Source organism: Aegilops tauschii, chromosome 5, assembly GCF_002575655.3.
Source record: "Aegilops tauschii subsp. strangulata cultivar AL8/78 chromosome 5, Aet v6.0, whole genome shotgun sequence".
Lineage (NCBI taxonomy): Eukaryota > Viridiplantae > Streptophyta > Magnoliopsida > Poales > Poaceae > Aegilops > Aegilops tauschii.
This window is the reverse complement of record NC_053039.3, coordinates 567,368,072-567,438,439: the sequence shown is the minus strand read 5'-3', so window position 1 is coordinate 567,438,439 and position 70,368 is coordinate 567,368,072. Positions and strand designations below refer to the sequence as shown.

The following is a 70,368-nucleotide window of genomic DNA, read 5'->3' as shown; positions in this document are numbered from 1 at the left end:
ACCACACCTTAGATGCTTTGGTGATGCAAGCTCTTCGGAGCCGTTGGATTTGTGACCCAACAACTCCTCGGTGGTTCGAATGGTTTTTTGCAGAAAAGCCCCCAAAGAGTCCGGCCACTGCTTACAAGCACAAAGACTGCTCAGATGCCATTGGATCTCAGATCAAACAACCTCGAAGCTCGTATCACCGTAGCATCCAAGCTGCGAGAGCACCTGATGTTTTCTCGCACGGGTGAATATGAGGTGCTCCCGCACCGTAGATTCTATGGTGATACGAGTTCACGGAGATCTAACGGCCCACAGTAGGAGGTTTGAATGTTTTTGCAATATACGATTGAGAGAGTTTGGGAATTGCGCAGAAAGTACAAGTACTATGCATGTGCCATCTGATCACAGATCATATGACCTAGATGCTCGTATCACCGTAGCGGCTAATTAAGCTACGGGGAGCACCTAATATGAGCAATGGGGAGCCGTTGGATCCAAGATGTAGCGGCACACACGAGGCCTGAATGTTTTATTTGCAACAAAACCTTTGGAGAGTTTGAAATTGCGCATAATTACAAAGACTACTCCCAAGCCATTGGATCTCACTTCCAACGATGTAAAAACTCGTATGAGTCGTATCACCATAGCATCTAAGCTGCGGGGTGGATGTGATATCCTATGCTGTTGTCTAAGCTGCGGGGTGGATGTGATATTCTAACCGCACAAAGTGTTTGTTCAAAAAAGCCATCCTACACTGAAATATCGGAACAACACACGGGGGTCCCACTTGTCATTGTTCAAATTTGGACCTAAAACTAACAAATCTGAAAGACGACATTCGAACTGGCAACCTGGACTACAAAGCATAAGTCAATAGCCTGAAACAACAACGGTTGTTGGATTTGTCCCATAACTTTATTTTATACAGTATTACGTTGAGTAGAGTAGAGGGAGTGCCTCGTCAACACATGCATGACCGTTGACTCACTTACTGGTGGGCCCCAGGTCTGCGATCTCTCTCTCCTCTCCATCGTCTAACCTTTAGACACACAGGCACACACGAAGAGCGGCGCTAGCTTGCCGTGGTGTTATTATAACTAAAAAAGCTTGGAAAATAGAAGAATCGCCTAGAACAAGAGACGTTGTGGCTGGTCGAGACGGAGCTAACCACACCTATCCTCAGTGCCACGTTAGCATGATGAAGCTATGTGGCTAGTGGGGTGTTTTCGACCAACTGGCTGGGTCCCGAGGTCGAACCATAGGTACTACTGCGTCTGGTATATTTTTACACGCACATTTTTCCTCCGTGCCGAGACGCGACACACCCTACCGCGCGGTTTCGGGGTCCTCCCGGGTGGTGCACGCATATATTCTTCCTTGCCGAGACATGGGACGCCCTACCGCGCGTTTTCTAGGTCCTCCTTGGTCGTAGCACCGAAGCAAGTAAATGAGTTGTCAAATCACGAAAGACCACCTTTCCCGCCGAGTACATCAGTGAAGCACGGTGGCTAGCTAGTTGGGCTAGTGCGACAAATTAGCTAGGCCGCTGCCACATTTGTTTTTTCACCCTTTTTTATCTCCTTGCCGGCAGGTAAATTTAAATATCCACCGCGGCGTTGCTCTATTCTTTGGGTGCGGCAGGCGCGGCAGGATTTTTAATTTTTTGATTGACGGGAGCAGGCGCGGCAGGATTTTTAATTTTTTGATTGACGGGAGCAGGCGCGGCAATAATTAGTCACGATGACTCTGCCTGTAAAACCCACTGCTCCCTGATGTCGGAATTCGTCGACTGATGTTTTCCCATGGTGAAAACCTAAAGATTCCCCGCTCCTCGGCTGGCTCCCTCCGCCTTCCCGTAGATTGCATTGCCTTTCAGCCGTTTCGCCCCTTTGCTTCCTCTCCCCATTACTTCTACCTGGTGCCATGGCGGCGCAGCAGATCACGGAGTCTGAGGTGAGGTGCCTGACACAGGAGCTCAAGGCCAAGGATGCGGAGCTCAGGGCCAAGGACGTGGAGCTCCGTGAGCTCAAGGAGGAGAGGAGTGCCATGCTCCTCCGTTATGTGCGGGAGTTCACGGAGCTTCAAAAGCGGCAGGCGTCCACCACAAAGATGCTCGAGGCGTCGGCGGTGTTGCTGCAGAAAGCGGGAGATACGATAGGCCATCAGGGGAGGCGGCTGGAGCGCCAGCGGGCCGATCGTGACGAGGTCCAGGATCACCTCAGCCACTTGGTGGACCAAGTTGCCATGCACGTGTTGCGGCTACGCGATGCCTACCGTCGTGCCAGCGCGACCATGCCGGCCGTCGGGCTAAACCCGTTCGACCACCCCGTCGACTTCAACGAGCTGCGGCTTCCTGACCTGGTCTCCTTCTTCACCTATATCTCCGAGGAGCTGATCCGTCTCCGCGCGATGGTGGGGGCGGAGCTGGACAAGGAGGGGTTGCGGGCTGCCGTCGCTGTTGCCGGGCAAATCCTCTCAGGGCTCCGTCACCGGAATCCATTTGTGCCATTGGACGCCATCTTCGACGAGCTGGCTCCCGTCGACCGGGAGCGGGCTCTGCGGGTCGTTGCACCCTGCATCACCAACGTCGTGTGCCTCGAGAAGCAGAGGGACTTCGGTGGTGTTTAGGCGTCCTCTGCATGGGCATGTCCATGTCTCGGTGCAACATGACCGTTGGATCAAAATCAGACGGTGCAGATCAGTCACTGTAGCACAAAGCGTGTGGGTGTGTTTGGTTGCATTCTCATCTCAATATAGTTACATTACTGTTCATACTTGACATGCGCACAACATCATTTGTTATCGTCATATCTTACTCCTACACTAGCAACAAGATTATGTAGTACTGACGTATGAACCACTGCACATGCCTAGTAGTAGGAGCACTGTGTATGTTCAAGTGGCTACCGTGTTTCGCACTCCTCCATCGTAAGAGTGGAAACGCTTGATGTAATCATTTTTTCTTCAGAAAAAATAGTGGACTCGCTCTACCATGCGCATCCTCCTCGACGGTCGTCGGGAACTTTGCTACTCACTTTTGCCGACGTGTGGGACAGCCATCATCAGGGTCCACTAGCCATGCACTAAATTACTCCATAGTAGAGTGCCCAACTACACGGTAGACTTCCCCGATCGAAGCATCGCAGTAATGCCCAATGAGCTGTCAAATCACAAAAACCCCGCCTTTCCAGCAGTAAGTTGGACGGACGAAGCAACCATCATTTCACCCTTCTCCCTCAGCTTCCTCTCTATCCAACCCTCGCTTCTCCCTCATCTTGTTCCTCATTTCTTCAAGAAAACCCCGACCTGCTTCTGCCATTGTTCTTCTCTCCCAAAGAAGGAAAGGTGAGCGCATCAATGGTGTTGATTCTGGCCAAGGCCCGGTCTTGCAACCCCGAGACTGATCCTATAACTCCCTCTCTGTTCTTCTTTTGGGTTTGTGATTATGGTTTCTTTTCTTTTATTTCTATTTGACAGTTTCTTGATGGACGCTGGAGCACCGGCCGAAGTGATGTCTATGGCTCTGGCAAAAACCGTCGAGGCTCATGGTACGAAGAAGCGCAAGCACCCCGCCGAGACTACCGCAGACACGCTCAAAGCCATCGCCCTATCCAAGCCCCCCTCTCCGGGATCCCTCATTAAGCAAGTCCATGTAATATCTCTTCTTGACGATCTTTTTCTCGATCTTGATCGTGTTTTTTCATCTAACACGCAGTACTAGTACTAGTAGTACCACTTTCTGGGTGATTTTGCATGTGATTTTTGTGTGCCAAATGGCGGTTCTAAATTCCTCTTTTGACCAAAACATGCGAGAGGTTGACACTGATTTCTTATAGACTACTTTCAACTACTTTAGACTAGCCACAATGGGTAGTAACATAGAGTAGTAACATGCCCATGTTACTACTCTATGTTACTACCTCTATAGTGGGGAGTAACATATGTGTGGTAACATGCAACACTTCATTTATTAGGCTATAGACTCATCTTGCCTTGATATGTGTGATGTTACTCATACTAGTAGTAACTAGCTATGTTACCACATGCCTCTCTTTCTTCATTTATTGCTTGCCACATCATCTATTCTATCTAGATATGTGTGATGTTACTATCTATGTTACTTCCATTATGGGTAGTCTTATGAACATCAATGCTACCTTTGAACAGGGTATATTTGCATCAGTCACTTGTGTTATGGATATTGCAAGTAATCCCTCTGCTCTCATGCCTTTGAAGACATGTTCTAGTGTCTTTGTTCACTCATTTCTGTGCGTATATGTAGTCATATATGGAGTAAAATATTGAGAATCATCTTATATTTCTGAATGGAGGTAGTAATAAAATATTTGGTTTCTGTTTGAATTAGAACCAGGTCCGCGGTGGAGATGAAGTTCTCAAAGTCATGTCGTGTGAACTGGAAGACCTGAGGATGAGTTCTACTGCTAAACTATCAAGCTGCTGTGTCCTTGTTGCCATGTGTCCTGAACTAGTGTTTTCCTGTAGCATTGTTGCCAGGCGTGTTCTCGAGGCTGTACTTGACCACAACAATTTCCTGGTTGTGCCTTCGATTACGAAGGGTGTGGTTCTTGTAAAGCTTCCCGACAAATCTGATGCGGCATGTCTTCATCGTCATGTTTATGAGTGGAAAGACCACTCTGTTAGGTTCTCCAAGGTTGAGGAGATGGTGATGGTGCCGGTAGACATCTCTCACGAAGTCCATGGCCTAGTCAGTTATGCAGGGTTCATCCCGTAGGTCGGTGGCAAGAAATAGTCTGCAGAGTTTAATTAGTGCAACTTTGCTTGTCTGTAGTAAGTACTATTGTTCAGTACTTGATTTGTGTTTGTGAACCCTGTATTGTTTAGTACTGCCGCTTTTGGTGTGTGGTGAGTCCTGAGAACAGTCTATGTTAATGTCTGTCCACTCAATTTAGTCTGTATATTTTGAAGTATCCAGATCATCTTTTTTGTGAGGACGGTTTATCAATTATGGTTACACTCCAATATCTGTATGCATTGCTGGGTTTATCGCACCCACCAGGATTTCCAGTCCCATGGATGTTCAGTCCATACGATTTGCCATGACCTTTGGACTGTCCTGCTTGTGGGAGTAGGCGGGGGCCATGCATGCCACGCATAGTTGGACGACCAATCTTCTGTTTAGTACTTCAACATAGTGATTTCCTAGTAAGGATTCACTCGTGTCACATCAAGTAAATCTTATTGATTTATTGTCTAGATGTTATTGATTTAATGTCATGTTTTCTTTCTTTTGCTGCAATTTTACGATGCAGGTTTTGCCATGTGACATTCATCACAGAATAAACTGTTTGGTTTGCTCTACGATGGATATTTTTGCAGGTTTCACTTATTATGTCGTGTCAGTAACGAAGGCACTATCCATCACTTATATTACTGGAAAAATTTGGATCCGTCTGTTGTCTGAGTACAAGCTGAATCCCTATGATGAACTACAGTTTGGTTTAACAAACACGCCACAATTAGTCCTTCTCGCGTTTAAAAGAAATGAAGAAAAAGACTAGATCACGGTCACGGAGCCTAGTCAAGTTAGAAAGCTGATCATAGCAGATCAGACACGATCGCCGCTGTCTCGCACATCGGTACCACCTTCAGCAATGGATCGAGCACCGGCAGTTGCTCTTGCACTGACAGCGGTAACAGCTCAGTCTGATCTAGCTGAGGATTGGGCACCGACCGCGTCAGCAGATCAGGCTGATCTACCGGAGGATCGGGCATCGACACCGGCACCTGCTCCGACACCGGCACCAGATCTACAAGGAGCACCATCTCCGGTAGCAGCAGCGGCACTACCAGTCGCACCAGCACGGGCACCAGCAATGGCTTAGGCACCTGCACCAACACTTGCACTTGCATCTGCTCTGGCCCGTGCAGCGGCAACGGAACCAGCAGTTGCACCGGCAACAGACTGGGCTGCAGTTCGCACTTCATATACCGAAGTCCTTACAAAAACCGACATGTGCACCTTCTTGGTAAGCATTGGCCGCCCAAGTGCTTTGTTCTTTTTTCTTTCCATGTTGTTTCACATGATTCACTATGTTGATCTAACTGTTTGTGTATGTCTTCTTGTTTGCAAACAGAGAATTTCTAGAGCAACGAGGGAGTCGTTCAACAATCCGGGTAACCGTGGCCAAGTTTCTCTTACCATGCGCAGCCTTGGTGTGAATGAACCTGCTCAATATACCGTAAGTACAAAGGATGGTCACATGATGATTGATGCTAAAGGATGGTCAAGGTTCAAATCTAAATCATATCTTGCGGTAGGGGATGATGTCAAAATCGAACTTTCTCGACAAGGAGAGCTGGTCCAAATCAACTTTGAAATTCTTCAGTAGCAGCACGCAACTGCCGAACTGATCTATCCTCCAAGAGATTTTGATGTAATACTCTGGCATGGTGAAACAAGTGTCCTGTGTGTATAAGTAGTACGACAGTATCGTTGATAGAATTGCAACTCTGATTGCTTGTTAGGAACTGTCATTTGATTTCATTCCAACAGCTGCCGTGCGTTATTCAATTTTGTGTATTCGCCTTGCGACAGCATCTAAAACCAGCGCCGTACCGACCGCTTGCAATATGAAAAGCGCTGAGGTAGAACACATGGGCCCCCAAACATGCAGGCCCACTGGCCTGTGGCCCAAAGTCCAAAACCGTGAGCATGTCTGAGTATTTCTCAGCTGAACCCCCATAATGCCCATGCGTTGCACGTAACATCAAGATGCATTTGTATGAGTATTTTATCTTGTGAGAGAAAAGGATGAACGAGGGAAGGCCTTATTTGCAAATGTGGAGAGGTGTATGGGTACCTTTTTGCAAAATTCCATAGTTTCCTTCCTATCCGCCAGATATAAATTGGACGGCCTATATTGCAGGATGGTAGGCACACCATCATCACCAACTCGTCTATACCGTGTTAAAAAAAACTCTGTTTTTTATAAATATATATGTTATATATATTCCCCTTGATTTTTCTTATGTATAAAGTTGTGATATAAAAGATCTTTGTATTTCTTTACAGAGGGAGTATCTCTCTGTCAAAAATATATTTATGTGTAACTAGTTACTCTTGTCTTTCTACTTCCTTTCGCTAATATGTGGGGCATCCGGCAATGGGGTCCACGTGCCATATGCACCAAATTAGAGTGCACAACTGCACGGTAGACACACCCCGGTCGTAGCGCCGCAGTAATGCCCAATGAGCCGTCAAATCCCAAAAAACCCCACCTTTCCAGCTTTAGCAGTAAGCTGGACGGACAAAGCGGCAATATTTCACTGGGCCTAAATCCCCTTCTCCCTCGTCTGCTTGTTCGGAGAAAACCCCCGCTCGGCGATTGCATAGGGTTTTCTCATGGAGAACCTGGTACGAATTCTTCATCCATCCCCGATAAATCCAAGTCCCTTGCTCGCGGGTACTCCTAGGATGGCAGTCGCCGCCGTTGATGCATTTTTCTTCCTACTGAATCTAGTGTGTTTCATTTGCAGTGCCCAAAGTGCGAGGACCCTACAGGTTTCTGCGCCCTCGGCGAGACGCCACACTTGTTCCTTCTCATCCTAACATGGGATTTTAAAATGCGCACGGTATGTTCCTAGAATCCTCTTTTCTATCCTGGAGGGTGGGGATTTTTGAACATGTTGTCGACTAATTTGGAAATTTGGATTGCTATATTTGGATAAAAGGTACCATGGTCAACACTGACGTGAAGGAGGAAATTATTTCTAGATTTGGATATAGGGAATACATTGTGTTCTCATATTATTTTCCTGCAGTGCATTCCTTGCTCTGCCATAACACATGTACTCAAGATGCTCGGCCTTGCCATAACTGAATACACCAGTTTAATGGTCACAGTGAAGACAAGCCATGGATATAAGTTTCGAGTTGGGTTCATGTACCAAGAAGATCGCTGCTTTTTTATGGCCAAACTTGGATAAACTTTCGCAAGTGTTACGGACTGAAAGTTGGCGCACGAATGTTGATGGAAATAGCAGAACCTGGTCTCATCTTCACTGCGATCTTCCACCCCGACGTTGTTCCAATTGTTCATCCATGTTAGTTTTGTATCTGGTTCTTGCTTCTTGCCTCGATTACTTCTTAATCCACCTATTATGTCTAACTAATCACAATTTAACTTTAGAAGTAGCAACGAATCTCTCACGAAGATGTTACTTCTAACTAATATTTTCTTATAATTGGTAGCACGCGTAGGTTTTTTCAGAGTTAAGCAGGCTACTCGTTTGTTATTCTATAAGAACTCGGCTGTTACTCATGGCACTGAAGTTGACTTGGACGACATCCACAAGTTCCTACACTTAATTGATCGTCTTGAGGTCCTTGTGGGGTGTTTCAATGGTGGAAGGCCATGTGGGATATGTGTGCCACTGCTGCACTCATTGAACAGGTCCAACTGTGTTGAGAAACTTATGGTACGAGCTGTTTTCTGTTATATATATGTTGTTCATAAACTCTTGCTTATGCATAGTTTTACAGCTGTGATCTTCTTGAAACAGGAACTGCCCGGGTCTATTGTTCCTATACAGATGCCTGACCATGGTCGGGTCAGACTTGCGCTTGGTCACAATATGATGTTTATGTCGACCTACTCCATTCCCCTTGGAGGTGAAAAGATACTTATTCATGGGTGGTCTCAAATAATGAAGGCCCGTCCATCTTGGAGAATAGGACAGAAGATTATGTTCCTACTTTTCCATGGCTCTAAATCGAATATCCTGTTTATTGACCACATTGCGAGATGAAGCCGCTTTCAGAAGGTTGTGATGCGCGGGGTGGCGCCTAGGGCATGGCGGCCTCACCCTTTGGTTAACTGTAGGCAAAGTAGCACTGTTCGAGGCGTGCTTTGTACGGTTGAACCTGTATAAGTACTCATACTGCTTTCAGCTATGGTTGTTAAGTGCCCCTGCTGGTTTCAGTTAAGGTTGTTAAGTACTCCTGCTGCTTTTATAGTCTATCATGTTTCTTCAGTCCTGTCTTCCTCCAGCCGCCAAAACCAAACCAGCGCCGGCGGGGCCGCCTGCTTCCGCCTCCCACGGCTGGCTGCGCCTCAGCGCACGCATCGCCGCCCCACCGTCTCCTAAATCATTAACGCCGACCTCCGAGGCCTCGCCGTCGTCCTCCGTGCGCTTTGCTGCGCTTGCCGCGGCGCCGCCCTCTCGCGTTGTCAACATGGTCAACAAACAAGAGGAATCGGCAGAGGACTGTACGTGGAGAGGATGACAGTAGGGGCCCACCATGTCCATGGCCGGACGCAAGGAAGTTCCTCATTTATATATATATACTCCATTGTTGGCGTATGGAAAAAAGAAAATGCTTCCTGCTAGTGGTTTCCTGACATCTGGGACCCACGACATTGTCAGCGTATATAGTCAATAGACAAGAGAACATCACAAGATCGGCTGACACCTGGGCCGTAGCTACTCGAGCAGTATTTTTTTTTATTGTTGAGACGGAGCAGGGTTTCAACTGGGCTATGGCCCGTCTAGCCCAGACTTATATTTAATGTTCACCACATGACCAGCCCAGCTATTTTTTGTTTGTGAAAATGAGCCCAGTTTATTTTTTCTGAAGAATACCCAATGCAGGCCTACTTATTTTTCTACGCCCTGATGGGCTGCAACTCTTGCAAGACGCCTGCAAATCTTGAAAGTAATATGAAATGGGCTGTAAATATAAAAAACAGATGACAAATTGGCAATTACTTTATAATTTCTGAATTTTTTCACATTTTCAGATTCCAATTTCACTGGGCTTTAACCAAATTCAAATATTATGGAAATGAACTTGCTATAGTTCCTTATGTTAAGAATGAAATTGTTGCTATTGCACCCACGCATTATAGTCCTATTATCTTTTTGAATTCTCCCAACTACACTATACCGGAGAAGTTTGTGCTCATTAAGGATTATATTGATGGGTTGCGTTTTGCCACTACACATGATGATTTTGATGAATATAATATGCATGTGCTTTCTGCTCCTACTTGCAATTATTATGAGAGAGGAACTACATCTCCTCCTCTCCATGTTTTCAATACGATAATATTGCAAGAAACTGTTTATGCTATGTATTGGCATTTACTTGATGTGCATGAATTGTTCTTTTATGACATGCCGATGCATAGGAAGAGAGTTAGACTTTGTTGTTGCATGATATATATTACTTTGTGCTCACTACTAAATTACAAATCATTGTTAATTAAAATTGGCTTTGATACACCTTGGGATCCGGGTGGATCAATTACCCGAGCACTTTATGCCTAGCTTAATGGCTTTAAAGAAAGCACTGCTATGGAGACAACCCAGAAATTAGAGAGTCGTTTTATTCCATTGTGTGCTTTTAAATAGTTTAAAAACAAACAAAATATAGAGGAGGGCCTAAAACTTTCAAAAAGAAAAGCGAAAGTGAGAAAGACGAGCATTGTTAAAGTGGGAGCTAGCCTTGAACTTTGTTCATGCCCATGAAAACTTTGTGAACCTGGATTACAGAAACTTTTAAACAAAAATAATTAACCCCTTTTACAAATCCATTGTATTATAAAAATAATGTGCCAAGATTTGCCTTTAGGATGATTAGATTGATTGTTTGGTTTGTGCAGTGTAAAAACAGAAACTTTAGCTGTAGGGCGTGAATTTTCAATTTTTTTACTGGAACGTCGAATGTTTCTGAAATTTTTACACAATACTGCTATGCAAATTTTTTATTTTTTCATAAGTTTTCAGAATTTTTGGAGTTACATAAGTACGGTAGATGTTCATATTGCTACAGACTGCCCTGTTTAAGACATATTCTGTTTTTGATGCATTGTTTTGCTTGTTTTGATGAAATTACCGATTGTATTGGTGGTATAAGCCATAGAGAAGTTATAACAGTAGCTACAATGCAAAAATAAAATATGAGTGGGTTTGCAACAGTACTTGAAGTGGTGATTTGCTTTATTATACTAACGGATCTCACGAGTGTTTTGTTAAGTTTTGTGTGATTGAAGTTTTCAAGATTTGGGTGAGATCACGATGGATGAAGGAATAAGGAGTGGCAAGAGCCTAAGCTTGGGGATGCCCGAGGCACCCCAAGATAATATTCAAGGACTCCCAAGAAACTAACCTTGGGGATGCCCCGGAAGGCATCCCCTCTTTCTTCTAACGATCATCGGTAATTTTACTTGGAGCTATATGTTTATTCGTCACATGATATGCGTAAATCTTGGAGCGTCGTGTGCTTTTTATTTTTCTTTTAATAATGCACCATGCTGGTATGAGATAGTCCTTGATTGATTTATGGAATGCTCCTTTCACTTCACTTATATCTTTTGAGTATGGCTTTATAGAATGCTTCGTGTGCTTCACTTATATCATTTGAAGTTTGGATTGCCTGTTTCTCTACACACAGAAAACTGCCATTTGTAGAATGCTCTTTTGCTTCACTTATATTTGTTAGAGCATGGGCATATCTTTTTTAGAAAGAATTAAACTCTCTTGCTTCACTTATATATATTTAGAGAGTTAACAGGAATTGGTCATTCACATGGTTAGTCATAAAATCCTACATAAAAACTTGTAGATCACTGAATATGATATGTTTGATTCCTTGCAATAGTTTTGCAATATAAAGATGGTGATATTAGAGTCATGCTAGTGAGTAATTGTGGATTGGTAGAAATACTTGTGTTAAGGTTTGTGATTCCCGAAGCAAGCACGTATGGTGAACCATTATGTGATGAAATCGGAGCATGATTTATTTTTTGATTGTCTTCCTTATGAGTGGTGGTCGGGGATGAGCGATGGTCTTTTCCTACCAATCTATCACCCTAGGAGCATGTGTATTAGTACTTTGTTCCGATGGCTAATAAACTTTTGCAATAAGTATGTGAGTTCTTTATGACTAATGTTGAGTCCATGGATTATACGCACTCTCACCCTTCCATCATTGCTAGCCTCTTCGGTATCGTGCATTTCCCTTTCTCACCTCGAGAGTCGGTGCAAACTTCGCCGGTGCATCCAAACCCCGTGATGTGATACACTCTATCACACATAAGCCTACTTATATCTTCCTCAAAACAGCCACCATACCTACCTATCATGGCATTTCCATAGCCATTCCGAGATATATTGCCATGCAACTTCCATCATCATCATATACATGACTTGAGCATTCATTGTCATATTGCTTTGCATGATCGTAAGATAGCTAGCATGATATTTTCATGGCTTGTCCGTTTTTTGATATCTTTTCTATGCTAGATCATTGCACATCCTGGTACACTGCCAGAGGCATTCATATAGAGTCATACTTTGTTCTAAATATCGAGTTGTAATATTGAGTTGTAAGTAAATAAAAGTGTGATGATCATCATTATTAGAGCATTGTCCCATTGAGGAAAGGATGATGGAGACTATGATTCCCCCACCAGTTGGGATGAGACTCCGGACAAAAAATAAAAATAAAAAAGGCCAAAAAAAGAGAGAGCCCAAAAAAGAAAATAAAAAAATGAGAGAAAATGAGAGAAGGGGCAATGCTACTATCCTTTTACCACACTTGTGCTTCAGAGTATCACCATGTTCTTCATATAGAGATTCCCTTGAGTTATCACTTTCATATACTAGTGGGAATTTTCATTATAGAACTTGGCTTGTATATTCCGATGATGGGCTTCCTCAAATGCCCGAGGTCTTCAAGAGCAAGCAAGTTGGATGCACACCCACTTAGTTTTCAGTTTGAGCTTTCATACACTTATAGCTCTTAGTGCATCCGTTGCATGGGAATCCCTACTCCTCGCATTGACATCAATTGATGGGCATCTCCATAACCCATTGATTAGCCGCATCGATGTGAGAATTTCTCCTTTTTTTCTCCACACAACCTCCACCATCATATTCTATTCCACCTATAGTGCTATATCCATGGCTCGCGCTCCTGCATTGTGTGAAAGTTGAAAGGGCTTGAGACCATTAAAAGTATGAAACAATTGCTTGGCTTGTCATTGGGGTTGTGCATGATGAAATACTTTGTATGATGAAGATGGGGCACAGCTAGAATATATGATTTTGTAGGGATAACTTTCTTTGGCCATGTTATTTTGAGAAGACATGATTGCTTTATTAGAATGCTTGAAGTATAATTGTCTTAATGTCAAATGATAGACTATTGCTTTGAATCACTCATGTCTCAATATTCATGCCATGATTAGATTATATGATCAAGATTATGCTGGGTGGCATTCCACATCAAAAATTATCTTTTTTATCATTTACCTACTCGAGGACGAGCAGGAATTAAGCTTGGGGATGCTGATACATCTCCGCATATCTATAATTATTGATTGTTTCATGCCAATATTCTACAACTTTCATATGCTTTTGGCAACTTTTTATATTATTTTTGGGACTAACATATTGATCCAGTGCCAGTTCAAGTTTGTTGCATGTTTTTTGTTTCGCAGAATACCCATATCAAACGGAGTCCAAACGCGATAAAACCTTACGAAGATTTTGTTTTGGAATATATGTGATTTTTGGGAAAAAAGAATCAAAGCGAGGCGATGCCCGAGGGGCCCACAAGCCCTAGGGGTGCGCCCCCTACCCTGGGCGCGCCTGGGAGGCTTGTGGGGGCCCTATAAGGCAGTTAGTGCCCTTCTTTCGCTGCAAGAAAGATAATATCCAGATAAAAATCGTGTTAAAATTTCAGCCCAATCGGAGTTACGAATCTCCGAGAATTTAAGAAACGGTGAAAGGCCAGAATCTGGAAACGCAGAAACGGAAGGAAACAGAGAGAGAGAGAGAGAGAGAGAGAGAGAGAGAGAGAGAGAGAGAGAGAGAGAGAGAGAGATCCAATCTCGGAGGGGCTCCCGCCCCTCCGCCGCCATGGAGGCCAAGGGACAGAGAGGAAACCGTCCTCCCATATAGGGGGTAGGTCAAGGAAGAAGAAGGAGGGGGCTCTCTCCCCCTCTCTCGGTGGCACCGGAACGCCGCGGGGGCAATCATCGTGTGACGGCGATCTACACAAACACCTCCGTCATCTTCCCCAGCATCTTCATTACCTTCCCCCATCTATATTCAGCGGTCCACTCTCCTGCAACCCGTTGTACCCTCTACTTGAACATGGTGCTTTATGCTTCATATTATTATCCAATGATGTGTTGCCATCCTATGATGCTTGAGTAGATTTTTGTTGTCCTATCGGTGATTGGTGAATTGCTATGATTGGTTTAATTTGCTTGTGGTTATGTTGTTGTCCTATGGTGCCCATCATATGAGCGCGCGTGTGGATCACACCATAGGGTTAGTTGTATGTTGATAGGACTATGTATTGGAGGGCAAGGGTGATAGCAGCTTCAGCCTAGCATAGAAATTGATGCATACGGGATTGAAGGGGGACCAATACATCTTAATGCTATGGTCAGGTTTTACCTTAATGAATGTTAGTAGTTGCGGATGCTTGCTAACAGTTCCAATCATAAGTGCATAGAATTCCAAGTAAGGGATGACATGCTAGCAGTGGCCTCTCCCACATAAAACTTGCTATCGGTCTAGTTACGCAGTCAATTACTTAGGAACAATTGCGCAACTCCTACCATCACTTTTCCACACTCTCTATACTAACTTAATTGTTTATTTATCGAAACAGCCCCTAGTTTTTATTCACGTGTTCTTTATTATCTTGCAAACTTATCGTACAACACCTACAAAGCACTTCTAGTTTCATACTTGTTCTAGGTAAAGCGAATGCTAAGCATCCGTAGAGTTGTATCGGTGGTCGATAGAACTCGAGGGAATATTTGTTCTACCTTTAGCTCCTCGTTGGGTTCGACACTCTTACTTATCAAAAGAGGCTACAACTGATCCCCTATACTTGTGCGTTATCGCCTGCATCTACTACTATTACTCCACACATCGACCGCTATCCAGCATGCATCTAGAGTATTAAGTTCATAAGAATGGAGTAACGCCTTAAGTAAGATGACATGATGTAGAGGGATAAACTCAAGGAATATGATGAAAACCCCATATTTTTACCCTTGATGGCAACAATACAAATGCATGCCTCGCTACCCCTACTTTGTCACTGGGTGAGGACACCGCAAGATTGAACCCAAAACTAAGCACCTCTCCCATTGCAAGAAAAACCAATCTAGCTGGCCAAACCAAACAAATAATTCGAAGAAATACAAAGATATCAAATCATGCATATAAGAATTCAAAGAAGATTCAAATAATATTCATAGATAAACTGGTCATAAATCCACAATTCATCGGATCTCGACAAACACACCGCAAAAGAAGATTACATCGGATAGATCTCCAATAACATCGAGGAGAACATGGTATTGAGGATCAACGAGACAGAAGAAGCCATCTAGCTACTAGCTATGGACTCGTAAGTCTTTGGTAAACTACTCACGCTTCATCAGAAGGGCAATAGAGTTGATGTAGAAGCCCTCCATGATAGAATCCCCCTCCAACAGGGTGCCGGAAAAGGCCCCAAGATGGGATCTCACGGGTACATAAGGTTACGGCAGCGGAAAAGTATTTTGGTTGACGCTTCTGGTCGTTTGGGAATATTTGAGAATTTATAGGCCAAAGATTAGGGCTAGAGGAGTCCCGTGGGGCCCACAAGCCAGGGCGCCCCCCCTAGGGCGCATCCTAAGGGCTTGTGGAGCCCTCGGGACTCTTCTGCCTTCGTCTCCAAGTCCTACGTGTGTCTTCTGGTCCAAGAAAAATTATCGTAAAGTTTTATTCCATTTGATATTCCTTTTCTGTAAAACTCAAAAACGAGGAAAAAACAGAAACCGGCACTAGGCTCTGGGTTAATAAGTTAGTCCCAAAAATAATATAAAATAGCATAAAATGCATATAAAACATCCAAAGTAGATAATATAATAGCATGGAACAATCAAAAATTATAGATACGTTGGAGAGTATCATACAACTAGTAGTGTAGAAGTAGCGCGGGACAACCAGGCAGCGCTACTGCTAAGTGGTCCCAACGCCACCCTACCGGGGCTACCCGTAGTACACCGCGGCGTGCAAATCCCATACTAATGCTAAAATTATAGTAGTAGTGCGTGCCTACGACCCACTACTACTGCTATGTGTGTGCACTGTGCCAGAAGGTAGACCCCACTTAGCAGCAGCGCTGGCAGCTGACCCGCGCGACTACTATTGGGCTTAGCAGTAGCGCGCTCCCTGGACCAGCGCTACTGCTAATGCCACCTTATCCAACTCCCCGTGCCCGACCTTCTCCGTCCCCTCACTCCTCATTGCCTCACTCTGCCTCCCTCCCACCGTAGCCACCGCATTGCCATCGTCATCCCTCCTCCTTCCTCGGTATATATGCGGCGACCCTACTCCCTCCTCCTCCCACCGCCCTCCTCCCTCCTCCTCCGGTCGTGCCCTCCTCCCTCTCCTCCAGCCTCCCTCCTCCTTCCTCCTCCTCTCTCTCCTCCCTCCTCCTCCTCACTCCTCCCTCCTTCCACCTCTCCTCTATGCTATAGAAATGTTAGACAATGTTTTAGGTATTATGTTGTTATAGGAAATTTAAGTAGTTTCGTTATAGAAAGTACTATGAATGTTGAGGCATAGTGTTGTTATAGAAAATGTTAGTAGTTTCGTCATAAAAACATTTAGTACTAATTTAGGTATAGAAATTTCAAAAGTTTACTAATTTTGTTCATAGGTTTGGATGTAGTTGATGCCTAGTGAATTTTGAGAGAGAGGGAGAGAGAGAGAGAGAAAGAGAGACCTAATGAAATGAAATGGTTTCGCAAAAAATGAAATGTTATGCTTGTTGTCAAAACTAAACCACTGAAATGCAATGAGCATACCAAGTTTGAATTTTTCTATATAAATGCTCGTGTGTGGCGCAGGGTATATCACCGACGAGCCGGTCGATGACGCCCAGAAGATCACCGACGACACCCGCATCCTCGACACCCATCGTCTATAGTGAGTAAACATGTATATCTAGTGTTGTGTACTAGTGTTTCTCAAATATGATGGAGATATAGACATGTGATATGTTGTGGTGTGTACTAGTAGTGTTGTCACACAAGAATATTTGGAAAATAAAGTATATGTGCTTGCCCAAGTGGCCTATGTTTGGAGGGAACACCTCCGAGTGGCCTATGTTTTGCGGAGTGTTGATTAATTTTTGGTCCGGCAAATTTCGGGCACTCGATATATCCTTTTTAGCAAAGGTCGTGCTGGATTTTTCCGTGAATATTAGCATGGCTTGTGCTAGAATGTAGGAAATATCGAGTGCCTTGGATTTGCCGGAAAGAGAATTAAACGACATTTTGGGTTGACTTTAAGTCCGTCGGGGTTCCATGCATGACAGTAAAAAAACAGTGAGGGAGAGTGTCCACCATATATGAAGAGATGAGGAATGCCGACTGTTGTCATGGGGGTCACTCTTCCTCTTCTTTCTCGTGATAGACCTTTTGGTAATGCACGGGAAGGAAGAGAAGAGCGACCATCACCGACAGTCAAAAATCAATGACGGAGAGTGTCCACCATATATGAGAGAAGAAGAATCCGACTGTTGTCGTGAGGGGAGCTTCTTCTTCATTTGAAGGTGCTAGAAATTTTGGTGTAATGCACTTTCAAATGAAAGTAGGAACTTCCATCACCGACGGTCGCAATGTAAGAGAGGAAGAATTCCGACTGTTATTGTGGGGGTCGCTTCTCCTTCGTTCTCGTGTGCTAGACAATTTGGTGTAATGCACTCGGGGACGAAGGGAGGAGCGACCATCACCGACGGTCGAATATATCAGAGAGGGAGTGCCTACCATATACACCACGTGAGATGAGTGCTTTCAAGGAAGACTCGATAGACCGAAAGTCAACCCTTGATGAATAATAATGATCTAATTTAGTTTTTGTAGTACATATATTGAATTTCAGAAGTTTAATCTTTGAATTATGAACATAAGAAATGTTTGAGGACGATAGGATCCCTGAGTGTGACTACTGCGGCGACGACTGGAGTCTGTGCGACAGGCCTCACCTGGAAGACGGTCGGCGCTTCACTATTAAGCTCGACGAGACCTTTGATGTTTGTACGGTACGCAATGACAACGGGTCTTTTTTCGTAATTAAGCATGCCTTCTGCTTCTTCAATTTGTAATTCCTCTTTTTACAATTCGACTAGTGCATCCCCTGCCATGCAAGATGTTATGTCTTGGAGAAGCTGGATTTCGAAGATCATGAGAATATAGAGACAAAGAGGGTTCACCTCAGGACCCATCATGGTTATGCTTTTGCCATAAAGCTATACATTGCGGAGACCTACTCCCATTTTGGTTACTCGAATTGGGAAGCACTATGCAAGGCGCATGGTTTTCAGGAGGGTATGCATGTCACCTTCGATCTTGGTGATCTTGAAGATGACATCGACGAAGATAATATCGATAATTGGGTCGATGTTGATACGCTTCCACTTCTACCTCTTTGTGAGTTTCTCAAACATATTTATTAAGTAATTTATATTGTTTATTTAAAAATAGTTGACAACTTATTTTCATTGACAGCTTATTTCCAACATTCAAGAAATGCACGAAAACTGATAGACAAAACCTACTACACTTATGGGTCTAAGCTAACTTGCGAGGAGATAAATCATTTTGTTTCATGGATTAAAGATGTTGAGTATTTTAAGACAAGTCGTAATATTTCTCCAAGTTATGATCAATACATGCCACTAGTGCACGTGTTGAACTACGGTAACATCCATCGAGATATCATGGTAAGATTTTTCCTACTATATCACCAGTGCATCTTTAGCATACGTTCTTCTGAAGCTAAACTACATTTTTTTAAGTATGTTATTATGATGTTCTTCAACAGAACCTCCCGGCGGATTGTGTGCCTCATCTTATGGAAATGAAAGGTCAAATGAACATTATTAGCTTACGTCCAAGGTGGCCTACGTGTCACTTTAGTTCATACACAATTCGTAACAGAGATGACATCCTCATGATCAAAGACTGGAGAAAAGTTCTGAATGATCGTAGGGAACTACTTGGGGGTAACATCAAGCGCAACCCACAAATAGTAGACAGTTTCATCTGTATTCTCCATAATGGAGATTCAGGTGTTTACTTGTTTTATGCTATTTTACCTTCGAGAGAGTAGCAGGCTTTAGGTAGTTATGTGCTACATTGTGCTAGAATGATGAGCTAGTTCTTATATGACTATGATTATGAGTTGTTATCATCATGATGGTGATGAGCTAATTCTTATATGACTATGATGATGAGTTGTTATCATGATGATGATGAGTTATGTGCTACCTTGTGCTAAAACGATGAGCTAGTTCCTATATCACTATGATGATGAGTTGTTATTATAATGATGATGATGTATGACTTCTTATATGAATATAATGATGAGTTATTATGATCATGTTGAGTTATTATATCATTGGGTGAAAGAAACATGGATTAGATCCATGTGACCCATAGTTGGATTAGTCGATCTAATCCGTGTTTCTTCCAACTAATGATATAATAACTCAACATGATCATGATGATGTAACAATCCCTTAATTGCTACTATATCAAAATTTGTATAACTATGTATAAATACAGTATAAAATAAAAGAAATAAAATACATATGAATAGTAGTGGCCCAGGTCAAAGCCAACACCGCTACTACTTAGCAGTACCACTAGTAGTAGCGCGGGTAGACCAGCGCTGCTGCTAAAGTTTAGTTGTAGCGCCATAGCAATAGCGCTGGTACCCGCGCTACTACTAGGCAAAAAACCAGCGCTATTACTAGGATTTTCTCTAGTAGTGTTCTCCCTGCGAGCAACTAACGAAGTACTCCTTTGGGAGCCCCACAAGGGTCACCTGGGTGGGCTTTGGCGTGCTCTCAGCCGCCGTCATGTGTCGCTCTCTCGGTGCTACCTTTGATATTTTTTCGCATGTGTTTTGGCTTTTTAGATGATTTTTTGTTCTTTCGGCTTTTCGGTTTCCCCCCAGTTTTTCTTAGTTTTGGACCAAAAAATTGATGAATAAACATGTTTTCTTTTTTTTCTTCCATGAGAGGCACAATGGTGCCTCTTGAAAACGGAAAAATATATTTGTTTTCTTCCTTGCATGAAAGACACGAATTTGCTTTCATGAAAGGCACCATCGTGCCTCTTGGAAACTGGGGAAAACGACCGTGAGAGACACAGTCATGCCTCTTGAAAACGGAATGATATCTCTTTTTTTCTTACGCGAGAGGTATAGATTTGCTTCTGCGAGAGACATAGTCGTGCCTCTCGGAACGAAAAGTTATGTTTTCTTTTTTTTTTTCCTTCTATAAGAGGCACAAATTTAGTTCTCGTGGGAGCACGGATTTACTTCCACGGGAGGCACAGTCGTGCCTCTTTCAAAAAGGAAAAAAAACATGCTTCTGGTCTGGTTTTTTCGTTATTTTTTTCTAAAAAATTCGTCAAAACCTATCAACATGAAATCTAGTTTAAATATCTCGACGCGAGGAATTCAACAATAAAAATAGTTCGAGATTTGGACACAAGCCACTTGTTACAACATGAGAAGGTGGGAGTGACCTATATATTTATTTAATCCGAGTGACCTTCTACAAAGAGCATGCCTACATGCTACACCAGCCTGTACAGTTATACCTGGCTAAACCTCGGGCCGGGTCGGGCTTCAGGCCGGGCCCGACCAAGCCCGAGGCAAAAAACCTAGGCCCGAGCCCGGCCTAGCCCAGCCCGAACGCGTAAAAGCCCACCGAGCCTTGGGCCGGGCCCCTTCAGAAAAGCTCAAAACGATGGGCCTGGGCCCAGCCCGGCCAGGCCATCGGGCTCAAAATCTAGGCCTGAGCCCGGCCCGGGAGCAGCATCGGGCCAGGCTGGGTTGGGCTTTTTCGGGCCGGGCTTCCCATGGCCAGGACTAGTATAGTGGACACGGCCCAGCCCCACGAACAGTACCGAAGCAGACCTCCACCAGCCAGTCGCCTCCGACGCCGGCGCCTTCCCCTCTCTCTCCCCCACGAACTCCGGCAACCGGCGGCCACCCCGCGCTCCCGATCCACCAGATCCCTTCTCTCCCCCTCGGCCGATCCACGCGTGCGGCGACCCTCCGTAGCCATGGTGAGTCCGTTCCCCTCCCCTCCTCTCTAGATCCTCCCATTCCCTGCGCGCCGCCGCCGCTGCCGGATCCTCCCCTTCCCGCGACTCCGTTCAAATGGGTTCTTGTGTCTCCGCAGGCCAACACGCTGCGGCTGTACCTCACCTGCATCCGCAACACTCTGGAGGCGGCCATGTGCCTGCAGGTACGCACCAGCTCCAGGATCGCCGTTCCGCTCGGCAATTTCTTGATTTGCTCAGAGAGAAAATTAATGTCGCGCGTGCTTGTTCCTTGTGCCTCTAGAATTTCCCTTGCCAAGAGGTCGAGAGGCACAACAAGCCGGAGGTGGAGCTCAAGTAAGCCAATTCTTTCACCTGGACACCGTTTATTCAGAGCTTGTGTTGCTTCTTTCTGTAAGTGATTCGGTTCAGACCAGTAGAAGATTCTGCGTATTTTAGATGAAAATCGACGCAACCTTTTTCTCCTGCAAAGATAACGGCCTTCCGCTTCTATTTTTCGTATGTGCATTTGTGTGTGAAAACCTAGTGCTAGAAACAAACTGGAGATGTCTCCAGTTTATTCATAGGATCTAAATTTCAAAGACAACAATCTAGATTGCACCGATACGGTTACGCGTACCAGTATGAGCGCGATACAGATACAGGATAGTGGGGAAAGGGGAGCGGGAGCACCGGGAAAGGAGCCCCCCACCGGCACTACTAGAGCCTGAGAGGTATTGGGGACGTATGGTCAAAGAATCAGTATCGGATATGGTATCCGATACAGATACGTTGGTTGCTTGAAGTATCTGCGTTTTCTTGACAACAATAGTGGCACTATCTCTGGCTTCCTTTGATAGTTTATATGCCATTGTATCCCTGCAATCGCATTCACATGTGCCCGTGTTCCCTTTTTGTTTACACCTCCCCTCCCTGAAGTTCATGGATGCGAGTAAATCATGTTTTGCTGACATCATCTTTTTTAATTCCTTTTACAGGACTAGCTCTGAACTTCTGCTGAATCCGGTAAGGGAGATTTCAGATATTGATTCTTTGATGTTGCTAAGAAAATCTTGTGAGAGTAATTCCGTTCTATATATGAATGATTTTTATCCATGCGTTCTCCTTTTCTCATACAGATTTTACAGCAATTTTTTTCCCAACTGCAGAATCTTGTGGTGATTAGACGGTAGTGGAAAAATTGTTTCGAATGCCTCTTTGTAATATTTCGTATGCACCAGTATTGTTCATTCCTCAGAATGGCAACACTTATTCTCAGTTTGGACCTAAAATTTCTTTACTGTATTGTGAAGTGAGTAGAATATATATCTGCAGACACCTGCCCAAGAAGTATATGGTAATTGCGTGTCATTTTAAACTTCTAACAGATACACTCTTCATTAGACTATGCTGGAAATCATGAATACATTGTTCTTAGTACTTTAGTTAACGTTGTTCTTAGGCAAGCAAAATTCAGCCTCACAGGACAGTGGATGTTCTTTCATCTTTCATCCTGTCCTATCATGAAATTTCCAATGTTCCCTTTTGTAAGACCTGGTCTTTTGCTAGGCGATCAAGTAACATAGGCCAGCACTGATGCCAATTAGGTGCCTAAATCAAGATATAAACAAGATGCCTATCATTGATTACGAGTCGAGGGACTAGTCGCTAGACTAGTCTATGAGTCGCATTCTGGGTGTCGACTAGAAATCTCGTGTAGACTAGTTCGCCGAGTCGAGGAGTCGAAGGACTAGTCGTAGACTAGTCTAGATCAGTCGTGCACCTTGAGTCGTTCGACTCATTTATTTTTTATTTTTTAGGGATTGGGAGGGGATAAGTGAGCCAGCCACCCTGCCCCTTTCCCTCCATTGCTTATGCTCTTCATGGATCTGCACTCCTCTGCTCTGGCCCTTTCCCTCTATTGCTTCTGCTCTCCCTAGATCTGCCCTACGGTCTCCCTCTGCTGCCTTCTGGCTACTGGATCTGCTCGTCCATCAGGTTGCAGTAAGCAAGCAAGCATACTAGCAAAGTAAATTCTCCCTTCTCTTCTTCCCTTCTTTGATTCGATTTTTACCGCCTGCCCTCTTCCTTATTTCGTTTTGTTTGCTTCAGTTTCAAGATCCTTAGGTCTGAAGTGCAATGTGTATGCCGGAAATATCTCAAGTATTGTATTCAGCAGCTGCAGCTCAGGCCAATGAGCAATATGATCCATCGAAGGATCCTGCAAGAAGCCAACTAGGAGCAAGGATCCAACATGGAAATATGCTTACTGGCCTAATCTGCAGGACAAATTGACGCTCCAATGCACTTTCTATAGTATATATTACATATTAATACTAGGTTTTAGTAATTGATTACTGCAAGTTGTGAGCTACAGTACCATGTCGACTAGTCCAGCAGTAGTCTAGACTAGTCACGATTAGTCTATGAGTCTCAACCTTCGAACGACTCATCGACTCGTCGACTCATAAACGTTGATGCCTATACGATAGTACTAAACTGGAAAAATCACACTTTCTCAATTTTGTACTATTCAAATGGCTGTGAACTCGACATGCTAGAATTTCTGATTTATGTACATGCATATCATATTAGAGTATAGGATCGAATATTGTTATTGTGTTCTAGAATACTTGCCTGTAATTATTTATTGCGTTGAGAACACTTGCCTATAATTAAATAACTCGGCATAGCAAAAGTTATTGAATGTATTACTAAAGTTCCCTATGTGAAATTGATATGTGCTACTCCTTCCGTCCCGAATTACTTGTCGCAGAGATGGACGTATCTAGACGCATTTTTAGTTTTAGATACATCCATTTCTGCGACAAGTAATTCGGGACGGAGGGAGTATTTGCAAAACTCTGAAATGGGTGACACAGAGCATATGCGATAAAGCAGAAGTCTAATGAAAACCATATTGTTTAACACTGCTGAAACCTACTGAATCAATTGGTGATATCTTGCATATGTAGTCTGTACCATCTCTTTATGACTATGCTTCTCTGGAGATGAACTTGAAATAAAAAACAGTTTTTTCAGAATGGTGATCCATAATTAAGGATTTCCTCTTACAGGTGCTTATATGTCGTAATGAAGCCGAGAAGTGTTTGGTAGAGACTTCAATCAATTCTATCCGTATAAGCTTGAAGGTAGTGAATAATAGCTGGTGGATATTATGATAGTTCTTTTCAAAACATTGTGGCTCAATCATTTGTGATCCAGTATGCCATCATATACTTGTTTTCTTATTTGACAGGTTAAGCAGGCAGATGAACTGGAAAATATTCTTGCAAAGAAGTTTCTTAGGTTTTTGTCGATGAGGGCAGAGGCATTCCAAGTGTTGAGGAGAAAACCAGTTCAGGTATTACAATACTGTGTGCATGCATTACTTCTGTACCTCTAGTAATCGACTACTCGTAGTAGTACACAAACTTTATTCAACTGAAGTTGGGCCGGCAGGACTACTTGATACTAGGGGATTACACATAACTGCCTTTTCTAATTAATTACTCTATCCGCTCTGAAAGTTAAAAGGTATACACATTTTAGGAATTTAGTTTGATCAGCAGTTAGACTTGGATTAAGTGGTGAAACTGGAAATTTCAAGTATCAAATTGAAAAACTTGATATCAGCAATAGGACAACTAAATAGTAGTCTCTATGTTGCCTGAAGTTTTACCAGCTTTCGAGTTTTCCATCTTGATGATGTTTTCACAACGTTTATTAGCCATGTGGATCAAATTTGTCTTGGTACTTGCCGGAATGTTAGTGTACAGCATATTATCCAAGGACACCATTGGAAACTGACTAACTTGGTTTTCTTTTGTTTCAGGGTTATGATATTAGCTTCCTCATAACAAACTACCACTGTGAGGATATGCACAAGCATAAGCTCATAGATTTCATTGTTCAGTTTATGGAGGTAAGTAAAGGTCTAGTAAATGAACAGCTGACAGCAAGAGTAAGTTTGGACATGTTTGTAGTTTCTGAAATGTTTGTCTTACGTGCCTCTATGTAAAATAAGCACTCAGCAGTTTGTACTAAAATCACAAATGAATCCCTTATACAAATAATTTTAGAGTACATCTATCATGAAACGGCTGTGCGCCCAGCTTGGCGATTGCCCATAAAGTGTTGCCAGTCTTGGATTGCCCATTTTACAAGTGAAGAAGAACAAAATGCAGAAGACTCACGATCATGTTTTTCTTTCACAGTAGAGCTAAAAAAAATTGCCCATAAAGTGTTGCCAGTCTTGGACATGCTTTGACACACAGATGCTTCTTCGTGTTGTAGGACATTGACAAGGAGATCAGCGAGCTCAAGCTGTCGGTGAACACACGTGGCCGGCTGGTGGCAACCGAGTTCCTAAAGCAGTTCATCTGATCTCGCTATCCGACTTATCATCGCGGAAGGACCAATTCTCCATTGGGAGTTTCTCGGCCTCCTCCCTGGAGGTGTTGGCTGCTCTCCTCAGGGTAAATGTGCTTCTGGAGTACTGGTGCACCCGGTCGATGACAAATGCAAGGAACAGTGTGTCCTGCTAGGAGCGATGAACTGTTAGAAGTGTGGTGCCAGGTTTAACTATGAATGTGTATTCTACTCTACTTAATTGTTTGATAGAGGACAATATTAGTGTATTAGACATGGGAAAAAATGGAGTTCTGCATTCATCAGAGTATAGCCTTAATGCCCGGAAATAAAATCTTTGGAGGTCTTTTTCGTCATTTTAGTTCTGAATCTTCCTATGTATGAACTGTAATTTGAAGGAATATTTGTGTGCTTGTATGGATACAGTACACTGTATGCTACAGAGTACAGACCAATATACCAACTCCAAATGGTACACCATGACTTCAGGCTTTCCCATGAAATATTACTTGATATCGCAATAATTATTTCAACTGCAATGGATTCAGTTGCAAGCAAGCCTTAGATACCAACCTAAGTGAATCATGAAAACCTAAATTAAATCATCTTTGATTTTATTTCACACAAGATGATTTCCAAATTGTAAGGAGATCCTCAATGCAAAGATAGTACACTGGTTACTGGTAATAAAAATGACCAACAAAAAGTAAACAGTACTATGATTAAAAAAAGGGAAGTTGTTTTTGGTATAAAAAAATGCAACTCTTTTCAAGATGCCTTAACAAAAACAAAATGTGCTTATGCATATTATGATTTTCCTTTTCTGGAAACACGGTGAAACATTATAGAAAACTGTTCAAAATCTTTGCGAGAATAGGAGATAAATTACTGCATTTCAACACATGGTCTAATCAGTACTACAAAGTGCATTCTGAAACCCGATCTTTCTCCCATATCCATCTCACCATCCCTGACTTTTTAGTGCCTCAAAACAAACTACAGAGCACAGAGTACATCCATCCATATCACCATAAGTTAGAGAGGGGAATGAAAGCCAAGGACCACATCAAGAGCCTTGGCGATGAGCGCTTCGAGTTCGAGATAGCTACATGCCGCGGGTCAACCAGTTCAGCCTTTGTAGTGAAGCTGGGACTGCAGGATCTGGTTGTCCTCCAGCAGCCGGTCGTACTCGAGGAGCAGCTCTTCAGATTGCTTCTGCAGGGCATTGACATGGGCCTCTGCATCGGACGCTTTCCTCTGGTGATCTTCGGACTCGGATTTCAGCTTCTTCATGTCCTCGCTCAGCTTGGCCATGTCCTGCTGAAGCTTCTTCATCTCGCTGGTCGACTTCTCCTCCTTCTCGCGCAAGGACCGGTTCTCCATTTGGAGCTTCTCGACCTCCTCCCTTGAGGTGTTGGCTGATTTCCTAAGGGTGATGAGCTTCTGAAGGTAGTGGTGCAACCGGTCGATGACAAACGCGAGGAATAGTGTGTATCCTGCAACGAGTGATGAGCCGTTAGAAGGTTGAGAAAAGATCCGGTATTCCAACTCAGTATCAACATCAATAAAAATGAATGTATTCTGCATTCCTGTCGAACTACAGCCTATAATGTCCCATGCCAACTGCTCAAAATAAAATCTTTTAGGCAGTGATCTTTTGAGGCCTACCTTTTGACATTTTAGTTCTGACCTCCCCATGTTCAAGAACGAAAATTACCAGACTGGACTAACAGCTTAGAATTTCGAATGAAATGGTGTGCATTTTACTTGAGACTAGCTGGCATGATTACTTATTGGTGCCTAATTAATTCATTAACTGATAGTGCTGCTGTTAGAGCTTTAGAAGGCCAACGTGTGTCCATGAGATCCTGTTTCTACAGGCCAACAATCCCACTTTATAGTTTGTCTGGAAAAAGTAATGCAGATTCAACAAATCCTCCACCTCTATAGACCCAAACCATATATACCAAGTCCAAATGGGTACACCCTGACTTCAGACTTCCATATATACCAGAAAATACACTTGGTATCATAATTATAAATTGCAACTGCGCCAGAATCTGATTTAAACGGGTCCCTAAATTCCAAATTCAGTGAATCATGAAAACCAGTAGTACTAAATTTGCTCTATCTTTTTGCATGAAACAAATCATCCCTTAATTTTATTAACCGCAACTGCCTACCTTGAAGATCATGATTTCCAAATTGCAAGTAAGATTTATAACACAAGTAAAGTGATATAAATGACTAACTACACAAGTAACCAGTACTAAATTACCAAAAAAAAAGTTAGTTGTTTTCGGTAAAAATAAAATGCACCTTAAAGTCCTGTTTCTTGATCTAAACCTTCATAAGGAGTCCTAAGTATGCTCGAGTAAGATAGTTGTGTATCTAAAGTCACGTCTGCTATTGCCCTTATTTATGCTAACCACTTTTAGCCTTCTACTTCTTCCACTCAGATCATGTTTCTCAACGCTTAACACATTCAAAGTAGCAAGAGCAGCACACTGAATTGTTGCATAATAGAAACCATCAAGTAAGCAATATAGTTAATTGCAACGTTTAGAGACTCTAGAGTTAAGACTAGAAGGGGCCTTTGACATACCCCTTACCTGGTGCATCAGAACTTCAGAGGCCTGAACATTTTCAGAAAACTATGTGTCCAATCCTCACTTATAGTGGACATGATGTTAATTTAAGGCATAATATAGCATGCCATTAATCAAAGCAGATCTTTCCCTAGACAACTTGCTTTCAGCTAAGAATCTGTCATCCAAACTCCAACCAAGCATGAAAGCAGCATAAGCTGATGCAAGCCTAAACAATATTAGTTCCTGTTGTATTGTATCCAACCCAGGCTACTATAATAAAATGGGATCCCTAATAGTATAATATTTCTTGATCAGTTGACCAACACCACATGGAAGACTAATGCTACCGACATGTAAATATAAGAACAGCAATCTTTAACTATACAATCAAATTGTGGTTATCTATTAGATTTCCAGTTTGAGATTTAAAATGCCGTATTGAAACTATAAGATACCAAGTGGATTCACAAGCACGTATGCTAGGACCTGAGACAACATTTGGTTTGATATACCCTTTATTTAGTACATCAGAATCCTGAACATCTTTACCAAACTATTTGTCCAATCCTCACTTATAGAGGACAGGATGCTAATCAAGGCATAGTATAGCATGCCATTAATCAAGGCAGATCTGTCCCTGGACAGCTTACTTTCAGCTAAGAATCTGCCGTCCAAACTCCGACCAAGCAAGAAAGGAACATAGATCTGATGCAAGCCTAAGCAATACCAGCCCCTATTGTAGTCAACCCAGGCCACTACAATATAATCTTTCTTGACCAGTTGACCAACACCACATGAAGGACTAATGCTACAGACATATAAATATAATAACAGGATTCTTCAACTATAGAATCAGACTGCAATTTTGTATTAGATTTCTAGTTTGAGATAGAAAATGCACATGTTACAGAGTGCGATATCGGAACATGCATGCTAGGACTGAAGACTACATTTAGTTTGCGCATTGTTCATGGCCTATTCTAAAGTATACAGTCGAATTACAGATCTATGAGCACGAAAAAAGCATCTAAAAAAGCATCTCCAAATCTACCCCCTTCACAACCTGAGCAGCAAATTCTTGCTTGTAGTCCATAGCGCGTGATTTACACTGTAATTTACATACTCCTAGAATGGACTGCAAATTACCGGTCGGATCCGAAATTCTAAATGCACAATCTTGAGAGAGGATAGAACTAATAGCAGATACATCGCATATTCTAAAGTACAGATTGGTATAATAACAACACATTTCTGTACTTGACTAAAGGCGAAAGCATCCGAAGTGACTAGTAGTTGCCAACAAGTGGTTGCTCGGCCCCTTCAGCAACTAAGCAGCAGCCACCACTATCCCAATGCTAACTAGTAGTAGGAGTAGAGGCATTTGGTGGTGCGGAGTAAGAAATGAATCGAAGAAAGAAGGCTGACCGATGAGCGATGCCTCGAGGAGGTGCGTCCTCCAGAGCACCTGGTCCATGGGGCTGACGTTGCCGATCTTGTGGCCCCTGTTCTGGATCCTGACGATGGCGGCGACGCTGGACATGAGGATGACGGAGAGCGTGCAGGCGAGCGTCTTGACGGTGGCGGGGCCCTTGCCGGTCTTGACCTGCTCCACGCCCCGCATCGCCAGCTCCCGCAGCGGCCCGATCTTGACCATGAGCAGCAGCGCCACCGCCCCCTCCGCGAACAGCACCAGGAACAGCAGCGGGATCATGGCCCCGTTTTCTTTACTTTTCCGACCGACCGGATGTCAGGTCTCCTTGGATTCCGCCCGGGAACTTAAGAAGGGGCGGGGCTTTTCAGCGGGACAACAACCACGGCGCGAGGATTAATTGGCGGAGGTCGCTCCGCCGCGCGAGTAGGGCGGGCGGTCCTTTTCCGGCGGAGGAAAAAGATGGCGAGCGAATCCAGTCGGCGGACGGGGAGATTCAACTTCAACTGGGAGGCGGAGCGGACAAGAACCCACCGCCACCACCTTTCCTTCCCCTGGCTGTCCTGCGAATCGAATCAAGTCAGGAGGGTGGCGCGTCGTCGGCGGGCAAAAGGACCGAGCAGCTAAAAGGGGGAAGCAAATCAGCTAATTCTTCGGGAAGGAAGGAAGAAGAAACCCCCACCTCGTCTCTGCCAAGAACCAATCCTCCTCGGAGGAGCGGAGGGGCGGCCGAGAGCCCGCGGCCTGCGGGCGGGCGCGGATCACGGGAGGATGGAGCCGGGAAAGGGGGGTGGGAAAGGGGCGGAGGGGCGGCGGCGAAAGGCGACGGGGAGGGAGCACGCGCAGCAGCGGGATGGGGGGAGTGGAGTGGAGCGGGGAGTGTGGGAGAGCGTGAAGCTCTTGGCTTGGCCCCCTCTGCCTGCCTGCCTGCCTGCTCATTCCCAGCCACTACTACTACTCCTACTAGTTCTTTTGGACTCTTTTCTTTTCTGCTAAATGAAAAATGATAAAGTGAGTAATAATAGTTCTTTCGGCCTTTGGGCTCTTTCTTTTTCATTAATATAATGATAAAGTGCGCTTTTCCTTGCAGGGAGATTAATTAACAATGTGCTTGATGCCGCTGCAAATCTTCAAGGCTTTAGGCTAAAGGTCTTCCCCCACATGCATGGTTAAGGAAAGGCCGGAGTGCTCCTTATGAGCAATGCTGGACCAACCTTTCGTAGGTGGGCAAAATTACCATCTACTAGTATCGATCTGATCTCATCTTTTTGTAATGTGTTGCTTGCTTCCTTCACTTTTGGGAAAAAAGGGGAGGAGGGACTCTCAAGTAAAGTTTTGCATGTTCCAGTTTCCTCCTCAGTTGCCGCTCGCTTCCCTTTGCTTTCATTGTGGGCATAGTTTTTGTTTGCTCACGGCTCCCAGTGCTAGGCTACTCGAGTAGTCAAGCATCGGCTCGTTAAGTCTCGACTCGTTAAGCTTGTTAACGAGAGGAAAAGAAACTTTGTTCCGTTCTGTTCATTTAAAGCTTGTTAAACTCGCGAGCGCTCACTAACAGACTACAATGTGTTACGGGCCGTAAGGCCCGGTGGAGATGCGCTAGTTTACTTCCTCCTATGGTTAGGTTAGGATGGATCTATTATGCCATGAAATGTTATGACGATAAGATAAGAATATGCGTTATGATGTACTAACGAGTTGCTCGTGAAACTTGTTAGCTTGTTCGTTAAGTTTGTTAAGTTTAACGAGCTGAAATCAGTGATTGACTGTTCATTAAAAAGCGAGCTATGAGCTAAGCTATCAAGCATTTTCATTAAGCTCGTGAGCTATGAGCTTTTGATTCAGACCTACTGAGTGCCCACCCCCCCTAAAAAAAGATGATTCGGCAAAGGGACTGCATGGGAATCTGGAACTTGTCTCTGGATTTATCTTTTCATCAACGAGACACGTGCCCTGCCCCATGCTTTTCCGTATTATGAACCGAACACTAGAAAGATCGTGAAGCCTTCTCCCTCGTGGTAGCAGCTCCATTGCTAACAGGCCTCAAGCCCAAGACCAGCCTGAGTCCATAGCAGAAGTGGCACAATGGAACAAGTCGCTTAGCAACCCAAAACGGTCGGTCGGCTGAACACTCCGCCGGTCGCATGTACACGCTTCGATCGCGCAGCGATTTTGCGCTCGCATCGACGTTTTTGCTTGTGCAGGCCACCATTTTTTCCAGCAAATGCCGACTGGTGCTCACAACTTCTCACACGACCGGCGGTGGTGCATGATGGTGGTGGTGGTGGTGGTGGGGGGGGGGGGGTGACTACTGCAAGCCAACCACACCACTTTTTGGATGTTTCTCCCTCTTGGCCATCGCTGCCATCGATGACCATTGTCGCGGTGAGCGTTGTCGTCGAGGCTGCGAGAGGTTGACACGGGGGGCCTACAACTAATAGCTAAAAGGCTGTCAAGCCGCAATGGCCCGGGATGCAAACGCAATGTGTCGTCGCCACTTGTGATCTACAAGTGCTGGAGACGGCCACCATCATTGCTGCAACTAGCCGGGAGAGAAGTTGCCACCACCAGTCCGCATTGACGCAAACAGAAGTTGTGATCACCAGTCGACATTTGCAGGAACCGTTTGAACGATAAGGTACAATAAGCTACGGCGGAGCTGCGATGGGCAAATGGGATCCGCCGCAACCCTGTGGGACAAATGTTATGGACGACACCATCTTTTGCTGGAACCAGAGAGAAAAAGGGAGATGCAACCACCAGCAAAAAAACGTTACAGCCGATGGAAATTTATATTGGAATCAGAGAGTTGCAACTAGGGACAGAGTTGCCACAAGCGACACAAAGTGCTATTGATATCAATTTTTGCTGGAATCGAAGAAAAGTGAGGGTTGCGAGCACGCCGTCATCTCCACCAATGCCGCAACCATGGGGCAACACCGGCTAGACGCAGAGTTGTGACTGGCGATGCGTTTTTTGCGCGGACCGGCGAGACATGATGCTGCGACCGGGGGCGGGAGCAGGTGTTGTGCTGCCACCGGCGAGGACCGGTGCTGCGGCCGACGACTGGAGTGGAAATTCGAAACCGAAATTATCCGTACCATTTACATTCCTGCAGTGGAAATTCCCAATAAAATTATGTATCTTGAGGAAAAAAAACACGACCTGCTGCTCTCAGGTGCACATGCCTTCAGGCTAGATCGAACAAGCTCTCGTGACTTGTAAGCAGCGGAGAATTTAAAAACTATGAACAATGACATATTTGAATATATTTTGAAATTTTGAACATGTTTATTTAAAAAACAAAATTCTTTTTCGAATGCAAACATTTTTAAAAATGTGAACATCTTTCCAAAACACAAACAATCTTCAAAAAATAGAAACAAAATTTGAAATTCTGAAGAAATTTTGAAGGAAGAGAAAAAATGAAATTCTGAATTTTTTTGAAAACATAAAAAAATTGATGCTCCGAACTTTTATGAAAACGCGAACAAATTTTGAAATTCTGTAAGGTTCCCAAAAATGTAAAGGCAATGAATATATTGAAAAGGATCGCTCGGGGAGAGCAACTAGTTAACGAGCGCTCCTTCGGGAGCCTCGCAACGTTAGCGCCACTTGGCGAGCTCTCAGCCATTCGCCACGTGTCGCGCTTTAGACGCTTCCTCCCGATTTTTTTTTATTTTTCCGCACGCGTTTTCGGCTTTTTAAACGGTTTTTTTCGGGGGTTTTCGACGTTTTGGTTTTCCTCCGGTCTTTCATAGCTTTTCAATCAAAAAAAATGCGCGAATTCGTGTTTTCTTTTTTTTTCTTTCGTGAAAGTCGCGGTTTTTCTTCCGCGAGAGGCACGGTTGTGCTTTAACGAGAGTCACGGCCGTGCCTTTTGGAAACGGTAAAAAACGCGTTTTTTGTTTTTTTTTCTTTCGCGAGAGTCACGGTTTTGCTTCCGCGAGAGGCACGGTTGTGCTTTCGCGAGAGTCACGGCCATGCCTCTCGGAAAGGTAAAAAACGCGTTTTTTATTTTTTTTTTCTTTCGCGAGAATCATGATTTTGTTTTCGCAAGAGTCACGGCCGTGCCTCTCGGAAACAAAAAAAAAACGAGTTTCTGTTTTTTTTTCCTTTCACGAGTCATGGTTTTGCTTCCACGAGAGCCACGGTTGTGATTTCACGAGAGGCACAGGCGTGCCTCTTTCGAAAAGGGAAAAAAACCGTGCTCCTGGTTTGGTTTTTTTGCCCGGTTTTTTCGTCCATTTTTTTCGTGAAAAAAAGTTCGTCAAAACCTATCAACATGGGATCTAGTTTTGAAGATCTCGACGCGAGGAATCCAATGGTGAAAACGGTTCGAGATTTGGACGCACGGTTTAAGAGATAAAACGTTTTGAATAAACGAATCTACGAAAAAGGGAAAACTCCCCGGTTGCGACAAGTGGCGCGCTGCATGTGCGCCACTTGTCGCGACATGGGAAAGTGGAGTGTTCTTTGCAACGAGTACTCCTTAATTAGTAATTTCGTCGCTCGGGCCTGTGCGAATCAGTGACTGTTTGAGGCAATACTGTTGACAGGTCCAATAAGCATTCTCGCCTACAACTTGGTGCTATTGACAGGCCCAATACTGTGGGAGCTCCTATACAGCGCTGCAGGCGCCCGTTAACGATCCGGCGCCTGCAGCGCTGCTAGCATGGGCCGGCCCACTAGCGTGTCGCCCCTAGTTTTTTTTTTGCGAAAATAAAAATATGAGTTCAGAGAAAGGTTTAAAGGTTTAAAGAAAAAAGGTTCATCCATTTGAAAAAAAACGTTCATATCTTTAAAAAAAGTTCATCAATTTTATAAAAGATCATCAATTTGAAAAAAAGTTCATTCAAATTGAAAAAAAGTTCATCCAATTTAGCAAAAATTCAATAAAATTGCAAAAAGTTCATGTATTTTTAGAAAAAGTTCATGGAACTGAAAAAAAGTTCAAAAATAAAAAAGTTCATCCATTTTCAAGACAAAATGTTTATTAAATTTCGAAAAGTTGATAGAATTTTCAAGAAAAAACCGTCAACCGGCGCCTAGATGGGCCGGCCCAGTTACGGACGCCACAGGCGCCAGTTAACATTATGCACGTTACCTGGTGCCTGTGCGCCAAATAGGAAATGCCCAATACTGTTGCTGCGCACGAGTGATTTATGTGTTTTTTCCTGCTGTTTTGCATCAGTTTTTTTTCATTTTCTTTTTTTATTACATATTCAGCTTTTCCTTTTATTTTTAAATTTTCCAAAAATATCTAATTTTGTTCATACACATTGTACATTTTTCGTATACATCAGGATCATGTTTTCACATATATTTCACATTTTTCAAAAACATGATCAACATTGTTTTTTACATATATGTTTTGATGTCTACTTTTTTCATACGCATTGTATATTTTTGGCATACATCTGAAAGATTTTCTATATACGTTTAACATTTTTTAAATACATGATTAACTTTTTTTCAAACACATGCTTTATACTTTTTTTTGAATATGTTTTAAATATTTTTTCAAATGCGCATTGAAACATTTTTTTAGTTATATGATTTTTTTAACAACATAATTTTTTAAAATTTGTATAAAAGTTTTTTGAAGTGTCACTAGCATACTTTTCAAATGCATGAACATTTAAAAAAATGTAATGTACATCTTTAATGGTATGAAACATTTTTTACATTGTATAAACATTTTCTGCCATGCCCGTGTTTTGAAATTTTTGAACAGTTTTAAAATGTCACAAAACTTTTTTTTGAAAGCTACCAATATTTTTTTGATAATTATGCTAACAATTGTTTTGCACTGTGTTAACATTTTTCTAATCCGTGGTTTATTTTTTAAGTAAATTAAGTTTTGAAATATATGTATTCAGATGCTTTTCGAAAATATAAACAAAGGTAAAATATAGGGTGGGGTGGGCCCCCGACCCTATGTGTCGCGCTTGGATTCGCTGGGGTTTGCATGCATGGATGCGACTGGCCAAAGCTTCGGCCGGTCGGTCGGCAGGAAGTGTTTCCTTTTCCAAAGCAAAGGAATACTTCCAATATGTTTGAGTCACTGAAAATTTCTATATAAATATATTGCAAGCAACCCCTGACAAAATGTAGTTCTAACAAATACATACGAAAAGTCATATTTAATCCTAAAAATCAAACTCCCTACGGGGAAAAAAATCTAAATTTCCTAATCCTCTAGATTATCAGTAAAAATGCTTTAGATTGATGTGTGGCACTTCTTTTATCTAACACAACAAGCGAAGTTTACCTTCACAGCTAGTCTGATTATTGATGCATTTCCCTGCTACTCTGCATTTATGTTACCCTTTACGTACAGAGAAAAACAAAACAAGTGGGGGACACACCGAACTTGAGAAAAACAGAAGAGAAATTCAGATAAACGAAGCGCCACACCAGGACACCGGAGCTTCAGACACGAAGGCGGGGCAGTTTCACAGCCTCGCCGAGATCGCCGGCCGGAGTAGGTGGAGTAGCTTGGGTCGTCCTTCCTTTGCATCCTCCTGCTCCAGAGCTCCAGGGCTCATGATGCATGCATTTGTTTAGTTACCATTTACCACCCAGTCACTCTTGACGAATTTTTTCGGTGCAGCAAACTTTCTCTGAACAAAGCAAGAAACAGATTTGCATCATACATCATGGTTCTATACAGGAGCAAAATAAATCAAACACCGGTAGCTTCCTACCTTACTCCAAGATATGAATGTTGTTTGCACCACAATATGCATCAGCTTATATATATATAGCTAAACAGCTTGAGGCCTACGAGATCGATTCAGTATGAGGAGGCGCTCCGCGACATCTGTCATCGTGGGCCTTTGTTGATCCGCATCAAAGTTAATACATTCCACAGCAATCTCTGCAAGGTGGCCGAGAATCTCCAAGTCTCCTGCTGTTACTGCAATATCCATGTCAAACAGATGGGTTGCTTTCTTCCCCTCTTTGTGAACATCAAGGAACCTCGTCGCCAGGCCACAGCTGCTATCATCATAATGATTGGGCTTCTTCCCGCTAATCACCTCCAAGATCACAATTCCAAAACAGTAGACGTCAGTTTTTTCGGTCAGCATGCCTGTCTGCACGTACACTGGATCCCTAATATAACTCCCACCGCCAACGAGAATGCTACTGTATCGCCAATCACTCAGATCAATCAACTTCGTTATGCCAACGTCTGAGATCTTTGGCACAAAGTCATCATCCAAGAGTATGTTTGCTGATTTGACATCACCATGCACTGTTTTGGCACGGGCTTGTGAATGCAGATAAGCCAGACCTTGTGCGGATTCTGCCACGATATTCAGACGCACATCCAAGTTGAGAGGCATAACCTTATCGCGGCTATGAAGAATTTCATCAAGGCTTCCATTGGAGACGAACTCATACACAAGCATGAGGGAGCCTGCTTCTAGGCAACAACCTATGAGCCTAACAATGTTCTTGTGGCTGACTTGAGACATGATGACGACTTGATTTTCAAATTCTAAATTCTGCAGCGAACTATAAGTAAACGGTATCTTTACCGCAACCTGTGTGTTATCAACATAGCCCTTGTAAACATGAGAGAAGACGCCTCTTCCAATCAAATTCGTACTATTTATTATTGGCTTGAGCTCCTCTTTTGTGAAGATCTTTATATTATGTAACTTTTCTAATGTGTGCATGTCGATGCTATGGAGGTTCCTGCTTGCTTTCCTGTGGAAGATGTTCAATTTGTTTAACTTGTAGAACACATTAGGGATACAGCTAGAAATGCTTGTGCCACAACGGTTAACCTTTTGCTTCGTATCTTGCACTCCCCGTGATGGTAATTGGTCTATTTTCTGTTGGCCATCCTGGAAATGAAGCCATTCAATACTTTCTGCGACATCTTCCAGTATTTCAGAGTGTTCCTCGACATCCACTTGGAGGCTCCCAGCTGCAAGTTTTCCAATTCTTTCTCCAGGTTGCTCCCTTGGACAACTTACCCACGGCTGAAATAATGAATTTCCAATGCTAGTTTCGTCTAAATAGTCTGCACTTGCCGTTTTATCAAGCCTGTTAACTATGTGTTGTGCAACTGGTCTCTTCTTTGGGTCCAAGTCCATGCACTCTACCGCTATCTTGCAGCATACTCTTACTTGTTCCAACTGTATGTCGCCCTCTAATGCCTCCAATCGAATCATCCAACTTTGAATTACCTATTAGGTTGCAATCATGAGTTAATATTTATATAATAAAGTTTGATGATATATGTGATTATTACATTACAACTACTAGAGCAAAAAAATGCTGGAAATCCTAAGAAAATGGGTTGTCATGATTTTCTTTCATGGGGGCTATTTAATTTCAGTCTGCGTATCTTAGCTTGATTCGTGTATATAGTGCCTATGTCCATAGTATAGAGAATGGGTACGTAGGAAAACAAGGTGCACCTTTGATTTCTGTTAATGCAATTCACACCTTGGTACATTAAAACTACAACTGAAGTATACAAAACATGATAACAGAATAATGATCGGTTTGTTTAGGTGCTATATCAAAATGTAGGACTTCATAGTACAACATACTTCCATAAGTATAAATAGTCCCAAAACTCAACCGCCTCACTGAGGTTGTTTCATAAAGTAAGCATTTAAGGAAATTCTCAAAAATAAATAAGAATGGTATTTAAAATCAACAATTCAAGTTGGAGCGAACGGCTAGATTATGCTTACATCCTCATCTTCGCGATAGCACCTAATTCCTGCCACTATCTCCATTATTATAACGCCAAGACTATACATGTCTGACGAGAATGAGATTTGTCTTGATCTGATGTATTCTGGATCCACGTATCCCCTATGAGAAGATTTATAAAGTCCGGTCCGGTCAATATATATAAAGTAATCATGCCTAGCAAACCAAAGATATGTCTGAGAGGATGGCTTACAGTGTTCCCCATAGGTTTTGAGTAATATAACGGGTTTGCTCTTCACCGAGGCACCTCGAGAGACCAAAATCAGCAATTTTGGGTACCATGTGACCATCTAGCAATATATTAGCAGGCTTCAGGTCCGAGTGAAGAATTCTCTTCTTGTGCAGAAAAAGTAACCCCTCACATATCCCCCTGATTATTTGATAGCGCTGCCTCCAATTAAGTCCACAAGTTGCAGCTGCACATGAGGAGCAGCCAGGATTTACATTTTCTTGTTTATTTTAGGTACTCCTACATGATTACAATGTATGAATATAAGATACACCATGTATTTAAATAGCCTTTATAACAAAGTAAATAAAGATGGGAACAGACGTTGTCATCCTACCAGTAATGTGCTTATCGAGACTCCCGTTGCATACATATTCAAAACAGAGCAACCAGTTGCGTTGATCTGCCATGACAAGATTCCCCTCGTACTCTTCCATTTTACCCTGCGTGTCAGCGCAATACCCCAGAAACCGGACAATATTCTTGTGCTTGGCCTTTATCAGGCATTTGACCTCTTCCTGGAATTTATTCTCGTGGACAGCAAACGTCCTTGACAGCCTCTTCACGGCGACCATACCTTTCCCGACCACTCCCTACGGTGAGAAAATACATTGTTAGTGTTAATCTAAAAAAAATCGTGTGCGTGTGTGGTGGTGTGAATGCTTTTGATATGCTTGTTTACTTTTTAGATTTAGATCAAGCACAACTAAGCAGGACTGGAGAAACTAGCTGAGCAGATGTAACCTTGTAAACCTCCGCAAACCCGCCCCTGCCAATTTGGTGAGCAGGAGAGAAGCCATTTGTGATGCCTTTGAGAAGTGATAGCGGCAGGTCCGTGGGCTCCGCGTTCTCGTCGAGCAGAATCCTCTCCAGGACATGGATGTGGCTTGTGCTGGCCTGACGGTCCATTTGCAATCACGTCTGCGAATGAACTGAGCAGAGAAGCGTTAAAACAAGAAGAACTGCACGATGTAAGCTTGAAGATGCAAGCTTTTCCAAGATGTGTGCTTGACATGACAGGGATATCAAGGAGACCTGAAGAGGAAGTTGAGATGGACAATCACTTTTTTCTTTTCTTTTGTAAACATCCATCACAAAAAATTAAGATAGAGAAGAAGCTAACCGGTGAATGAAGCTACGGATAGACAGATATCGTACGTAACGTACCTGGGCTATGACGATAGATGGACGAATCGGCGGAGCGATCGTCGGCACGGTATGAAATGGATCGATTCGGCTCACGGCGGCATGGAGACGAGCTAGCTATCCATCCATCCTCCTTGGGCCCTGCCGTGCCTTGCTTTGACTCTTCCCGTCAGCGCCTCGCCTACCCAACCCAAGGGAGAAGCGCATGTTCATCCAAATCATTGTCGGCGAGTGGTAGAGTATTATACGTGGCCTTTTCTTATCCATCCATACAGGCGTAAGGCGGGCTTTTCAGGGCCCTGCGGGAGCCTGGGTCGCAGCATGACAAAGTGGACTCACTGGTGGTGGTGGTGGAGGGAGCGCGTGGATCAGGCCAGCAATGCCGACGGCCGACAGGTTTCATACATCATGTGTTGTTGTGGGAATTGATTATAACATATTTCACATGAGTGAAATGGTTCACAAGAAAAGGTTTGTAGGTTTTTGTCGTCTTTCTTCCGGGAAAAACATATGAAACCCGTTTAGGTAGATGATTTTCATAAATATTCCTACGTTTAGGACTTTTAGAGAAAACAAATGTCATCTTGTTTTGAAAGATGTGAGTCGTAGTGTTCCAATTTGTACGGCTTCTTTTCCCAAAAAATCCAACACATTAGACGATGTATATTTTTTTCCATTACTCCAACATCTTGAAGAGAATTTCACGTGTTTGGGGCGTTTCCTATGATGTATTCAAACAGCTTTCGTTGAAAATTCATTTGATATTCACTTCTATATCGATTGAGGTTATAAGTTTGTAAGTTTTGCATCATTTTTTCCACTTTTTACGAACTAATTAAATTCTACTCTAGTAAATATAGTGCAAACAAATCCATAGAAAAAGTCACATTTATAATCCAACAAATCAAATAACGCACGTGAAAAAAAAACTGAATTTCTTAATCCTCTCGATTATCTGTAAAAGTTCTTGAAATCAAATATTATAATCATGTGAGGGAGCAGCAATACTAGATGCTGGTTTTCAAGCCATATTTTTTGCACGCCCCTATTAGAAAGAAGAAGAAAAAAGTACATAAAACGTGCCTGTATGGGGATCTGCCAAGTCTGTCATCAGCGCGATTCGGTCCTTCATTTCTCTGCTAATTCTATTTTGCCTCGTCGATGGTTCAAGGGCTCTGAACATGCCGTCCATTTTCAGATTGCATCCAAGTTAGATGATCTAACTATACTGGGTCTTTTGTTTTGTGAAAACTAAAGGGGGTTTAACTTGACAACTAGTTTTAATTTACGCTAGTTAACGAAAATTAACAACTAGTCTGATCTGATGCTAATTAAGAGTACATAAACTAACTTTTTTTTTTACACTAAAGGAAATTTTCATTAACCACTGGGCAGAAGAGCCAAAAGGGGGCACCTAACTTCAGAAAACAGAGCAGAAATTCAGATACAAGAAGCGCCACACCAGGACACGGGAGCTTCAGAGTTCAAGCACGAAGACAGAGCGTTTCAGCCTCGCCTGGTCTGCCGCCGAGATCGCCGGAGTTGGCAGCGGTGAACATCCTCCATTAAGCTGCAGAAACCAACGAATCTTAACGGATAAATTGATTTGGTCAGCCCGTCACTCGATGCAGAGTGAGCGTCACAACTTCCTCTGAACAGAGGAAGGAACAGATTTGCATTATGCACCATGGTTCTATACGACAAATCAAACACTGATAGTTGCCTATCATATTCGAATACATAAATGTTGTCCACACCATAATATGCATCAACTTATATATAGCTAAACAGCTTGCGACCTACAAGATCGGTTCAGCATGAGAAGGCGGTCCTCGACATCTGTCATCGTGGGCCTTTGATCGACGTCAAGGTTAATACATTCCACAGCAATCTCTGCCAGACGGTCAAGAATTTCAAAATCTCCTGCTGTCACCGCAATTTCCTTATCAAACAGCTCGGTTGCTTTCTTCCCTTCTTTGTGAACCTCAAGGAAACTCTTCACTAGGCTGTTATGTTCAGAATGAGTGGCCTTCTTCCTGCTGATGACCTCCAAGATCACAACTCCAAAACTGTAGACATCACTTTTCTCAGTCAGCCGGCCTGTTTGCAGGTACACTGGATCCATATAAGTCATGTCACCGATGATATTGGTAGTGTGTTCATTATATCGTGCAATCAACGGCGATATACCAAAGTCTGAGATCTTTGGTATAAAGTTATCATCCAAGAGGATATTTTCCGGTTTTAAATCACCATGCAGGATTTTTGTATGAGCTTGTGAATGTAGATAAGCTAAACCTTGTGCTGATTCCGCAATGATATTTAGACGCACATCCAAGTTGAGGGCTGTTCTGTTGCCGTCGTGAAGAATACCATCTACACTTCCATTGGAGATGAGCTCGTACACTAGAATGGTGGTATCTGCTTCTAAGCAACAGCCTATGGGCCTAGCGATGTTCTTGTGGCTGACTTGACACATGCCAATGACATAATTTTCATATGCTACATTACCTAGGGAAGAACAACTAATCGGCTTTACCACAACCAGTGTGTTATCAACAACACCCTTGTAAACTTTACCGAAGCCACCTCTTCCAATTAAATTGGTACTCCTCATTATTGGTCTGAGCTCCTCCTTTCTGAAGATCTTCACATTATGCGACTTTTCTAATGTGTGATGGAGGTTCCTGCTTGCTTTCTTGTTGAAGATGTTTAAACTGTTTAACTTGTAGAATACACTAGAGATAGAGCTGGAAATGCTTGTGCCACGATGCTTAACCTTTTGCTTCGTCTCTTGCACTCCACATATTGACAATTCGTCTAATTTCTGCAGGCCTTCCTGGGAATGTCGCAATTCCAAACTGTCTGTGCCATTTTCCAATATTTCAGAGTGTTCCCCGACATCCACTTGGAGGCTCTCGGCTGCAGGCTTTCCAACTCTTTCTGCATATTGTTCCCTTGGTAAACTTAACTGCAACTCAATGATTGAACTGTTGGTGCCAGTTTCGTCTTCTTTGTCAGTACCCTCAATTTTATCAAGCCTATCAATTATATGGCATGCATCTGGTCTCTTCTCTGGGTCCAAGTTCATGCACTCTACCGCTATCTCACTTGTTTTAGTTGCATGTCCCCCTCTGATACTCCCAATCGACTCATCCATCTTTCAACTACCTATAAGGTTGCAATCATGAGTTAGTATCTACTCCCTCTGTAAAGATATATAAGAACGTTTAGATCACTATAGTAGTGATAGTGATCTAAACGCTCTTATATTTCTTTACGGAGGGAGTATATAATGATATATGTGGTTATTACATTACAGCTACTAGAGAGAAAAAATATTGGAAATCCTAGAAAGAGAGGGACCATAAGTATCTTCTTTCATGGAAGCCACTTTATTGCAGTTACCATAGTTTAGCTTAGTCTGTCTATGTACTGCCTATGTCTGTAGTATAAAAAGTGGGCATTTGGAATGATCAGTTTGTTTAGGTGGTACATCAGAATAAGGGATTACATGAGTATATCAGAGTAGGGGATTACATGAGTATATCAGAATAAGGGAGGTATAAATAGTTTTTTTTTTTGCGTGGTGAAGTGCATGCACTTTTCTTGGACGGATGAAGTGAACACATGTGTATGTAAATGTGAGCAACATGCTTTGAATTCCAATGGGTAGAGCCATGCCCCACAAGTCAAGCACCTCTCCAAGGGATTGCTCCCATAATATGGCAATGTATATAAGGAAAATCTAAAAAAAGAATGGCATTGTTCATGATGTAATTTGGCTTGTCAGTTTTACAAATGTAATAATTGCTGGTTAGGCTGACTGGTTGATATATCATCTGGAATCTGATTTTAGGTCAAAGTGCCAAGTGCAGAGGATAAGTGTGGCATGGTTGCATGATGTGCTCTTGGTGCTCTTGGTTTGCCGGCGGGCGGCTTGGTGAGCTCACCAGATTGGATGGTGTGTGTTAATGCGAGGTCGGGCACATCATCAACCTTGTAGGTGTAGCGACTGTGATTGCCAGGAAGGTGGCTTTAGGTTTATCCATGTACTTGTGACGTCAGGTTCTGCTGAATAATATAATAAAAATGATTGTGTGCACCGCTTGATGTAGAGGCCGGGGGTTATATTCCTTTTCGAAAAGAAAAGAAAAATGATGGAGCTCTTGCGTGGGCAGAAGAGGGGCAAGGAAGAAATCTGGCCTGGACAATATTTGAGATAGGGGCTAGTTATTCGGTTGGGACAAGCCCAAATATAAGCTAGTGTGTATTAGTCTATGACAGTGTCGGAAAAAAAGTCTTATATCAAGTTATGGAGGTAGTTATATTTAACTTACATGATCACCTTTTACAAAGACTAGCTTACGGCATGAAAAAGGAGTCATATTCCGATTCTGCCAAAGAGCAGGCATGCCGGGTACTTGGTCGCCTTTTACAACCTTACGTTACTTTTCCCGTTACCTTTTTTTTCCTTCCAGCACCTATGTTGTAGATTCTGCTAGCCCTAGCAGCCGTAGGATTTGGCTCATCTTTGTCATTTTGCACTGAAAAATGATCAATTTACCTCCACAAAAGCAAGGAATCCATGGTGTGCTGGGCGGATCAATTTCCCGTGGCAATAGATATTTTTTCTAACTTAAAGCATAACATAGTTAATTGAAATCTTTTTTTAAAGGAATTATTTCAAATCTACAGTTCAACTTGGGGAAAACGCCTACTAGTTCTCACATGCTCATCTTTGCGATTATGCCTCACTCCTGTCAGTATCTCCATGATTATAACGCCAAGGCTATATACGTCTGATGAGAATCCAATTAGGCCCGATCTGATGTACTCTGGATCAGTATATCCCCTGTAAGAAAATTAATGAAGCCCAATCAACGATGAATATAAAGTCATGCCTAACAAACTAAGAGCTTTCAAGAGACTGGCTTACATTGTTCCAACTATGTTTTTAGTAATAACATAGGTCTGCGCTTGAGTGAGGCATCTTGATAAACCAAAATCAGCAATTTTGGGTATCATGTGACCATCTAAGTATATTAGCTGGCTTCAGGTCCAAGTGAAGAATTCCCTTCTCACGGAGGAAAACTAAGCCCTCAGACAACCCCCTGATTATTTGATACCGATTTCTCCAATTAAGTCCACAAGTTGCATCTGTACACAAGGAGCAGCTGGGATTTGTAATTTCTTACTAAATTTGGGTACATGGCTATAATGTCATGTTAATCAATGAATGCTAGGTAAAATAAGTATATGCCATGCTATGTATTTAATAACCTTTAACAAAGCAAATAAAATACTACGTGTTTAATAACCTTTAAAAGAGCAAATAAATATCTAAAGTAAGTTTATGACATGCTATGTGTTTTAATAACCTTTAAAAGAGTAAATAAATATGTAAAGTAAGTGTACGACATGCTATGTGTTTTAATAACCTTTAGAAGAGCAAATAAATATGGGAATAGACGTCATCCTACCGGTAATGTGCTTATCGAGACTCCCGTTGCATACATACTCAAAACAGAGTAACCAGTTCCGTTGATCTGCCATGACAAGATTCCCCTCGTATTCTTCCATTTTTCCTTGCGTGTCAGCACAATACCCCAGAAACCGTACTATATTCTTGTGCTTGGCCTTTATCAGATTTCTAGCCTCTTCATGGAATTTAATCTCCGGAACAGCAAATGTGTTGGTCAGCTTCTTCACAGCGACTATACCTTTGCCGACAACTCCCTACGGTGGCAAAATACATTGTTAACAAGACTCATGTGTGTGTGCTGGTGTGAATATCTGATATATTTGTTAGTTTTTCAGATCGACTATGATTGGGATTGGAGAAACTAGCCGATGTGATCCATTTGTGTGGTACCTTATAAACCACCGCAAACCCGCCTCTGCCAATTTCGTGATCAGAAGAGAAACAATTTGTGATGCCTTGCAGGAGTGATAAAGGCAGGTTTGTGGGCTCTGCGCTTTCATCAAGCAGAAGCCTCTCCAGGAGGTCGACGTGACTTGTACAGGCTTCACTGTCCATTTGCAATCACTGCAAATAAAATGAAATGCACACCCTTGAGCAATGTATTTATTTTATTGTGAGGCTAGCCCCTATACGTAATTACACAATTAATTAATCATCAAAGGAACAATTATAGAATGTAGATCCCCTGCATCAAGGGCAGCGGTAGAATTAACCAACTCTCCATGTTTGTCTAAATGTATGTCCAGGCATCAAGTTTTCCAACAAGGAGCATCTCTGGTTTACGGTACTGAACACATCTAACATGATCTCCTCTGGTTCTGGGCATCAGCTCAGATCCAGCTTCTCCACCGGTCGTCGACATAATACTAGGTGGAAACATATTCTTTAGATGTGCTGTCGAAATTAAAGGGTAAAAAATTAAGCAGGTGTATTGTTTCTTTATCTGCCTGTTCATAGAGCTGAAGATGTGATCAGGACAATTAATTACCACATCTTGGTGCCAGTTACTTTGACTCGGTGTCTACCAAACATGAAGAGGCTTGAAGATGTAAGCTTCTCCAACAGGTTTTTTTTTTACCAAGATGCGTGATTGACATGACAAGGAAATTAGTTGCTATCTAGCAAGAGGACTTCGAGAGGAAATTAAGATGGAATCGAAACATGGGAGCATGATAATGGAAAACCTGGGTGCCTTCCACCCGAAGAAAATCAGATCTAGCAGAACCAGATTAATAAGCTACAAATTAACACACAAATACCTTGGTTACGTACGGCGATCGGTCGATGTTTTGCCAAAGCAATCCTCTGCAAGTCCCTATTTACGAGTTATGAAATCGATCTTGCTCGCAGCGGCAAAGGTCGATGGATGGAAGTCAATGCGAGGAGGAGCGAGCTAGCCTCCTGCCTGCCTTGCTTTTGATTCTTGCCGTCAAGGCCTAGCTAATTACATGTATTTCTATGTGGAGTGGTACTAGTAGTATAATGTGTACTTTGTCACTTGCGGTGGCAGCTAGCAGAACCATAATTAAATGACTATAGCCATGGTAGACTAACGGTAGGTGGATTAGCGCCAATTGATTAACAATTGGCACTCACTAATCAATCGAGCTTAATTAACTTACCCCTCAGTAATGTGGTTATCAAGACTCCCACAGTCCCATTGCATAGATACTCAAAACAGAGCAGCCAGTTACCGATTAACCGGATGTTCTCCTTCGATTCCACCTGGGAATTTTCAAATACTCCAACAACCTGAAGAGAATTTTACGTGTTTGAGATGTTTCCTATGATGCATTCAAACAGCTTTCGGTGTAAATTCATTTGAGATTCACTTCTAGGTGGACTCAAGGCTATAAGTTAGTAATTTTTGCATCAATTTTTTCACTTTTGTGGACTATTTGATTTCAAGAATTTTTTAGAACATTCAAGGCTAGAAGTTCATCATTTTTTCAGTTTAGGGACAGTTTATTTCAATAATTTTGAAAACAAGGAATATTTCGGGTATGATTGAGTCAGTGAGAAAAAATTCTACTATATAGATATAGTGTAAACAAATCCATAGAGATAAGTCACATTTATAATCCAACAAATCAAACAACCCATATGAAAAAAAAATCAAAATTTCTTCAACCTGTAAAAAAGTAGCTTTAAATCAAATGTCGTAATCACGTGAGGGAGCAGAAAAACTAGATGCTGGGTTTTAAGTCAAATTTTCGCGCGCCCCTGTGAGAAAGAAAAAGAAAATCATAGAGCGTGCGTGTAGGGGAATATGCGACTTCATTCTCAGAAATTGATCTGTTCATCAGCGTGACTCGGCCTTGACAGAGAAAAGCAAAACAACCGGGGTAGAAGCAGCTTTCCAGATCGATCCAAAAGGGGGCAGTACGCAACTTGAGAAAACAGAACAGAAGTTCTTCAGGCATGGAGACAATGCCTCATACTCGCCGAGATCGCCCGGAGTAGGCGGCGGTGAACATCCTCCATTAAGCTTGAGTCCTCCTTCCTTTGCATCTCGCTCCAGCGCTGAAGAAACAAAGGAATCTTGACGTTTTTTTTTCTGAACAGCAAACTTTCTCTGAACAAAGGAAGGAACAGACTTGCATCATACATCATGTTCTATACAACAGCGAAATAAATCAAGCGCTGATAGTAATAGTTGCCTACCTTATTCCAAGGCATGAATGTCGTTCGCACCACAATATGCATGCATCAACTTTTATAGCGCTAAACAGCTTGCGGCACACAAGATCGATTCAGTATGAGAAGGCGCTCCGCGACATCCGTCATCGTGGGCCTTTGATCCACATCAAGGCTAATACATTCAACAGCAATCTCTGCAAGACAGTTGAGAATTTCCAAATCTCCTGTTGTTACTGCAATATCTTTGTCAAACAGCTCGGTTGCTTTCTTCCCTTCTTTGTGAACTTCAAGGAAACTCCTCACTAGGCCGTGATTATCAGAATAAATGGCCTTCTTCCTACTGATGACCTCCAAGATCACAACTCCAAAACTGTAGACATCACTTTTCAAGGTTAGCAGGCCTTCTTGCAGGTATATTGGATCCATATAATTCATGTCACCGATGATGCGTCCAGTGTATTCCTTATCTCCTATAATCAACCTTGATATGCCAAAGCCTGCAATCTTTGGCATACAGTTTTCATCCAGGAGTATATTTGCCGGTTTAACATCACCATGCAGGATTTTGATACGAGCTTGTGAATGCAGATAAGCTAGCCCTTGTGCTGATTCTGCAACAATACTTAGACGCACGTCCAACTTTAGGGGCGCATTGTTGCCGCCGTGAAGAATATCATTCACGGTTCCATTGGAGACGAGCTCGAACACTAGCATGGGGTGATCTGCTTCTCGGCAACAACCTATGAGCCTGACGATATTCTTGTGGCTGACTTGAGACATGTTGATGACCTGATTGTGAAATTGTGCATGCTCTAACAAACTGGAATTAATCGGTATCTTTACTGCAACCAGTGTGTTATCAACAAAGCCCTTGTAAACTTCACCAAAGGAACCTCTTCCAATACTATTGGCACTCCTTATTATTGGCTTGAGCTCCTCCTTCCTGAAGATCTTTATAAAATGTGACCTTTCTAATGTATGCCTGGTGTTCCTATTGAAATTTCTGCGCCCTTTCCAATTGAAAATATCCAAATTGTTCAACTTGAATAACCCAGTAGAGACAGAGCTAGAATTGCCTCCACCACGACGGTTTGTATCTTGCACTCCCCATGGTAAGTGACTTACTTTCCGTTGCTCAGCAAATGAAGAACTAATGTCAGTTTCCTCTGAATAGTCAGCAATTGTATGCCGTGCATGTAATCTACGAGATCGATTCAGTATGACAAGGCGCTCTGCAACTTCTGTCATTGTGGGCCTTTGATCCACATCAAGGTTAACACAGTCCACAGCAATCTCTGCAAGACAGTCAAGAATCACCAAATCTCTTGTTGTTACTGCAATTTTCTTGTCAAAGAGCTCGGTTGCTTTCTTCCCTTCTCTGCGAAATTCAATGAAACTCTGCACTAACCAAACACTGTCAATATAGGTGGGCTTCCTGCTAATGAGCTCCAAGATCACGACTCCAAAACTGTAGACATCACTTTTTTCTGTCAGTCGACCTGTTTGCATGTATACTGGATCCATATAGGTCATGTCACCGATGACGAAGGAAGTGTGTTCATTATCTCTCGCAATCAACCTCGATAGGTCAAAGACTGCGATCTTTGGCACAAAGTTATGATCCAAGAGTATATTTGCCGATTTGACATCACCATGCAAGATTTTGGTACGAGCTTGTGAATGTAAATAGGCTAGACCTTGTGCTGATTCTGCAACAATATTTAGACGCACATCCAAGTTGAGAGGCACCTTGCTGCCGCTGTGAAGTATGTCATGAAGGGTTCCTCTGGGGAGGAACTCGTAAACCAGAATGGGGTTATCCATTTCTAGGCAACAACCTATGAGACAAGCAATGTTCTTGTGTATGATTTGAGACTGGATGATGACTTCATTTTTTAATTGCTTTTCATCAGCATTAAACATTTGCTTTACTGCAAGCAGAGCATCATCAACAACGCCTTTGTAAACTTTAGCGGAGTTAACTTCTCTGATGAGATTACTACTCATTATTATTGGCCTGAGCTCCTCCGTTGTGAAGATATTTATAAAATGTGACTGTTCTGATATACGCCTGTTGTTCCTATCGAAAATCCTGTATGCTGTCTTGTTGTACATGTCCAAAATGCTAAACCCATAGAACAGAGTAGATATAGAGCTAGAATTGCTTGTTTCATGGCGGTTGAGCTTTTCCATCGTATCTTGCCCACCACATAATGATAACTGGCCTAATTTCTCTTGGCCTTCTTCGAAATGAGGCCTTTCGATTGTTTTTGCTGCATCTTCCAATATTTCAGAGTGTTCCTCGACATCCGCTTGGAGGCTCTTAGCTGCAGGGTTTCCAACTCTTTCTTCAAATTGTTCCCTTGGTAAATTTACCTGCAGCTCAGTGAATGAATTGTTGATGCCAGTTTTGTCTGATTTGTCAGGACCCTCAATTTTATCAAGTCTATCAATTATATGGCATGCATCTGGTCTCTTCGCTGGGTCCAAGTCCATGCACTCTATCGCTATCTCACTGCATACTCTCACTTGTTCTAATTGCATGTCCCCCTCTGATACCCCCAATCGATCCATCCATCTTCCGACTGCCTATAAGGTGCAATCATGAGTTAGTATTTATTATAATGATATATGTGGTTATTACATTACAGCTACTAGAGAAAAAAATGCTTGAAATCCTAAAAACAGGACCACAATTATTTTCTTTCACATGTGTTTAAGTTTAATTTGTGTATGTACTGCCTATGTCTGTCGTATAGAAAATGGGTACCTAAAAACAAGTGCGCCTGTGATTTCTTTTCATGCAATTCACTTGGGGTATCTTAAAATGATCAGTTTTTTTAGGTGGTATACCTAAGGGACTACATGTTACTTCCAGAAATATAAATAGCCTTTATTTCGTACTGAAGTGCACACATTTTTTTAACAAATGAGGTGAATGCATGTATATGTAAATGTGAGCCACATGTTTTGAATTCGAATGGGTAGATCCATGCCCCATAAGTCGAACACCTCTCTAAGGGATTGTTTCCATAAAATATGTATAGACACAAAAAAAAAGGAAAGATATTTTGCTAAGTTAAAGCATAACACAATTATTTCAAAATCTATAGTTCAACTTGGGGCAAACGCCTAACTCATTCTTACATGCTCATCTTTGCGATACCTCCTTGCTCCTGTCAGTATCTCCATGATTATAACGCCAAGGCTATATACGTCTGACGCGAATCCAATTTGGCCTGATCTGATGTATTCTGGATCCATATATCCTCTGTAGGAACATTCATAAAGCCCCGACAATAAATATGCAGATAAATGTAAAGTCGTCGTGCCTAACAAAACGAAGAGCTTTCAAAAAGACTGGCTTACTTTGTTCCAAATATATTTTGAGTAATAGCACAGGTTTGTGCTTGACTAAGGCATCTTGATAGACCAAAATCAGCAATTTTGGGTACCATGTGACTATCTAGCAATATATTAGCCGGCTTCAGATCCAAGTGAAGAATACCCTTCTCACGGAGAAAAACTAAACCTTTAGACACCCCCCTGATTATTTGATACCGCTTCCTCCAATTAAGTCCACAAGTTGCATCTGCACACAAGGAGCAGCCAGGATTTGTAGTTTCTTACTTACTTTAGGTACATGGCTATAATGTCATGTTAATCTATGAATACTAGGTAAAATAAGTATACACCATGTTGTGTATTTAATAACCTTTAACAGATTAAACAAAGATGGGAATAAACGTTGTCATCCTACCGGTAATGTGTTTATCGAGACTCCCGTTGCATGCATAATCAAAACATAGCAGCCAGTTTCGTTCCTCTGCCATGACAAGATTCCCCTCATACTCTTTCATTTTACCTTGCGCGTCAGCGCAATACCCCAGAAACCGTACAATATTCTTGTGCTTGGCCTTTATCAGGCACTTAATCTCTTCCTGGAATTTATTCTCGTGAATACCATACATGTTTGACAGCTTCTTCACGGCAACCGTACCTTTCCCGACCACTCCCTACGGTGACAAAATAGATTGTTAAAAACAACTCATGTGTGTGTGGTGGTTTGAATATCTGATACATTTGCTTAGTTTTTAGATTGACTCTGGCTAAGATTGCGGAAGCTGAATAGATATAGCTGTGTGATACCTTATAAACCACCGCAAATCCGCCGCTGCCAATTTGGTGATCAAGAGAGAAACAATTTGTGATGTTTTCCAGAAGTGATAACGGCAGGTTTGTGGGCTCTGCGCTTTCATCAAGCAGAATCCTCTCCAGGACATTGTGGCTTGTACAGGCTTCAAGGTCCATTTGCAATCACTGCAAACGAAATGAGTGGAGCACCCTTAACAATAACAATGATGATCTTAAAAAAGAGAGCAATGACTTCATTTTAAGGTTCGCGCAAGATACATTTTACGGTGAGGCTAGCCACTACACCTAGTTACATGATTTAATTAATCATGGAAGGAATAAGTAAAGTACGAAGATTTGATGTATCATGAAGCATTAGAATCAATTGCCCCAAGAGCATGCTAATTTGAATTTATTCTAAGGAGTCATAGTATTTCAATATGTCTAGGTGCCAAGATTTCCATCAAGGATGGGACGTCTCTGGTCCGCTGTACCCAACACACCTTGCATTACCTGCTCTGGGCATCAGCTTCAGTCGATTGGAGACTACTCATTCAGATCACCCCCACATTAATTAATACTGGTTGGGAACATGTTTTTTGACATGCAGGAGTATGGTTGAAACTAAAAGGTAAAATTAAGCAGGTGTGCTGTTGGTTTCTCTGCCTTATTTATTCAGAGTTGAAGATGTGACCATGAGAACTAATTACCGTGCCACTTGTTGGTGCTAGCTACTTTGACCAATTTGCTTTCACCAGAAATGTAAGAGGCTTGAGGATGCAAGCTGTTTTCAGTATGTCTTCTCCAACAGGTGTTTTTACCAAGGTGTACACTTCACATGACAAGGAAATTAGCCACTACTCCCTCCGCTTTCTAAATATAAGTCTTTTTAGAGATTTCAATATGGACTATACACGAATGTATATAGTACTTTAGACTGTGGATTCACTTATTTTGCTCTGTAGTAGTCCATACTAAAATCTCTAAAAAGACTTGTATTTAGGAACGGAGGGAGTACTAGTAAAGTAGTGATCTAAGCGGTCTTATATTTCTTTACAGAGGAAGTACAAATTAGCACACGAATACCTTGGCTATGAGAAGAAGGACGAAGTCAACGCCGAGCGGATTCCGCCTCCGCCGCGCACGGGAAAGGTGGTGTTTTTCAGCGGAACAAGCAGCTCGGCGGCGACGGCAGCGGCAGCAGCTTCCCACCTTATTCAGCATCAGATCCAGGAGGGCCGGCGCAGGGATTGACGAGCTCCAAAGGACCGGTTACAGCGAGAAGGGGAGGGGAAAACTCGGAGGAAGAAGGAGGAGAAGAAATCCAAGAAGCAATTCGCCCGAGAAACTCAGGTCAAGAACATGCGGACCCGGGGAAGAGTAGAACGGGGTGGAGATAAGAAAGACGGAGCTTCTACTGACCCTCACTGAGTAGCAGATAAGAAAGACGGAGCTTCTACTGCTTATCACTGTGGCATAATTGCATCCTCAAGTAGCATTACTGACTCTCACTGAGCAGCACGGTACAACCAAATTGGAACATGACGAAAAATTGCTCTCTGGGTAGACAAATCGGAGCCAAAAATTAATAGGAAAACGCTAGCGCTCAGCCGGGAGCTCAGGTCGCCGGAAGTCTTTTTTTTTTTTGAGTGGTGGGCGCCGGAAAAAATCATAAAATGTACGCGCGTTAAATAGATGTTCTCATTTTGAAAAACTATCCGCATATTCAAAAAACGTATTAAAAAATTGTTCATTAATTTGAACAATTTTTTGCAAATTCAAATAATGTTCATGGATTTTAAAAAGTGTTCCCAACAAATGAATAAATGTTGGGGAAATTTAATAACTGTTACCAAATTTTGAAAAAACTTTATCGCTTTCAAAAAGTGTTCCCTGATTCAAAAAATGTTCATGAATTTGAATAGCATTCATGCATTTCACAAAAATGTTCATCAAAACAAAAAAATGTTCGTGAAGTTCAAAAAATGTTCCCAGATTTCAAAAAATGTTCTTCGATTCAAGAAATATTCATGAGTTTCAAAAAATGTTCACGAATTTGTAAAAACGTTCATGATTTAAAAAAAAAGAGTTTGTGGATTTGTAAAAAATATTCACGGATTTGAAAAAAGGTTCATGATTTCAAAAAAAAATGAGCACCGAACCTACAGGGTCACACGCTTAAGGGAATTACGATCTGTTGAGATCTAGTTAAGTGAGGAATATGAAAAAAATATTAGTGAAATAGTTTCAAGAATAAAAAATAATTTTGAGAGTAACCTGAAGTGTTTTGGGGTTACCGAAAGGGTTTAGGGTAATACCGGATAATGATATATAGACAGAAAATGTTTTCGAGGACCTAATATAAATAATAAATGGCTCTAGTAATGATCCAGAGGTCCCTAGGATTTATTTAGTGTTAATGAGCTAAACAAAATATTAATTAGGCCTAATAGGGGAGAGTTAATGGGCCTATGGGCCCAATAAGGAGGTGGCGCCCCCTAGGTTGTTAGACAAGGTTTGGGCGGGTAGTAGGAGTTGGAGAGGGACCGCTCTCCCTAGGCCGGCGTGCCAGGGGAGGAGCCCTCCCCAAGTCGGCGCCCCCTCCTCCCCTCCACCTGAGGGGGATAGAGAAACAAGTCCCTTTGATCTTGGGTGCCCCCCCCCCTCTCTAGTTCTTGATCTAGACTTGAACTAATTTTAGTGTTGTCTAGTCCTCATAATAGAGAAGTCCCATGAGGTTCTCTTCTCGCTCCTCTAGTTCTGCGGTGACGCAAAGCTCTCTGGACAACGAAGCACTACCAGATCGTGAAGCCCGTACGTGCGCAACACGTAGAGAGGCTGTGCTTTAGGTCTTTTGTTCGAGGGATCCTCGTGGATGGTTCAAGGGATCGTCATGTACGGTTTGGGGCACTGCAAGAACGATCTATGCCAACTGTTCTTCCGCTGCAACTCAAAGTTGGTAATTAACTATTTGATCTAACCTTGTATGCATCTTCATGGCCAAACATACAACAGTCCGAGATTGTTTGAATACTCCATCAATCAAGATAAGATGAGTGCTATGCAAAGAAATTGCAAGTATTTATGATGCATAGTCCTACACATTCATCATACGAGGCATACCTATGAGAATCACGTTGATAGAGGTAGAACACATATCCGGTCTACCCACCACGGGGAAGGATTATGTCCCTCATGTTCAGGATCTCTGGTTAATGTTGAAAGATCTTGAAGAGAATATATTGACATTAAAAGGTTTTTCTATATTTTCTAAACCATTTTTTGTTTTATTGATATAGGTCCATAATTTTAGTATTCGACAAATTATAAAAAACATTTTCTCACTTCTGCGTAAAAAGATAATGGGTGATGAGACGTCGGGTTTTGTTAAACCTTTTGTGTTGTACATAATTGGAAAGCTGATTTGCCCAACTACGTAGTACTGCGTTGACTCCAAATATTTGGGGATCGTAGTGGACATATACACTATAAATTACGAGAAGCTTTGTCTGGATCATCTTATGTCCAGTGTCAAGGAGTTTGTGAATGGAGCCGCAAACTTGGTGGGACCATATCCAGTGTCAGGAAGCCGCAAAATTGGAGGGAACATATTATGGAACCGCATGAGTTCACATTACCTATAAGAGAGGGAGGTGAAGGAAATATGCCCTAGAGGTAATAATAAAGTTATTATTTATTTCCTAATTTCATGATAAATGTTTATATTCATGCTAGAATTGTATTAACCGGAAACTTAGTACATGTGTGAATACATAGACAAACAGAGTGTCCCTAGTATGCCTCTACTTGACTAGATCGTTAATCAAAGATGGTTAAGTTTCCTAGCCATAGACATGTGTTGTCATTTGATGAACAGGATCACATCATTAGAGAATGATGTGATGGACAAGACCGCAGTGTTGTATGTTTGGCTAAAACCTGTTGCTGCTCACTTTGTGTTGTACTAACAAGCTTAACAAGCTGCTCATTAAACTCATTAGCTTGTTATTTTAAGCTCTACTCGTTAGCTCGTTCATTAAGCTCATTAAATTTAACGAGCAGAAATCCGTAATTGGCTCTGTTCATTAAGAAGCGAGCTACGAGCTGAGCTTTTCAGCTCTAAGAAGTACTACTCCATATGCAGTTGAGATTTTCATCTATGCACTAGTGTATTGATTTTTTATGTAGATCTACTGATAGCTCATAAAGTGTATTTATTCACTAACCGGCAAAAGATGAGTGCACATAATCATCTAATTTATTTTTTCTTAGATCTAGTGGACGCCAATGTGTATTTATTCACTAACCGACACAAGATGCAGTAGGCCATGGATTGGGATTAATTATATTTTTTTCAGGTGTGATTACTTAAATTATTAATCATTACAGTACAATAGACAGTACAATACTTCTTATTAGGCGTTACAATTAATAACATTAAGAAAGGACAAATATACCCTGACAGCCAATTACCGAGATGTCCTAGCGAAGAAAACCCAGAGGTCAATTCAGAGCATTGGATCAATTATTTATATACTCCACTACACACTATTTTCAGTAGTACGATTTACCTGAAAACTTCCAAAAAAGGAAGTACATCTATCTATATCAGCGTGCGAATGATTTTGTGCCCTGCAAAGGGGTATACCGTGCCCACCCACTGTGTTGCTTTGAGATCCGTGCCATGAGTTTTTGGTAGTCAACGTAACTTGTCTTCGTTTCAGGGTGCTACATGATGTTTCGTTGAGTTTTTTCTTTTTCCTTCGAAGTGTATCATAATGTGTTGGTGTGTACCAACAATATGAAGGGCGTACTTGTTTTGGATCAAAAATTCAGGATAAAGGACGTGTCGGTACATGATGACACACACGGTCAGGGAACAGTCCTACATGCATGGATGCTAGATACATGAATGGTAAATATGATTATTATTTTTCCACATTGGTGGTATTAGGAAGAAGCAGTGAGCCAGTCTACTCTTGTGTCACTGTATCGTTGACGACAGGTTACCGGCAGAGCGTTGCGCGGTAATGGCGTCCGTAGCTAGCTATCTACACCATGATTGATGGAGACTACTCCCTCCCTCCCTCCAGCCTCCAGCACACCACAGCAGGCGAGAGAGAGTATTATTAAGGCGATAGGTAGGAACAGAGGCCCGCCGTAGAAGCCGTGCACCACGGAGCCACCACCACCACCACAACCTCCACTCTCCACCGCATCCGGCGGCGGGGAAGCCGGCCTGGGGGAAGGCAAGCGACAGGAAGCCGCAGCAGCGCCACCAGCAGCAAGAAGAAGAAGAAGAAGAAGAATCGGACGCCATAATGGTCAAACAAGCACGACTCTTCTCCCCTCCTCTCCTCTCCCAGCTACTACTACCTTTTCTCCCTCGCCTAGTCTCGCTAGCCCGGTCCTCCTCCCCCCTGCTGCCGCCCTCCTATTGGCCGGCCCGATTTCCTCCTCATCCCGTTGAATGACGCGCCGGTTGCTTCTCTGAATCCCATCCATCCAGGAGGCCGGCAGGGGCGAGCGCACCGACGCGTGAGGGACTCGCCGCCGACGCTGATCTTCTCCGGCGGAAATGGCCGTAAGTCCTCGCTCCATTGGTTGGTTGGTTGGTTGACCGGCTCGCCGCGCTGTCCCCGGGGTGGGGTGGGGTGGCCGTGCTTGCTTGGATCCGTGGGTTGACTGCTGTCCTGAGAGGCGAGCAAGGGAAGAAGATTCTTCCCCTTATTCTTGGGCGGCGCCATGTGGGATTTCTTGCAAGGAATCGGCTTCAGATGGGAGAGACGCCATTCCTTTTCTTCCCCGGTGCTAGCTAGGTTTGACCAACTTGTCATGTTCTGCTTGCTGGATTGGCTGGCTGGTGGGGAGACAGATTGCGCATGGAATCAATTTGTTCTCCATGGAATAAATGTGCCGATTTTTCATTTTCACCAAAATGGCAACCAAGATCTAGTCTTTTTGTTTGTGCATCCAGAAATGTGATCTTGTTGCGTATCCGGCGGTACAAGGAAAAGTTGGTGACAAAGCTTGCCTGAGTTGTTGTTTATACAGTACTGCTACTACTTGATTTGATGAAAATATGTTTGCTTGAGCAAAACTGCAGTTGACACAATAAGACTGCAGTGAGCAAACAATATGCTATCAGGCGTGGTCAAATGGCAATGCTTATTTTAGTGATGATTAGTCAAATGGAACTCCCCTCTACATCTTATTCATGTGTGTGTTATATGAAACAAAACATGCTCAAGTGGCAACATCTTGTATTGTGGATTACTAGATTTTGTATTCTGTATGCTCTGAACGATTATCTTATATATCTTTGTCCAGTTGTGTTTCTAGGGTCAGTCCATTTAGTATGCCAAGTGCATTACCTAAAAAATTACGCGTCTTAATTTAATCTGCTCATCACATGTTAATTAACACTAACAAGCTGCTTCCTTGTTCAACCGTACCAGCAACATCAAGGGGTTCCTAAATTTGGGAACTGGGAGGACGAAGGCCAAGGCTACACGCAGTACTTCGAGAACGCCCGCATGGGCAAATCTCCGGGAAGGCCTGTCAACCAGAACGATCGCAATGAAGGCGCTGCACAAGCACCCTCTAACGACCCACCGTCGGTCAAGGCCTCTCCCTTGAGGCCGGGGTCCGAGCCGGGGCTGCGGAAGAACCGGGACGAAAGGCGTGCCACCCGAGAAGACCTCCGTCGGCACGAGGCCGCTGCCCGGAAAACGCATGCCGAGTCGCCTAACCACAGATATGGTGACCAGACCAACTACGACGGTGCTGCGAGGAAAGCAAGCAATGAGAGGTCACCCATCCATCCTCGGCAGCAGGCAAGGCTTGCAGACAAAGGTGGGGTTTCATCTCCTATTGCGGATCGTAGGGGTTCTGCTCCCACCACACCTGGAAGGTCCAAGATGAGGCCAACTGGGCGCGGCGATGAAACGGTAAGGTCCTAGCTGCTTCTGTGAGTCTCAGTCAAATGAAAACCATTTCTTTTCTTTTTTTGTATACGACTATGAATGAAAAAATATTAAGCAGAATGTAATTGCATTATAAGTATTACTGCTGGTACGTGTACTTTCTGAAGTGCTGTTGTGTGATTTTTGCACGTGCAGCCCGAGAGAGGGTCAGCTGTTCCAAAGTTTGGAGACTGGGATGAGAAAGATCCTTCGACTGGTGAAGGTTTCACTGACATATTTGAGAAGGTGAGGGAGGAGAAGCAGTCCGGCGCGGATACTGTCGGTACCAGCCACGCATATAAGGACCGCTACAACCAAGGGGACAGATATGAATCTTCGGTGAGTCTGCTTTAATTTTGTGTACTGCTGCTGGTTTCACCAAAACTATTATCATACATGTGGAGTAAAGATTCCCTATTTTGCTTGTAGAACTAGTTTTCGCCGCTTCATATCAGCAGAATTGGCCACTGAGAATCAAGATATATAGAGCACCTAGATATCTAAGATAACTGATTGCTTCATCTCCACTGCTTTTAGAGATCACACTGCCATGCTAAAGATTCTTCCACCATTGATACCTAAGATAACTTAGTGCACCTAGATACCTAAGATTGCTGCTTGCTTTATCTCCACCGCTGTTAGAGACTGTACCACCATGCCTAGTTCCACAACAACTGAAAATTGGCTAAGCACTAGTTACTTTGAGCGGTACAAACTACAGTTCCTTAGAATAATCGTCACAAAATATTGAGTACAAACCCAGCAGTTCCGCCATGTTTTTGTTGATGTTGGTTTCACCACAAATGTTGGCATACAGACACCTAAGATAATTGCTTGCTTCATGTCCAACATTGCAATCTACAGTTCCTGAGCAGAATAGTTGCAAAAATATTAAGTACCAACCCAGCAATGTTACTTCTGGTTGTTAAGGGGTTGTGTTATGCAGTAGAGTAGTTGCTTATGGTAGCAATAGCTCTGTCGTGTACGGTTCATTGAAAATGTGTTGATAAATCGCATCTAATAGATGGTACGTGTCTGCTTTTTCAGGGCTGCTCATGCTTCAGCTGGTTCAAGAAGTGACACCCACCCTGTCTGTAACATACCTGTGGCGATTGTATCTTTGTGAAATGAGTAGCCAAATCTGTTGTTTTGTTGAGATGTTATGTTACAGCGAGACATGTATCGGAGCATGAATTATTCGCAAGGCTGTGATTCAGCATTTTTTTTGAGCATTTGTAATCAGTGGTTGGTTTCCTGAATTTTGCAACAATTGTCTCATTGCTGGATTAAAGGGGAAGCAGATTGGGAAATAAGGACAATTTGTAAAACTTATCACAAGCCAACAGATATAGTGAAGGCCATGAAAAAGAATCAAAAGGCCTTGCATTTACAGACACTAGTTGATATTCTGATCATACAACAGCCGAGCAGATTGTCCGGTGAAATTCATATGGTTATTCAGAGAGAAAAGGTATGACACGTTTTGAATATATCATTGTAAAATCTGGATTCTGGAGGTGACCGGCTAGTAAATTCAAACAATGACAGCGATCAAGGTCCAGCGCTCTACCACGTATAAATCTCACGAATCTCCAACCTAATGAACAACACCAGACATATCTACGCAATCCCAAGGACCTATAGGCAACATTTTCTATGTACTGACAATGTGTTTTACATCAAAACTGGATGCTATCTTGCTTGTCTTTAGGGGCGACGCACTGCCAGAGAGATCTGTAGGATTCAATTTCTCTCGCATCTATTCCCAGGGTGCGAAGGTTCCGCGCATATTCCTGCAAAACAATGCATGTGAAACAATGTGTCAGCAGCAGCGCAATGCATCTGATACACATGTACTTTCTAAACATGTTTAATCACATAAGCTGCTTCGACACTTTGTCTGCTATCTTCTCTATTCTCCTAAGTACAATCCTTTGTGTGTGTGTGTGTGTGTGTGTGTGTAGTGTAGCAGAGATTGCAAATGTTTCAAGTGTCGCATGCAGAAAACGGAGTTCAGGTTTGAAGAAACTGAATATTGTACATAGAAAGAACCAAAAGGGGGAATGCCACACCCCCAAAAAAAAACAGTTGATGAAAGATGGATCTATAAGATTTATGAGAATGAGCGTAAAAAGACAGTTAGCGGACCTGAATATCAAGGAATAGCTGCATGCAGATCTTGTCGGTGTCAGATATGATGTTATCTGAGGCATCAGTACTACCTCCTATTCGTTTTTGTTGTCCTTGGCGCAGTCTTTGCAACGAAGATTCAGTTTTCCTTGCCTTCATATTGAAAAGATACAATCTGAGTAACTCATAGGTAGAAAGGTAGAACTAAAATTTCGAAGGCGGGCGGGCAATCCTTATACTTACCACATTGACTACTTCAGATACCATGTCATAATAAGTTGCCGTGATCTTGTCTGTCGATCCACGGCGCAGCTTAGTTTTATCATCTTCTGATAAATAGTGCACACGATCTCCTTCAAGAAACACCTAAGAACACAAAGGAAAGCTCATAATGAAATAGCATAGAATGAAAACAGACTATGAATCTGTTAAAGAAGTTGAAACGGGGCTAATAAATTACAGCAAACAAAATAGGCATATGACCATAACTCAAATGCAGACCATAAAACTAGTAGATGTAATATGACCTTGCTCAGAAGAGAACAATAAACTCAGAAATTTTAAGCTAAAATGCTGTCAGTTGAACGGAAACAGAAAACCAAACATGGAAGTTCATTCACCTTAAGTGGATGCAAAATCCCAGATACATACGGAGAATGCCTCACAGGAAGTTTATTGGTCATCCTATACGTGGCCGTTATTCCCTTCAGGTGTTTCAGATCCTACAATCAATTCAGAAAAAATGTAGTTACAATCAGAGAACAAGAGCAACGTAGTCTTAAATGTTCCATTGAATACAACTATTTACAAATGCAACATTAGCTTCTATATTCAGCAATATTTCATGCCAGAACAAAAGATATGTATGATGATAGTATTGCCCTTCTGTTGGCATTGGTCCACTCACCTCATTAGACCTTTTAACTATGACCCCAATCATGACATCCATTATGCTAGGCAACAACTCCTTCAAAGGCTCAACAGCTTGCAATATACTTTGTTTCACAAGGGTAAGTACTTCAATGGGGCATGATGCTAGCAATTGATTCACACGTCCCACAAAGTCGCCTGATTCTGAAAGCTCGCCAATTACAGCATTTACATCATGCATTACCTGCACATCAAATTATCATAACACTTTAATCCAAAGAAAAAAAAATCTGTCAATCCTATAAACTGCTACGTGGTCTGCTCAACATTGTTTTATAGCATATTCAGAATGTAACAAGGACTACGGAAGGACGGGCCAAGACAACATGAAAGCTGCACCTTGCCCTTTTATTGCCTCACAGTTGTCAATATGGACCTCACCATGTATGATGCTGGTAAGCTAAAGTACAAGTAGTCAGCCAGTCAGCTTCACACTGACTTGAGCACTAAATCTTTAGCATGGAGTCAACTAATCACCTTATTGTCAACTTAATATCATAAACCATTAACTTGAAACGAAAGCATACACTCAAAAGAGTAACACATGGTGTACACAGCTAAGATGATAACACTCAGTACTGAGAAAAAGTGCTAGGTCTGGGTCACTGAAATGACATGGTAAGACTTCAAATTATTCTGTAGATGCGACATACATATATGAAATCCTCCACAGGAACAGAGAGTGCCCACTCAGAATCTGCAGGAGAACTCGTGCTCCCATCAGAAGCATTACGCGCAGCCAGACCAGAAGAAAGCCATGTTGTATACCTTATTGTGCAAGGACATGGAGGAAAATAAAAGGTCAGCCTCCGAATGATAAGTCATGAAAAGTAAGGAAAAAAATATCATTTGTGATAGTTATACCTTGAAATAAGTTGCAAGGACAATCGGAGGAATTTATCAGAGTGAGAGAAAACAAGAACATCATCACTCCAGCAGGACTGCAAGCTTTCTAATAGCTTAATACTTTGCTTCAACAATAATGTCTTCTGCTTCATTTGGTTCTCATTCACTCCGACAGGGCTAATTGTGGCTGTAAGAGCACCATCAAGACCACCAGCAATTTCCTGGAATCTTGTGTAGTTGAACCAGTAGAAATGAAGTCAGAAACATAGTTCTGAAGTGCGTGTATAACACTAACAGAGATATTTATGCTTACCTCAGTGAAAAGTAGACACTAACATGCCACAGTCGCATGAAATCTGTGTAAGCAGGCTCAGAGCGGAACTTTGTTATAGCAGACTTGGAAGGACAGTAGCCTACAGAAAAAATAATAGGTCAACCATGAGTTCAAATAATTGTAAGCATCATCCTCATAGAACTTAGAAATGGAGATGTGTTGAGCTCTGCAACTCTCTGTAACACAACAAGTAATAGGATACAATGCAAACTTCAATGCCAACACCGTTGCCAGCTGATTATAGCACTTGATTACGTATCAAGGTGCGAGAGACGTTACTTGCTCAGCAGAGCAACGACTCCTTCCATTTGACCAATTTAATTGTCATTACACACACGGTACCAAAAATATACAATAGCACTCTTTGCAGGCAAGCATAGTACTCTAGTAGATTTAGCAGACCAAATCACAGAAAACAAACCACTTTGTGACAGAATAATTAAGCATACCTTCAAGAAAGTCAAGAAACTTTAAGCTCGCTTTGTAGTTTCTCAGGAAGTCTTTAGGTTTTCCAGGAGAACAGGCCCCAGGCTTTCCCTTCATGATTGCAGAATGGACTTCCTTGAGTATTGAATTGGCCAGAAAATCAAAAATATGAAGTCCAGAGTTTGCTGCAAATGAAACAAAAATCAGTAAGATGTTATCTAAGTCCATATGCATTTAGGCTTCATCAGAATATTAAGTAACAGAGATTACAGCTACCTGATGAAGATATTTCCAAAATAAATTTGCAATCTTTTTCTACACATTGCATTATCTGCTCATAGTCATCCTCCAGGTCATCAGAAGATACCCCAGAAACAGCTTTTGCATAGTTTTGAGGGACAATTTTCTGAATCAATGGGGAGACCACTGTTGTACGGAAAAGCTCTTCAGCTGAAGATGTGTTGTCAATGGCAGCATAAGCGCGCAAGCAGTTGTATATTACTTTTGCGTCCCGATGTTCTAGACCAACCACAAAGCAACGCTCTAAGCTACCATCAAGTAGTTTTGTAGCACCTTGGACCCTCTTCTCCATGTTCTCAATAAAAGGAAGGTTCTGTACTGCCATAATGTAACAGAATAAGAATCATATATATGTTGCATTAAAATGTACTCCCTCCGTAAAGAAATATAAGAGCGTTTAGATCACTAAACGTTCTTATATTTCTTTACAGAGGGAGTATATGATGTATCCAGTTAGACATAAAATGAGTGCTACCAATACAAAATTGGGTTGGTACTTTGGCAGTTAGAAATAAGGTTCTAGCACAAACTTCAAGAAGTGAATGAACTTAATCATGGCCATGAAATACAACTGGCTATTTCTCGTACTTTATTAAAACATGATTACACATATTATGATGACAATGTATACTGCCCTTTCAATGGTGACACGCATACCAAATATTTTCGTGTGAACTATCTGTAAACATTTTACGTTGTAATTTTCCTAGGGCTCTGTTCGACAACTTACATAAACCATAGAAAAACCCTATATATTAGAAGCTAGAGATGCCCAAGGAGGCAAGGACCAGTAGTATCTGTTGGCACAAACCTGTGCATGGCTGATGTAAAATTTGAGTCGGTTCATCTCGCTTGCGATTCTTTCTAACAGAATGCTTTGTGTTTCTCTGACATCTGTCCCTGCCTCCACATTTGGTGATGTAGTATCATTGCCGGAGTATCCCTTATCAACTGAACGATCTTCAACATCTGATGAATCAGATGGTGCTGTCGGCAATTCCTTGATCAGTTTCTCAACCTGAATGAACAAAACAAACCTTTAGGTTTCATTAACAACATGACATGAGCTAAAGCAATTTGGTAAACACATATCAAATTTGCTTTGATGAAATAACTCTGGGCGGTCGACGGATGACAAGGCAGAGGAGTTATTTCATTGGAAGAAAATCTCAGCATCATTGATACGCCGCAAATTTCGATAAGTATGCAGTGGCATGTTACCATTTGTACTAAGTGATAAAAATTTAGTCAGTAATTTAGTCATGCGGTCAGATTCATCGGTGTTAATGAACTGGCTACATTGGCATTTAGATTTCAGAAAACAATGGACAGAATCTCTACCTGAAAATGAAACTAGGGCAGGAACAAATTGGTAAACATTTACTGTCAGACTTGCTTTAGTTCCAAGCTTAATAGAAAAAATCTGGATGGTCAAAGGTTCAAATGGCAGAGATCTTTTTAATCACATGGAAAAAACTCAGCATTACAATGTGTTCCGATGATAATTATGGAGTGACATATGAGCATATGATCATTTGTACTAGCATTATGATATTATTGCAAATTTGGATAAGTATGCAATGACATATGATCATTTATTCTAGCATCATGATATGTCGCAATTCCGATGATATGTACGCAAGGACATGTGATCATTTATACTAGGTGCTGAAACTGTAGTGAGGTGAATGAGACGAAGCATCTGTATGCAGGGACAACTGAAGTGTAGAGGGGTGAATTAGCCACATTGGCGTCTGTTCAAAGCGGGAGCAGGTCCGAGATCGGATACCTTGGAGACGACGTGGGAGGTGTCGAGGAGCAGCTCGAGGAGCTCGCGCGCCTGCGTGGCCGCGGCGCGCTGCTCGAGACCCGCGCGTAGGGCGGCGAGGGCGGCGGAGGCGGCGGCGCGGAAGGCGGCGACCTTGTCCCTGAGGTCGGCGAGCGGGGCGCGCATGCGGGCGGCGGCGGCGTCGACGCCCTTGAGGCGGGCGCTGAGGCCGACGAAGTCGGCGTAGTCGCGGTTGATGAGGCCGACGAGCTCGGCGCGGAGGGCGGCGAGGTGGGAGCGCAGCTCGGCGGCGAGGCTCTCGAGGGGCACGTAGGAGCGCAGCTCGGCGACGTAGGCGTCCGGGTCGAAGCCCGCGCGCAGGAAGGCCTCCGGCCGGAACCACGGCGGGTGCGCCTCGATCGTCTCCCCGAAGAGGTCCTTGGCCGCCGGCGGCGGCTGCGGCGGGGCGGGCGCGCGCGGCGCCGCGGCGGCGAGATCCGCCATGGCGAGAGGTGGATCTGAGGGGAGGGGAGGGGAGGGAGTGCGGTGGGTTTGGACTAGACGGAGGAGATCTAGCGGGTAGCGGCGACGAGACGACGCTCCATATTTCTTCTGCTACGGAGGCTGGACCGTCGGCCCGGGTTACTCGTCCTCCTGCTCTTCGGCATTTACAAAACCGAACTTCTCATGAAATTTTCAATTTCCTCAAAAAAAAAGAAATTTTCAAACTTGTCTAAAAAAGATGAAATTTTCAAACGTTTTTCTGATTTTTCTTCATAAAAAGGGAAAACTGAAAAAGATATAGAGAAAGAAAGGAAAAAAAACTGAACCATATAACCTTCTAGAGGGTTCCCGAAACCGGAAAAACCAGGGAACAAAACCTACTAAATAGGCCGGCGCAGTTGTGTAACATCCCAAAAATCTAAATTTTGGAATGTTATATTAAATAAATATATTTGATTGTTTTTTTTTGATTGTTGTGTGATTGATTGACTGAAGGTGAGTGAAATTCAAAACTTTTCGAAAGTTAAATGAGAGTGAATAAAAGGACTTTCCCAAACTTTCATATTTTTGCATTTATGATCTCCGTGAATTCAAATTCTTTTCAAATACAAAACCCTAGAGAGAAGATGACATGACTTCTTCCATTTAAATAAATGAAAAGGTTTTTTTTTAATATTTGAATTTCATTTGGAACTATTTCAAATTCAGAAACTTCAAGTAACTCAATGATTTTCATGAGAGAAGATAAAATGACTTCTTAAAAATATATGAAATATGAGTTGGAAGTTTCAAAGAATCAAATTTAAAATCCTTTTGAAATTATTTTTCAATTTGGAGTTATTTGGGTTCTTTTCAAATTATTTTTCTCCAAAACTAAAATATATGAAAAATAGGGTAAAATGATTCCCTACAACAAAAAATTGGAGAGAAATAAATTTGAAATCATTTTGGTTTTTTAAAATGATTTTATGAGGTTTTATTGCAACATTAGCACTATTTGCTTTATTTATTTTTTTGTGCATTTTATTTGATGCTAGAAAAATGTTCATGTTGTAGAAAATCGTTTTCTAAAAATTTTGATATAAAATGTGCCTAGGTTATTTTATTTTATTTTCGTTGTGCTTTAAAAAAACTTTTCGGGCCGACCGACTGGGCCGAAGCCCAGCCGCCCGAGCCGACCCGTAGCCGCACCGCCTTCCACCTCCCGTCGCCGACCGGGACTCCTCCCGGAGACCGGCGCCGCCCCGCCTCCGGCCGTCCCCTTCCCCAGCAGCGCCTTCCCCCCTCCGCCTTTAAAAGGCGAAACCGCGCCCCCTCTCTCCCCTCTCCTCCTCCTCCACCGCAACCTCCCGCCCTCGCCGGAGCTCCCGCCGCCGCGCTCCGTTCCGACGCCCCCGAGCGCCGCCGACCCCACCGCTACATCCGCCTCGACGTGACGCGCCTCCCCGTGCCTCCGCCCATCGCAGCCGAGCCCCGGAGCCGCCGCCCGCTCGAAGCCGCCGCCGTCGCTGCCCTCATCCGTCCGATCTTAGATCGACGGTTAGGATTAGATCGCGTTTTTATTTTATTATTCGAAACGTTTTTGTTTAATTAGTGAATGTTCGTTAGTTTAGGCTCTGGAGCGAACGAAATTCGTCGGATTAGGTTCTGTAGCGAACGTTTGTTCGAGAGGTTTTTCTTTTTATTTTAGATTTCGGCCAGGGACCCATCCGTGAATATTTTATTTATAGATTAGTCCCTGATCTTAAAACGATCACTACTCTTTGCTCATTAGTCGGAATTCAACGAAACCAACGCCCACTTCTTCGTTACGATTCCCTCTATCTAGTAACACAACTTAAACATATTTTTGAAAGTTTTAAAATTTGAATTCAAACATATTTGTATTTGAACTTCGTTTGATCGTAACTTGAGTTTTATAACTCTGTTTGAGTTGTTTCTTTTTGCAAAATTAAGCTCTTGACCTAAACTTTCTGATAAGGACAAATTCACATAATTTTGGTACTGTTAGAAATTGTTTTTTATTTTGCAAGAGTTATTTGCTTGGTTTTGATGTTTTCCGAATTGTCTTCTTCGTTTTTTCCGATCTTTTGAGTGATTGCTTATGTGTGGTTACTATTGCTTGCTTACGTAGATTGACCGGAGTGTGACGAGTAGAACCATCAGGAGTTATGATTGTGAATCATCTTCATCAACAGTACAAGGCAAGTTCACACTTTGATCATATCCCTTTATTACCCAGTTTTATGCATTAGTTTCAACCCTCAAACATTGCATGGTTAGGATTGATAACATGTGGGTATTGGGAAGTAGTTGATGAGGTAGGAACCTATTGTCATGCATTCAAACCTTGGGAGTTACTTCTACGTTATGCTTATACTGCTATGCTATGCTCGTAGACGTGGATTGGGTTTGAGTGTATCCATGACAGATGTGAGATTATTATTTAATGGTTAACTTAAGGTGGGTACTTTAATACACATCTGGGTGGATCGGTTGGGGCACCCTGGAGCACCCAGTGGTTTGCCCGGGCACCTGGAGAACCCAGTGCTTGCCTAAGGGAATCCCGGAGTACCTGTGTGATTACCCTATGGAATGCCACCCAGGCTCAAAGGGATCATAAGATTATTCATGCTAGAAACTTCCGTGTGCAGCCACAAGCTATTATGGGCTATAGCATAGTTGAGTAAGTTGCATGACCTCTTTCAGTGGTGGGCTAGCAGATGTAGGGGAAAGTAGGTGTAACTGTCCACCCAGAGTAAAGAGTTAATGTTTCTGAAAGACTGTGTCTCGGTCATCCGTTTCTCAAACACCATGTAGTGCGAGAAATCCAACGGAGGAGATCGAGTCTTGTGGGGAAAAGTGCGCAAACCTCTGCAGAGTGTACAAACTAATCATGATTAGCCTTGTCCCCGGTTATGGGCATCTTGAGTCTCTGGTACTTGGATTATCATGTTGATCTCGTCACTCTACTAAATTAATTTTGTTGGGATGTTAATTTTTAATTGGGATTGAGTTGGAGGAACCTTCTCAATATTTTCAACAAACTTTGTAGTTAAATAAAATATATTCCTTTGCAGTAGGGAAAAATTGACTTTTCGCAAAAACATGATAACCATAGAGCCTCCACCAGCCAAATATGCATGTAGTGATAGCCATTATTCATCATTGCTCTATGGTGCGAATTTGCCAGTGCATTCAATGTACTGACCCTTTGTGGCTGCAACGTCTCATGTTGCAGGATTCTTGCGATGAGTAAGTGATACGTTAGGGTTATGATTTCTACACTCAACTTTGCCGTTGGTGTTGATGGGAATCCACAACCTTGTTGTTACTTCCGCTATTTGGATTGAGGTAATAGTATTTATGTTATTTATACATGTGATTTACCTCTGTTATAAATCCTCGAGTACTGTGTGTGTCAGCATACCGATCCAGGGATGGCACTTAAGCACAGAGACTTGACCTTCTGAGGTTGGGTCGCTACAAGATGGTATCAGAGCACATGTTGACTGTAGGACGTGACCCCTAGAAGCTGGCAAGCCCATAGGAAAGATTTTTCTAAAACTTCATTTTCAAAAGAGATCTTTTACCTCTCTTTTCTTCTGAGCTTATTCAAATATTCCCTTTTAATGAGACCATACCCCCTTTTCCTTTTGACCACGCGAAGATATGACTGATGAGACCACTCCAAGAAGTACAAGATATCGGACAACTAAGACCACTTCGGAATGAAGAGGATTTTACCGTCCATCTGAATAATGGAAACTACAACGGTTGAAGACTCCGAAGACTAGGAGAATTTGAAGGCTCGGTAGAATTCCTAGATTGGAATAACCTAGGAAGGCTACCCTTATGGAACTTACCAGACTATTGAAGCTGTCACTACCCGAGATCAAGGTGTGTCAGAGAAAGACCGGAACATGGAGTGTTAAGACTCAAAGTTTTTGTCAAGAAAACCCTAAGGCAGGAGATATCAACTATGGAATGATAGCTCATGGCAATGACAAGGGCAGAGACACGGCTATCCATGATGTTATCGCCCGCTTATGCTATTGTCACCGTGCTGAGTTAATCATGCATTTCTTTGGAAGGATTGGATGACAAGAAGGCTGATGGAGCACCTATCAGCAAAAGATGAATTTTTTAACCAAGCTGGTGTATCACCAGGATCTGGAGCAGAAGTTAAGATGGACCTGCAGGAAGCCGTATTTGACAAGTATTTCATGAAGGACTCAGGACCCAGAAGCTGAAAGTAGCCAAGCTGGAGGAGCAAAACCCCGAGATACCG

The 70,368-nt window shown here is 42.6% G+C and overlaps 5 protein-coding genes and 1 pseudogene across 9 annotated transcripts; 2 read left to right on the top strand and 4 right to left on the bottom strand.

Annotated features, from left to right (window-relative positions):
- The first annotated feature begins 20,935 nt into the window (after nt 1-20,935).
- Nucleotides 20,936-25,961, top strand: LOC109752408 (actin-related protein 2/3 complex subunit 4). Its single transcript, XM_020311336.4, has 8 exons — nt 20,936-21,134; nt 21,251-21,316; nt 21,415-21,467; nt 22,109-22,136; nt 24,188-24,262; nt 24,370-24,474; nt 24,946-25,035; nt 25,407-25,961. The coding sequence occupies exons 1-8, from the start codon at nt 21,132-21,134 to the stop codon at nt 25,494-25,496; spliced, it is 510 nt and encodes a 169-aa protein (XP_020166925.1). The 5' UTR covers nt 20,936-21,131; the 3' UTR covers nt 25,497-25,961.
- A 384-nt stretch (nt 25,962-26,345) lies between these two features.
- On the bottom strand, nt 26,346-30,445 carry LOC109752247 (uncharacterized). Of its 2 annotated transcripts, none has more exons than XM_020311181.4 (3): nt 30,184-30,445; nt 29,498-30,064; nt 26,346-26,977 (listed from the first exon to the last, which is right to left on the bottom strand). In XM_020311181.4, exons 2-3 carry the CDS (start codon nt 29,781-29,783, stop codon nt 26,610-26,612), a joined length of 654 nt encoding a protein of 217 aa, XP_020166770.1. In that variant the 5' UTR covers nt 29,784-30,064; nt 30,184-30,445; the 3' UTR covers nt 26,346-26,609. The 2 variants fall into 2 exon arrangements, with proteins under 2 accessions (XP_020166770.1, XP_020166829.1); XM_020311240.4 differs by having other exon boundaries at nt 29,498-30,059; nt 30,184-30,444.
- A 5,111-nt stretch (nt 30,446-35,556) lies between these two features.
- LOC109752509 (uncharacterized) lies at nt 35,557-46,438 on the bottom strand (annotated as a pseudogene).
- A 669-nt stretch (nt 46,439-47,107) lies between these two features.
- On the bottom strand, nt 47,108-53,339 carry LOC109752112 (receptor like protein kinase S.2). 3 transcript variants are annotated; one of them, XM_020311015.4, is made up of 7 exons: nt 52,961-53,339; nt 51,890-52,060; nt 51,501-51,756; nt 51,110-51,332; nt 50,888-51,011; nt 47,765-50,329; nt 47,108-47,675 (listed from the first exon to the last, which is right to left on the bottom strand). In XM_020311015.4, exons 2-6 carry the CDS (start codon nt 52,049-52,051, stop codon nt 47,825-47,827), a joined length of 3,270 nt encoding a protein of 1,089 aa, XP_020166604.1. In that variant the 5' UTR covers nt 52,052-52,060; nt 52,961-53,339; the 3' UTR covers nt 47,108-47,675; nt 47,765-47,824. The 3 variants fall into 3 exon arrangements, with proteins under 3 accessions (XP_020166604.1, XP_045085305.1, XP_045085304.1); XM_045229370.2 differs by having other exon boundaries at nt 47,108-47,623; XM_045229369.2 differs by lacking the exon at nt 52,961-53,339 and having other exon boundaries at nt 51,890-52,330.
- A 3,554-nt stretch (nt 53,340-56,893) lies between these two features.
- Nucleotides 56,894-60,152, top strand: LOC109751900 (RPM1-interacting protein 4). 2 transcript variants are annotated; one of them, XM_020310845.3, is made up of 5 exons: nt 56,971-57,198; nt 57,384-57,458; nt 58,333-58,824; nt 58,996-59,178; nt 59,887-60,152. In XM_020310845.3, exons 2-5 carry the CDS (start codon nt 57,453-57,455, stop codon nt 59,917-59,919), a joined length of 714 nt encoding a protein of 237 aa, XP_020166434.1. In that variant the 5' UTR covers nt 56,971-57,198; nt 57,384-57,452; the 3' UTR covers nt 59,920-60,152. The 2 variants fall into 2 exon arrangements, with proteins under 2 accessions (XP_020166501.1, XP_020166434.1); XM_020310912.3 differs by lacking the exon at nt 57,384-57,458 and having other exon boundaries at nt 56,894-57,198.
- A 36-nt stretch (nt 60,153-60,188) lies between these two features.
- On the bottom strand, nt 60,189-66,148 carry LOC109751809 (conserved oligomeric Golgi complex subunit 2). The gene is made up of 12 exons (XM_020310719.4): nt 65,595-66,148; nt 64,617-64,823; nt 63,782-64,118; nt 63,529-63,690; nt 63,059-63,158; nt 62,764-62,973; nt 62,553-62,667; nt 61,877-62,083; nt 61,590-61,691; nt 61,213-61,335; nt 60,988-61,122; nt 60,189-60,632 (listed from the first exon to the last, which is right to left on the bottom strand). Exons 1-12 carry the CDS (start codon nt 66,075-66,077, stop codon nt 60,519-60,521), a joined length of 2,295 nt encoding a protein of 764 aa, XP_020166308.1. The 5' UTR covers nt 66,078-66,148; the 3' UTR covers nt 60,189-60,518.
- Nucleotides 66,149-70,368: the final 4,220 nt, after the last annotated feature.

Coding starts and splice junctions, on each gene's coding strand:
- LOC109752247 (XM_020311181.4), bottom strand. CDS start 29,783: ATGATCCCGCTGCTGTTCCTGGTGCTGTTCGCGGAGGGGGCGGTGGCG. Junction 26,978..29,497: donor CCTCGAGGCATCGCTCATCG/GTCAGCCTTCTT, acceptor CACTCGTTGCAG/GATACACACTATTCCTCGCG.
- LOC109752408 (XM_020311336.4), top strand. Junction 21,317..21,414: donor AGGCGGCCATGTGCCTGCAG/GTACGCACCAGC, acceptor TTGTGCCTCTAG/AATTTCCCTTGCCAAGAGGT. Junction 22,137..24,187: donor CTGAACTTCTGCTGAATCCG/GTAAGGGAGATT, acceptor TTCCTCTTACAG/GTGCTTATATGTCGTAATGA.
- LOC109752112 (XM_020311015.4), bottom strand. CDS start 52,051: ATGGACCTTGAAGCCTGTACAAGCCACAATGTCCTGGAGAGGATTCTG. Junction 51,333..51,500: donor TCTCGATAAACACATTACCG/GTAGGATGACAA, acceptor CCTTGTGTGCAG/ATGCAACTTGTGGACTTAAT. Junction 50,330..50,887: donor GGTATCGCAAAGATGAGCAT/GTAAGAATGAGT, acceptor TGCACCTTATAG/GCAGTCGGAAGATGGATGGA.
- LOC109751900 (XM_020310845.3), top strand. Junction 58,825..58,995: donor CTGGGCGCGGCGATGAAACG/GTAAGGTCCTAG, acceptor TTGCACGTGCAG/CCCGAGAGAGGGTCAGCTGT. Junction 59,179..59,886: donor GGGACAGATATGAATCTTCG/GTGAGTCTGCTT, acceptor CTGCTTTTTCAG/GGCTGCTCATGCTTCAGCTG.
- LOC109751809 (XM_020310719.4), bottom strand. CDS start 66,077: ATGGCGGATCTCGCCGCCGCGGCGCCGCGCGCGCCCGCCCCGCCGCAG. Junction 63,691..63,781: donor TTTGGAAATATCTTCATCAG/GTAGCTGTAATC, acceptor TTTCATTTGCAG/CAAACTCTGGACTTCATATT. Junction 61,692..61,876: donor TAGTTAAAAGGTCTAATGAG/GTGAGTGGACCA, acceptor AATTGATTGTAG/GATCTGAAACACCTGAAGGG.